Below are 72,089 nucleotides of genomic sequence, written 5' to 3'. Positions count from 1 at the left end.
GATAAAATTTAGCAAAGGTATTTCTGAGCTGCATTTGATAAATTTCCCCAAATATTGTTCTTGCGGTCTGTATATTACGGCTGCGGAGGACAAAAATAACAAATCGGATGAACAATATATATGGGAGCTATAGCTATATCTGAACCGATTTCGATCAAATTTGGCATACTTATTTTCAGACCTAATTTGGTTGTATGTGCAAACTTCCATAATATTCGTGCTGATATTACACGTTTGGTGTAAAAGGCAAATCGGACGAAGATATATATGGGAGCTATATCTAATTTTTACCGATTATCTTCAATTTTAATAGGGTTCGTCCTTGGGCCAAACAAATGTTGTTTGGAAAATTTCATCTCAAACGGATAATAAATGCGACCTGCATTTTGTTCACAAGGACGGCTTTTGAAAAATGAATAGCTGTACTAAAACTAAGTATTAATTTTGATTTTCGATTTCAACAAATTTTTATTTTTCCTGAGAACACTGTGTCGTCAACTTTCACCCCTATCCACAGCTGATGCCATACGACTTGTTTGTAGTCGATTAACCCTAATTTATAGTTTCGTTTCTGTTCACACGATTATAATCGAATGTCGTTGTTGTTATTGGGGTTTCTTCTCGTTCCGTTTCGCGTAATGTTTTATTTTGATTCTGTATTATTTTATTTTGATGTAAACAGGAAATCTAGATATATCATTGAAATCGACTTTTTTATGTTTATGTGTGCGCAAATAATTTAAAATATTCTCTGATTAGTCTTGACGTCCAAATAAAAACGAGAATTTCTTAAGGATTTCTTATTGTGTGACCAATAGCGACAACAATAATTCAATGGTCCGTGTCCACATACGGACAACTGCTGGCTTTCTTTGAAAGAAGTAACAAATTTTAAATTGAATTTTATGCAAATATTCGATTCGGTTCAATGTTCAGAGTATTTGTTAACGACATTGGCGTTATTGTTGTGTTTATTTTATTGTCAACATGCGTGACAATTTACATTCGTGGCTGGTATTGTCAACAAAACGAACATACACAGTTTCATATGGATATGTACATGTATTCGAGCACGTCAAGAACACCCATGCCAACGTACATATCCTTGGCGATGTACGTGCGTGTGTGTGCGAGGGAGAGAGGAGTTTTTTATTTCGTCCTGTTATTGTATCGTGTCTGTCAGGAAATATAATTTACGCATGTGACCCAATGTCCGCAAGTCAATAGAATTCAATGTGTCTGCCTGTTGGCTGGGTTGGGCTGGGCTGGGGGAAGGATAACAAAAGTATTTTGTATTCGAAATTTATATTCATATCGTCGTAAACATGCTAACATTTTGCAAATAAACATGGGTCATAGGTTGCGAATATATTCTGGATAAATACTATTGTTTATGAAATGTAGGAAAAACAAACAAGTAGAGATCGACGACATGCGATACCCTACATTAAAGAGTAAGATGGTTAGCTAATTCAAGGGAAAGTTGGCTTAAAAATTTATGCACCAGCGCCAAAACTTAATGCTTGATATTGTATTTTAAGAGCGAATGTTCGAAAATACTTTCTATGAGGGAACTAAAAAAAAGAATTTCGTACTAACTGATTGGACCACCTAGGGGGCAGAAATGTTTTTGAGGTAGTTAAAATGAACAGCTGAAAATTTCAAAATACTGTACAGAATCGATCTTGCTGAAACTTTGTGTGATTTCGCTTATTAAAATCGAATTAAATGGAGCACAAAAATAATTCATATCTGGAACATGAATTATTATCATGAATAGAATTCTGAAATTTGTAAGGAAGAACTATTTAAAAGGAAGAACTTCGAAGTGATGTTGTGGCAAACTTCACATTTATTCATTTTAGAGAGTATTTGTGGATTCTCCTTTTCAAGATTTTACAGAACACTTTGGTCGCCTTGTAATAATTAACCATATCCATACATCGATACATACGACTATGTCTAGCCACCTTCAGAATAATCTGAAAGACATTTGGTATCATTATTAGTCGATGAGGATACTCAAGGCCTATTAAGCAGTATTTAAGTTGTAAATAAAGTTTCCTAAAGACCTGACGGGTTTTAAAACTTGGCAAACAAATCTGTCCGATTTGATTTAATCTTTCAAATACCAATAATTTTATCAAAATTTGATCAAGTTCACATTATTTTCACAGTTAGTATAAATATTCAGATATACGCAGTTTGAAGAAAATTGCCAACTTGATTCGCATGTTATAAGGATTATTATTATTCGAAATGTTGACATTTGTGTAGAATGTAGCAAAAGGGGTTGTCCGATCTATACTATCTTTATACTTGATCTAGAGTTGGTGGGCATCTAGAGTTTATGGGCAATTTTATTTCATCACGTTTCGTATAGCCCCCACATAACGATACCTCTCAATATTCGGCATTTTGATGATATTAGCAACATTATATACCGGAATTGTTTCGAATTTCGTATTGAAAGATCTTAATGGATACTTCAACCTATGCAGTGCCTCGGCTTCTTATGGCGCCTATAAAAAGGTAACTCCCAATATTCGATTATTTTATGGTATTAGACACATTATAGACCGGGATTGTTTCAAATTTCGCATTTAAATTTCGTAATGCGTACTACGGCCTATGACGAAAAGTTGTGTATGCAGGTCCTCGTCTTCGTATAGCTTCCATATAATGGTTTTAATCCTGTATTTTTCGACGATTTTTTAAAGTTTTCCGAATTCCTTTTAAATGACGCAGGATATTTAAAGTTCGACTTATGTCCTTTTTTTCTTGTTTATTTTCCCACCTTACTGATATAAGTATGGGGTTTTGCAAAGTTCAAACAAAATCGGATGATTTTATCTTTTTCAATGAGGTAACCTATTTCCTTTGAATATTTTAATATTTAAGTGGACCGATATTACCCATCCTCGAAATCGATACTCCACTTCGAGAATTATTATGAGCCAGAAAATCAGATGGACAGACACCGCTAGATACTCCACACTCCACATGTGATGTAACAGATTTCGTCCAAAGAAACCTCGTGTCTAAAATCATCTTTAGCCATATGGCTGAGGATTTAAAAATGTATACATGTTTTCGTCATGAACCGAAGAGAGCACCCAATAACCATAACTCTTTCCCAATGGTCCAAAATTTTCAATATTTATGTTTCTCATTACTTGCGAAATCAGTCAGTGATTCTTATTAAAATTGGTACATCTAAATATTTATTTCAACTAGAAATCTCATGTGAATATGGAATTTATCGAGCCACTCTTTATAGAACCTCCTCCCAGAAAAGGTTACAATTTTTAAAAATAATTTTTAGCATGAAATTTGTATTAAATGTTCGGATTTTTTCCAATAATTGTAAGATGTAGTGGGATACTTTACTCCACTATTTCTAGTACATCACGTTTCTCATATCCCAAATCGATTTGATACGAAGTGGACAATATTGGACAACTCTTTCGAAACCTCGCCGATAGGGGGTCAACTTTTTGAATAATCATAGCGCATATCAACGAACATTGGCAGAGGGTATACTTGTTTTCAATTAATATTATTATCAGCAAATTTATTTTATTTCTGATAATGCAAAATATAGCATGTTTACCAAAAACAGAGTTTTCTGCAACATTTTTTCATTATCAGATATCCTAACAAAAATTATTAGGTAAAGTAATTTATTTTTCTCATTTCGAAATATTGAGTAAATTCGGTTGAGACGTGGGCAAACTAGCGAGCATTTATTAGGAAACCCATTATTTGGTAGTGGAAGTTCTTCGTTATTTGATCCAAGTTTTTGCTGAGTAACGAATCTCATAATTATTTCAGAAATCGGCAATGCCAGGAAAATTTAAAGAAGAAATGATGCTAATGAGCTAGTTAATACATATAAAATATACCTAAGAGCTATTTCAATAAGTTTATAATTTGGATAACCTTTATTACGCTCTCTTCATTATGTCAATATAACGGGGAGAGCTACATTTCATAAAAATGAAAAAAAGTTCCAGCATCATCAATATTCTTTCGAAATTTTTAATATTTTAAATATACTTATCTCCTTGGGCGCTAAATTATAGAAAACAATTGTGGAATTGTCTGTTCTTTGAAGCCTGTATGTAAAATAAGAAGAATTCTGAAATACAATAGGAATAATGAATTTTAATTGGTTACTGATATTCAAAATAACATTTGGGAATTTATTTTTACTTTATGCTGAGGTGATATAAAAAAATATCTCGGTAAACCCATAATTTCATCGTCCTTTTTATGACAGTTGTGTAGGGTACTATTAAAATATTTTATGATATTCGCTCATTCAGTCCTTAGCGAATTATTGAATAGAATGTATTTCCTTATTCTGCGTCAAGCATGGAATTTTCTATTGTGGTCGAAAACAAACATTCCTTCTAACAATTTGTAGAAATATGAAATTTTTGGTGGTTCACACTTGAGTGACCGCCATAACTTGTTCGCAAAAAGAAATCACAATGTGGCAATTGAATGGACGGTCGGCGAAGTGTGGGTAATGGAAACGAATAATGGTTTGATTTTACAATGCAAATAAAATCAATCACATCATTGAAAAGTTTTCTTCGACACACTCACACACACACACACACACACACATGAATCCAAATTTCATCATCACATTTGTTCACTATTCATATGGAAAATAATAGATTCATATATGGAGTGTAAAACATATTCGGGCCAAATAAAGCACTCCGCATGTGGTTAGCATAACTTATACGCTCGCTACTTATTGTTTTTTCTAGCCGGAGGCAAGGACGGTTGGTTCCAAGCATTCTCATCCCAAGTAAACAATATTGGCAAAAATATGGTTCAATTGTTCAAGGCAAATATGAGGGGGATGGGGGTATGGTACGACGAGGGAAAGTAAGAAAAATTGAAACAACAAATCCAACCAAAAATCAAACCAAATCAAATGAAATGAAAGGGTTCATTACATGATTTTGAATTTCTAATAAATGGCTGATGTTTGGATTTGCATAGGCGAGCTGGCGACCCCAAAAAGCCACACAAATACATTTATGAGTAAATATTTGATTGAAATACACACACGAGCACATTTTCATTCTCATTTCATATGAAGACGTCTGTCTGTCAAACAAAAAGTCGCCAAAACTTGTATCGCAACAACATTTGTAAACTCTTTAAATTTTTAATACTTTAATATTTTATGGGCCATTTTTAAATTTATAAAAATCAGACAAAAATTTCCCACCGAGAGAAAAGTTCAGACAAAGTTTGTTGGTTGTTGTTTCAGTTGTTTCTTCTTCTTCTTCCTCATGCTCTCTCTATCTCGTCGGTGGCTTTGTTCGCCTTCTAATTTTAAATGTGTCAATGACTCGCTGGTGGTGTCTGATTAAAGTTTTTTCCCTTAAAAACTTCAAGCCATCTTTAGTGCCAAGTTATAAACAAACAATCCGACATACGGAGATACACAACTATGTGCATCCGCCACACATACCACCAAAGGTGGTGCCCAAATAAAAGTGTGCGTGTGTGAGTGTTTGTGCGAACATGACATTGATAATAGGAATAGCAACGACCTAGGAAGCGGAAGAATTTCTTCTTCTAGTTTTCTAGACTTTTTTCTAGTTTTGTGGCAGAGCTGGAGACAAGACGGAGCTGTTGTTCTACTTCCATTCCATTCACTTTCTATTACTACCGCCGCGGCCAACTTCGTCATAGCCGCTGCCGCTCAGCTCTGCAGCGCTGCTGCTTGTACGCGAGAACTTTCAGTGAAATTATTCAAAAGTTTGCCGACTTTCTTAACAAACACAAAATTTATATGGCTGTTAGAAAAATTAAAAACTTTGTATTCATTTTCTTTGCGAAACTTAATTCTTTTCACTTTTTTTGCTTAATTTTTGTGTTTTTTTGTTTTTTCTTCATCTTCTTTCCTGATACTTGCTTTGTAGTTAGTTGCACATTCCTTTGTGGTCTTGTGTTCTCTTTTCCTAGCTGTTGTTTTGATGCAAATCGGCGTTTGTTTTTGGTTCTATTTGTCGGAGGAAATTTGCCAAAACCATGTCCTAGGATCACATAAACCTTCATAGTTGACATGGCAGAGAAAACGACTACTGTGAATAGAAACCTTTGTGCTATATTGGACTTACCAATACACAACAGGTAATTTGGAGGGATTTTAAGGAAACAAATCGATTTTTGGAATTGGGTAAGAAAAAACAAGTTAAATTTTATGACTAAGCTATTTGTTTTTTTAATATATTTAAGTTGAAGCCAAAGTCAGATTCATCATTGTAAAATAAAAAAATAGGAAAAGATTGAAACCCAAAGGGCTCTGTAAGAGCTATGTAATTATCACATTTTTATACAGGGTGAGATAAAAAATTGCAAGAAAGTCAAACGCCATAATTTTTTTTTTTTAAACTCTATTGAATGAATTCAAAAAATATCGAAAATAACATCAAATTTTAGAATAAGTTTCGATTTGTTCGAATTGGTCACCTTTGGCACCAATTATGACCCTCAAATGGTCAATGAAACCGTCAAAGGCTGTCCGAATGTTGGTCTGTGGTATTTTGGCCAATTCCCGGCGAAGCGCTTGATTGAGGTGATCGACTCTTTAGCATTTTTTAGTGCCAACCTTGCCTTTCAAAATACTCCAGACACAATAGTCCAACGGATTGGTATCCGAAGATTTTGGTGACCATTGTGCCTCATTTTGTAACCATTCTTAGGTGGCGTGTGCTAAGTGTGGTTAAGCTGAGTCCTGTTGGAATGTCCAAGGTCTGCGGATAAATGTTTGCGTACCCAAGTCTTAAATACACCCTCCAGAACATTTTCGCGATAATATTCGACAGTTATTCTGATGCCACGGTCGATTAATACGAGCGGAGAGCAACCATCCGCTGTTATGGCGGCCCACACAATCACCATGGCCGGCGCTTGAGTTCTGGTGGCCTACCGAAAGTGCACATTTTCAGAGGACCTCTTTGTTTACAAACTGCTGGACAACGAATGTTTTCTCGTCGGAGAAAACCAAATTCGGCAGTTCACCACTTTCGGCCAAGCGAAGCAATTTTTAGCTCTTTTGAGTCTATTTGTTTTCTGTTGCGGTGTGAGTTCTTGCACCTGGAGTTTCAATGACTTTACCCCGAGCTAATTTTTCAATATTTGCCGAATGGAACATTGCGATATGTTGAGCTCACGAGCCATTTTTCGGCCACTGCGACGCGGGTTTTGATCAAAAAGCTTGCTTACCTTTCGAACCATTTCTGCCTGATGTTGCTGTTTTCTTCCGTCAACTCTCTTGACGTCGGACTACGCTACCAGTATCACGGTAACGAGCGATGGTACGAGACAAAATATTTATTTACATTTAAATTACAGCCAAATAAAAAGAAATCACATTATCACGCTTGAGTTCCATCAAGTATATCTTATATTCTGGAGACCAAATTTTAACAGCTGTCGGACGAGTGGCTTGGAAATGACAGCAGTCTGAAGTTGCTTTTTCCATCTCACATTGTATGGGAGCTATATCTAAATTTGAAATACTCTTGGAAAATGTCACATCAATCGGATAATAAATGCTACCTGCATTTTGTTCACAAAAATACATCGACAGATGACATATGGACAGACATTCATAAATCGACTCAAAAAGTAATTCTTCGAAGATTCTCAGAAGTAACTATGGATCTACCTCGCATCCTTCTCCATAATAATGAGCAGTTGCAAACAAGTTAAATTAAAATATCGAGGAATTTCTTATTTTCAGCCATTCTTTTCTCCATATCCATATTTTGAATGCTCTTTAAAAATTATGAATATTTCCAAATGATTTTCATTCTATAATTTTCCAATTTAAATCAACATAAATAGCTGTGTGTTTCCCCATGGTCATTGGCCTGCTACGATCTGCTTGATTTCTACCCTTATCCTCACTCCCATTGCAATTTCCATTTTTTTTTTTTGATTCGATTTATTTTGGTTGTATTTATTTCATAAACAACCATTATCATTACACAAATCTATGTAAATTTGAGTTTGTTTTTCGTTCGCATTTTGCCTTTGTTCTGTGACATCAAAAACAAATCACCCCCTGTTGCTTCGCCAAAACACCATCCTTCCTCTATCTTTTCGTCGATTCGTTTTTCCCCGTCAAGGCAACCCTAGAATATTGATGGCTGCTTGTCAACGAAATGATATGCGTCGGATACAATTGTCAAAATGCAAGGCAAAACAACACGAAATGTCAAAACACACTTAAAGGAGGGGGGAAGGAAACCAGAGAAGTCAATGGGGATGGGGATGAGGGAATAAGAAAAATACGGTATTTAAAGTAAATTACACCATTGTGACCACAAGCAGCCCAGCCCGTACCAGTCAGTCGGATAGTCAGTCAGTTGGTCGTCCCATCACACAGATGTAAATTTTCAATTTAAATGCAAATATCAATTTGTCAATTTTATTTTTGTTCTTTTTTTTTTTTTTTTTTTTTCTCTTCAAAGGACTTTCTTTCCAATATTATGCATAAGGTGAGGTTCATTGCTTGGGTCTGTCCATTCCCAGTTTGGCAGTTATGCCATGTGACAGTAGACATGAATGAGTGAAAGAATGACTGAATGAATGGCTAAGATGTTGCCAAGAAATCATATTTTGTTTGGGAAAATCCTTAAGGATATTTTTTTTGTTGTTCGTTGGTTTGATTATGTCCCCGGCTTGGTCTTGTTCCAAATTCGTTCATATTTAATATTTAAAGTGTGCACTTGTTATGGTTTATGACGACATGGCATTCAATTCCCCTGCGACTGGCGGCCAAACAGGAAAGGAGAGTTTAACGAAGGAAAGGCAAATGTTCATTTGTCCTTCATGTTCGCCGTTCGGTGTTACGGTGATTTTGGGTAATTTTTTTCTTTCTCTTAAAGTGTAATGTTTTCCAAGGGATTTTTGTTTTTATTTTTACGACTTTTATGCACTTCTCTTTTTTTTTTTTACTTTTGGTTGCGCGACTGGGCTGGGCTGTAGCTGCTCGCATCGGGCCGTCTTAATTAAGAATTCACATCATTTTTTATTTGGGTTAGCAAATTATGTAAAACATCAGACCGCTAAGAGACTTTTGAATCTCCGGCCACGAAAACGCACCACGTTTTAATGTTTTAATGCAGCAGTGGCAAATATTGTTATTGTTGTTATGTCGTGAAAAAGAAAACAAAAACAAATGAAACCCAACATCAACCTTATAGTTCTCAATGAGCTAATATTACGTTTTTACGATTATTATTTCACGGGAAAAATTGCCATATTTTCAGTGTCTATTTTGTTGGTTGGCTGGGTAATTTAACATTTTTTCTTGCCGCAATAAAGGGTTGCTGGGTTACATGGATTCTAGGACTGTTTTTTAGACATTTCGGCATTTTTTAACACCTTTAATGTTATTGAGCGTTTTTCACGCCCATCATCAAGTGTTGGGTTTGTTATTGTCTTCAAGTCAATCCGCTATTCTTGTTCGGACGTTTTTTATGCAAATTGTCCGTAAGTGGTAAAAAAGGCTTGTGGCATTTTTCGCCCCTTTTTTCTTCCCAAAATTATAATAGACTTTAGAAAGATGCCAGGCTGGTGGTAAATTAACAGAGGGAGTAATAAAAATGCAATTAAACTGCTAGTGCTTCTTCAATTTTATACACTTCATTAGCTAGTAAAAAAAAAAAAAAAAAAAAAAATAATTGGAAAAAAAAGAAACTCTTCTATTTTTTATTGCTTCATCCCGGCCTAGGACTTGTACTAAGGCTTTATGAAGCAATACCATGTTCCTAATATAACAAATATTCTATAAAATGAAGAAATTATTAAAATTCCGAAGTACAAATCAAATTAGACATTTTAATTATTTTTAAAGATCGGACATACATATCTTTCCATTGGTGAGAAATTGAGGAGAAATCGGAAAGAGAACTCGGGAATGGTATTTAATTAGAGTTATGATCATTACTTTCTTGGGCCTGTTGGGGCGAATGTAACGTGATGATTTCATAACATGCATTGGGCACAACATATAACCGAACACATTGCAACAATGGCCATAGCAATATTACAAGAACATGTTTACATAACAGCACCAACCACAATATTTGTAGGGCGCGTAATGAAAAATTTAGTTTGCGGTGGTATGCCGTTTACCGCATAAGACGAATAATTCTCATAGACTTGGTTAGCTTAGCAAGCGTTAGCTGGGAATACTCTTGTCATTTACACTTCTGGGGCTTCTGTTCGCTGTTCCGCAGGAGCTTAGGCTCGCTCTTCCGTGGAGTAGATGATTATAAACCGTAATTAGACTAGTTATTTTGCCCTTGTGAACTACCCGTCGCCGAACCCGAACGAATTCCGATCCTTCTAGAAAGACCGGTTGCCGAACCTACTTTCAACTAGCTACCGAACCCGAACGAGTTCTGATCCATATATAAAGGTCTAGACATCAGCTGCCGAACTTACGTTCATTGAGCTGCCAGAAGCAATCTCAATCTGCCCATGAAGACCTGGGCACCTGCTCCCAAGTATCTCCACAGTGAACTGCTAGTTTTTATACCACAGGTCTCCAATCCACCTCCGAACAACTGCACAATAATGGCAGCCATCGGCAACCGACGACAACAAGTTCCCGTTTACCTTCAAATCATCAACGCCAGCATCACCCGAACGAAACACCGTAATTCCAGATGTTTCTCAGCAATCAACTTTCGACGATCATCCACGAGTGTCCGATCACCTCCGAATCGTTGGCTAATCACACTTCACATCAACCACCCAGTACTCATTGTAAACAACCCGACATCATCGTTCCCGATTGTCCACGAGTTGTCCTCCTACTTGCCTACGAGACGAATGAACGCCGATTTCCCAATCATCAATTAAACAACACTACTTTGAATTCCTAAACACCTCCGAAGTCCATCCGCCTTCCTATATTCAATACTCATCTTATCGCATTTCAAAACAAGTAGATTTTAATTTAGTATTAAAAACCATTAAAACACCTGATTTTTACCCCTAGGAAAGAAAGAAATCAGATCTTCTTACTTCATAATGTTTAGTGGGTCCTTATGGAAACCATGGTACAGTTGAGCTTAACTCGGCCGACGAGACAACCACGTTACATGGAATCAAATATGTTAATGAGATATCTCATATCTTAAATTGGGATATCCGAAATTTTGATGACAAGGAATTTAAAAAAAAGAGTGGGTCAGTATTGTCCGTTTTCCCACCTGAACTCAGGTCTTCGCATAGACGTCTAGTTGCCCAAATCATAAATGACAATTCATTCTTCCAATAGAAAGAGAGGCCAGTGATGAAAGAGGCCAGTTGGTCTTATCATAGAACGCTAGCTGCCGTTGTCATAGGCGATCATTTAATCTTCTAATAAAAGAACCATTGGTCTTCTCAAAAAGACCAACTGAAAACCAGTTGGGCTTCGCAAAGAAGACAAGTTGGTCTTCGTAGTCTCACAAAATACCAGTTCATTCTCTCATAGGAGAATAGTTGATTTTTTCATTGAAGACTAGTTGGTCATCTCAAGGAAGACCAAGGAAGAAGTTGATCTTCTCAGAGAAGAGCAGTTCATCTTCCCATATCGTTTCATCAAAAACCACCTTAAATACCCATAGGAGACCAGCTGGTGGTCTCCTTATTCTTCATAACAGACCACTTGGCCTTTCCATTGGATAGACCATCTTCTGATAGAAAACTAGTTAGACTTCTTAAAGAAGATCAGTTGGTCTTCTCAAAGAAGAAGTCGAGGTCGTTCCACAGAAAACTAAATGGCCATATCATAGAAGAACGGTTCGTCTCCTCAACGAAGATCAGTTGAACTTCTCAAAGAAAATATGTAGGTTTTCTCAAAGATCAGCTAGTGGTGTTCCATTACCAGTTTGTCTTCTCATAGGAGAGCATTTTTTCAAAGAAATCAATTCGACTTCTCAAAGAAGACCAGTTGGCGGCCTTCTCATAGAAGATCTATTAGTATTCTCAACGAAGACCAGTTGGTATTTTGAAAGAAGATCACCTGGTGGTCGCCTCATAAAAGACCAGTTGGTCATGCCATAGAAGGCTAGTTGGACGTCCCAAGTTTAGCGTTTTCAAGAAGCTTACAAACCATTCTGTATAAACCACTTTCAAAATATTGAATAATACTAATAGTCTAACTTTATATATATTTTTTAGCGGTTCAAAGAAGATATATCATATCACATCTTCTTTTTTACCTAACAACACTTCTATTTGTTTTCGGTAACATTTCGTGTAAATAACAAATATTAAAAACAGATTTGTAATGATAAAAATCACACAATGATAATTATGTGCGGGTGTAAAGAATAAAAAAAAACCTACAAAATCCAAAACTCCCAGAAAACAAATGCCATCAACGATATTGTAACTTCTGTCAGTTGCATGTTCAACTTTAAACATCGCGTGTCAATTTCGTTGCTTGGTGGGTCACAGCGGACGGATAAAAGGACATTTCTATGCTGGGAGCCTGTCTAACCAAACAACCAACCAAAGTCCAACAATGACAAGTCAACAAAAATAAAAAAATGGAGAAAAAGCTGACGAAAAAATAACAATTGTTGAAATGTTGATTTTTCTCTGTCTTTTTATTATTGTTGGCTGTCATTTTTTCACTGGTTCCCACATTATAATTGCGCTGTGTAACGGCGTTGTTTCATTTCGTCGTTTTTTTTTCTCTCATTCCTTTCCAAAGTTGTTGACTTTTTTCCGGTGCCCTGATGTCCTTTTCGTGTCGTTCTTAGATTGGACGGCCAACGTTTAATTTCCGCGTGACATTGTTTGATTGTTATTTAATTGAATTTAATTAGCGTTCCCATTTCCAAGTGACTGTCCATCTATGGCCATTGAGGGGCTTTAGCATAATTCTCACGATTATAGATAAGAGTCCATTTCATTTGAGTGTTTCTCGTTTGTTTTTTTTTTTTTTCAAATGGCCTGTTAGATTGTTTTCAAAGCCCTCGATTTCTTGGAATGGTGGAAATGTCTTGTCCACCATACTTAAAACCGTATGTTGGTGTGGGTGTGTATTACGTTTAATATTGTAAAACACTTAACATCAATCTGGATTTAATTTCATTCATACACGCAAAAATCCAATACACAACAACGACAACACTACATGGCAATTGACGCTGATGATAGGTTGTTGTGTCAGACACTCAATTATAGATGGATCTGGTGGTTATATTCCTGTACACATACTTGAATTACACTACTTGTACGGTTGTAGGAAAGGGGACGGGGGTATTATGCCATTGGGGTATATTTACTATTTATAGGTATTTCTAATGCCGCCGATGATTTGCCACAGTTGGTGCGTAATAAAACATTTACTTAACACCGCAATCTAATTCAAGTTTAATAGTCGTGAAGTCTTCAACTCGTCGAACGAGTATCGAAGAATGAAATGCTTTCAATTAAAAATTTATTTAAAGTAAAGGCATATAAACGACTTTAGATTATCAGTGATAAATAGTTGAGACGAAGAAGCAACCCAGGATACATTTTAGTGGCAAAAAAAACTAGTAAAGTAAGGTCAACAGTCGGGCGGGTCGATTTTATGATAACCTACACAACCATGAATTTTTAGTAGAGCTACCCGTTACAAATAAATGTTTATATGGACCTTTTGAATGCGTACTTTAACTTCAGAGCAGTTAAAATATCGGATGTATATCAAATTTCAATCAAATTTGAAGGCGACATTTGTACATCTAGTTCGACCTGATACGATTTCGAGAAGGATTATATTCAACAATGTATATAGATATACGGGAACCGATTTTTACCAAATGTCGTTTATACTTCCACGATTAATTCAGCTGAATGTGCAAACATCCATGTAATTTGGGCTGATGCTCAGTATTTAGTTTACAATAACCGTCAAATCGGATGAAGATATAAATAGCATCCATTTATAACGCTTTAAATAGCGTCAAATCTGAACCGATATGGATGTAATTTGGCAGAGATATTTCTGAACCGTATCTGATATCTAGTACCAAATATCTTTGCTGTGGAGTGCATATTACGAACGTGAGGAACTTAAACACCAAATCGGATGAAATATACAGGGTGCGATAAAAAAAAAACTGCAACAAAGACAAACGCCATAATTTTTATATATTTTTTTATAATTTTATTCAATAAAAGCTAAAAATGTAGGAAATAGCATCAAATTTTGCAATAAGTTTAGATTTGTTCGAATTGGTGGCCTTTCGCAAGAATTATGGCCTTCAAACGGCCAAGGAAATTGTCACACGCTGTCCGAATGTTGTTCTGCGGTATTTTCGCCCATTCCCGACGAAGCGCTTGCTTGAGGTGATCGACACTTTGGTATTTTTTAGTGCCAATCTCGCTTTCCAAAACACTCCAGACACAATAGTGCAACGGATTGGTATCCGGAGATTTTGGTGGCCATTGTGCGCTGGAAATGAAGAGGGGAACCGCATTTTGTAACCATTCTTGGGTGGCGTGTGTTGAGTCCTGTTGTAATGTGCAAGGTCTGTGGCCAAAATGTTTGTGTACCCAAGGTTTTAATACACTCTCTAGAATATTTTCGCTATAATATTCGGCTTTTATTCTGATGCCACGGTCGATTAATACAAGCGGAGAGCCACCATCGGCTGTTATGGCGGCCCACACCGTCACCATGGCCGGCACGTGTGTTCTGGTTGCCACGATCATTTTGTTTGTTTACAAACTGCTGGACAACGAATGTTTTCTCATCGGAGAAAACCAAAATCCACAGTTCACCACTTTCGGCCAAGCGAAGCAACTCTTTAGCTCTTTTGAGCTCATTTTCTTTCTGTTGCAGTGTAAGTTCTTGCACTTTTTTGAATTTAAATGGCTTTATCTCGAGCTCATTTTTCAATATTTGACGAATGGAATATTGCGATATGTTCAGCTCATGAGCCATTTTTCCTCCACTGCGACGCGAGTTTCGATCAAGTCGATTCTTTACTTTTCGAACCATTTCTGCGGATGTTGCTGTTTTCTTCCGTCTACTTCCTTGACGTCGGGCTACACTACCAGTATCACGGTAACGAGCGATGGTACGAGACACAAAACATTTATTCACATTTGAATGCTGGAGTGCTCTAACGACAGCAGTGTGATGTTGGTTGCAGTTTTTTCGTCTCACCCTGTGTATTTGGTATTGAAAATGGGCCATGTATGTCCACGTTTTGGTATAGCCCCAATATAATAGCACCTCCCTATTTTCGGTATTTTGGTGATTGAGGCGACATTTTTCACAGGAAATGTTTCAAACTTGGTATTTGAAGTTCGTAGTGGATACTAGAGCCTATGATAGAAAATTGTCCGCGCAGGTCCACGCCTTCGTATAACTTTTATATAGCTGCACCTCCCGTTATTCGGTATTTTGATGATTTTAAGGACATTATTCATCGGAATTGTTTCTTATTTGGTATTTGAAGCTCGTAATGGATATTACAGCCTAATACAGAAAATTGAAAAAGAACCTCCCGATATCCCGTAATTTGATGAGTTTAGCAACATGTTTTGGTATAGCCTATATAATGTCAAGTTTCCCATTTCAAGTTTCCCATTTCAAGTTTCCCATTTGAATATTGTAATGGATTGCCTATGCAGGTCCACGTCGTCGTATAGGCCCTAATATACCGGCTACATTTGGTATTTTTTTAAGATTTTAATAGAATTTTTAACGGATTTTATTTTTTTTTGCTTTCTGTAAGATATATTGTTCATATAATGTTTTTATCTTTTTACCATTTGTAACGCCACATAAAGAGATATTGTGCGGGCGATCTACATTCGAGACAAACGTTTGAAATAAATGCGATACTCATTTGAGAGTTACCGTGCAACCTATCAGACACATATTTGGTCATGTCGACTGATATATGTACTCTATTGCCATACGACTGAGGTATACACATTTTCAGAAAAATGGAAGTAAGAAATGAAAATTATTGAAATTTGATTTTTTAGTTATCCTAGGAATGAGAAATATGTATACACACCTTTCTCAAAAGTTTTGCTGGGATGCAATCACCTCATGTAGTATTTACGTGTATTTACGCACTATTGCCGATTAGCTGCAAGAAGCAAAGTTAAAACTTTAAACTTCAACGCAATGCAATTAACGCATAGAAATCATTCTAAACCGTGTATTAAACAAACTCAATAACACTGGTGTGTTAAGGACCTATTTGCAATTATGTACTTCCCCAGCTAAACACCTTTCGAACTTGTGGTGTTAATGAGAAATGTTTACAACAAATCAATATCGAATAAGAAAATCTTAATACCATTAAAACTGTAACTGAAAATGCATAGAGGTGGATTTTTGTTTACAGAACATAAACAATTTAGATAACCAGTTGGAGATACTAGCGAAACAACAAAAAACAATAAACATTCTAGTTTTTCTATTTTTTCAGAATTGTGTGGAAATTATGTACTCATTAAATCAATTTTATACGTAGACATTGAAATATGTTTGAGGTTGAAGTTTGATATTTAAAATAAACAGATTTTTTTTAATTATTTATATAGAGAGCAATTGTTACGATTACAAATTTAGAATTTTTATGGTTCAATATTTTAAAAGGAACATTAAAGGAAACAATATTAAAAATGGGCTACCATAATTTCATTTACACTAAATAAATAGTTACACCAACATGAATACAATTCTGTCATTGAATGTTGCATTCCTTTCTGCTTGGTTTTAACTGAGTGTTAATCAACGAGATTTGGCGACACCATAATTACAAAGAATGTCTCTCGTCAAAAACAAACTTAAACATTTGTTAGACAAAAAAAAAAAAAAAAAACAAATAAAAAATGATGTAAGTTCGGCCGGGCCGAACTTTGAATACCCTCCACCATTTGGAATGAATTTAGCAATTCTCAAAAACCAAAAAAAAAAAAATAAAATCCGTTAAAAATTCTGTTAAAATCTTAAAAAAAGCGCATGTAGCTTTTACATTGCGGTCTATACGATGATATGGACCTGCATAGGTTACCTTTGTCATAAGCCATTAAAATAATCAAATGCGAAACTTGAAACAAATCGGTTAATAATGTCGCTAAAATCAACAAAATACCGTATATCGGGAGGTACCGTTATATGGGGACTATACGAAGACGTGGAGCTGCACAGACAATTTTCTGTCTTAGGCTATAGTATCCATTACGAACTTCAAATACCAAATTTGAAACAGTTCCGATAAATATTGTTGCAAAAATCATCAAAATACCGAATATCGGGAGGTACCGTCATATGGGGGCTATACCAAAACGTGGACTTACACGGCCCATTTTCAATACCAAAAATCCTGCATACATAATATACATTTGAGTAAAATTTTATCAATCTACTTCACTTCATTCGGAAGCTAGAGTGATTTCCACATACGGATTGGCGGGCGGACATCGCTAAATCGACATAGAATTTTATGCTGATGAAGAATATATATACTCTGTGGGGTCTAAAATGTATATTTCGAGGTGTTACAAACGAAATGATAAACTTAATATACCCTCCATACTATGGTGAAGGGTATAAAAACAAGTAGCGCATTACTTTTCCAACTCTAAAGAAATCGTGGAGACGAGAAAACGCATACCAGCCGATGTAGAACAAACGAAACATCAGCGAGTGTCAACAGAATATTTAAATACAAAAAACGGGAGAAGTCAACTGCCAGCTAGAAGAGTAGCAATTCACAAACTATGAATCGGCGGCACTGAAACAAAAGCCACCGCAGCAACAGCAGCAACATTGAAGAAAGGAAATGCAAAACCAAACATAATCAACTCATTACAAGAACAGACGGAAATCATATCAGTCCGTCCAGTAGTTTCTTTTTTCGTCTGAACGTCACATCGACAGACTGAGGAGGAGAAAAAAAGAAAGAAAAACAAAAATCAGGAAATCCTTGAATGTGAATTAACTTAGCCACATTTTGTCAGCACTCAAAGTACATCGCGGAATGTTAAGGATAATGCATTCAAATTGTAAATTCAAAACAGCCAGTAAGGATATCTCTGGAGGAATTCGCACCAGATCCTTTTTCTTGGTCGTTCATCTTGTGTAAGTGTCACAGACTCCAGCTGTGATTTCTTCTTTTTTTTCATTCTCACTTGCAATGTCTTCTTATCTCCACTGCTTTATTAAAGTAATGTTATCCTTTGAATACTTACCCTTTGCAGATTTCAAGTCCTTGTTAAAATATTTGCCACAAAATGAGTGGAATAAGAAAAAAAAAAAAACAGAGCACAACAAGATAGAATGCACCACCACCCCTTGCACCTCACCCATGGATGTGGAGACAAACATTACTGGCAACTGGGAACAATGTCATTTAGCATTTGGTAAACGAAGGAATTTCCCAAACTACACCAAGGATTGCACACACACTCACACAGACAGAATGGAGAAATAAATAAGCAAAAAGGATTTTGTTTTTTTGCGGTTGTTGTTGATGGCAGAGATTATGTGCAGCGGTGTGAAAGAAAGGATTTTTGCCCTGTTCTACCATTCTATCTTATTGGCGATGCGTAACAGTCATCCAGCCAGCCAGTGAGCCTGCCAGTCAGACAACCAACTTCCGTAACTCTTCTCACGAAGGCTGAATAGTGTTGTAATAGATGTGTTTTTGTTGCCACTTTGAATGTTGGCTGTGGATTGGAAGGGAGGGAGGGATGTAGGTAATCGTGTGGTATTTGGTAAACGAGCAAATGCTTTTTAGCCAACATGTTTTCAATACCACTCTCTCTCTCTCTCTCTCTCTTTCTCTCCCCCTCTCTCTGCAGTCGTTCAATGGAGCAAAAAGGTTCCATGTGATAAATGAAATTAATTGTTTCAACTGAATTTGAGATTTTCTTGGGATTTCCCAAGGATTATCAATAGCAAAGGTTAATTTTGTTTTTATTTTCAAAAGTAGTTGAAATCGAAATTAAATTTGTTGTAAGTATAAGAGTAAGAATGGTTAAAGGTCTTACGATCAGATATTTGGTTGAAGGGTTAAATCTATTATTTTAAATAAACATAATGTTGTCATTGATCATTGAATAAAATTTGCCATTTATAAAAGGCTGAACAATTAAAAATATGTAGAAAATATATAAAAAAAACATTAAAAACATAAAGAGTGAGCACTCTTTTGAGCTATACAGCGCCAGAGATTACACTCATAAATAAAAATTAATTTTTAAAGATTGAAGAATTGTCTATAAAATTACTTTTTCCTAAATAGAACAATCTTTCCAGCTGGTCTGGAATTTTAGTGGGGTTATTTTCTTATTCTAATTACTTGCAACATTTCGAACAATAACAAGTAATCACTAAAATATGCTGGAAGCCCCTTAAGTTTAAAACTATTTTAGAAGATTTCATTTTTAAAATGATGTTATAGAGGCCTTCACAGATGTTACCCTTAGTTTTTGACCGGGGGCATTTAGCCAATATTTACGCCACTCGTGGTATTTATAGGCACTCAAAAATAATTCACATTTTATAGCTAAATATAATCCAATCGTCATCCAAAATGCTAGACTTCTTCCCTGCCCTTAACTCTCTTCTCATAAAAAATTCCGTGTCGATTGGTTTTAAATTGTGACGTGTAGAGCGACTGTAACATCAGAAAAATTTTAAAATTGATGGGCCATTTGAACCCGTAAATGTGCATCTCCATGACAGTAGGCTATAATTCTGACCCTAACCCTACCCCATGCAAGGATCAGATGATAAATGCGACAAAAAATATGGAACAAAAAATATTCACTTTTTTATTGTCATATTCTACGGGGTTTTTCTTAGATTTTATACTTTCCTGGCAGTCCATTCCGTCCGAATTTATGAGAATTGTGAAAATCAGTCCAGCGTTTTTTGTCTTATATGCATAAAAACTAACGCCAATGTCTTTTACATGTAGATTTGACCTATTTTGCTATACAGGGTGAGATGAAAAAACTGCAATCAATTTCTGACTGCTGTCATTTCTAAGCCACTCGTCAGATAGCTGTTAAAATTATTCCAGTATATATATTTTACAAGCGTACAAAATCAGTTCGGTGAGTATTTTCCAGAAAAATGGAATTCTAGCGTGATAGTGTGATTTTTTTATAAATATTTGGCTGGAAAACCACATGTGGCTATCGTTAGAGCACTCCAGCATTTAAATGTGAAGAAATCTTTTGTGTCTCGTTACCGTGATACCGAAGTCAAGGAAGTGGACGGAAGAAAACAGCAAAATCAGCAGAAATTGCGCGAAAAGTAAAGAAGCGACTTGATCGAAACCCACGTCGCAGTGGTCGAAAAATGACTCGTGAGCTTAACATATCGCAATATTCCATTCGGCAAATATTGAAAAATGAGTTCGGGGTAAAGCCATTGAAATTCCAAAAAGTGCAAGAACTTACACCGCAACAGAAAGAAAATAGACTCAAAAGAGCTAAAGAGTTGCTTCGCTTGGCTGAAAGTGGTGAAATGCCGAATTTGGTTCTCTCCGATGAGAAAACATTCGTTGTGCAGCAGTTTGTAAACAAACAAAATGATCGTGTTTACTTGCCAAAGAGGTCTGCTGAAAATGTGCACCTTCGGTTGGCCACCAGAACTCAAGCCGCCATAACAGCCGATGGTCGCTAATCGCTCGTATTAATGGACCGTGGCATCAAGCTCATATTCTGTAGGGTGTAATAAAGCCTTGGGCACGCAAACATTTTGACCGCAGGCCTTGGACATTCCAACAGGACTCAGCACCATTGCACTCAGCACGCGCCACCCAAAAATGGTTAAAAAATGAGGTTCCTTGCTTTATTTCCAGCGCACAATGGCCACCAAAATCTACGGATACCAATCCATTGGACAATTGTGTCTGGAGTATTTTGGAAAGCAAGGTTGGCACTAAAAAATGCCAGAGTGTCGATCACCTCAAGCAAGCGTTTCGCCGGGAATGGGACAAAATACCACAGAGCAACATTCGGACAACGTGTGACGGCCTTTTGGAGTCCATTATTCGTGCCTAAGGTGACCAAGTCGAACAAATCTAAACTTATTCTAAACTTTAATGCTCTTTCCGACATTTTTTGCTTTCAATCGATAGAATTTAAAAAAAAAATTAAAAAATATATCGTTTTACTTTGTTGCAGTTTTTTTATCTCACCCTGTATAGGGGCTATACGATGTCGTGGGCCTGCGTAAGTAATTTTTTGTCATAGGTTGTAGTACCGATTAACATCCGTTCTATGGAGGCTATACAAAAACGTGGACCGATCGAACCTCACCTGCTTCTTGACGAAATACACATGTGTGGAAAATGTTAACATTATATCACAATTCGTTTAAAAGATATCGTTATTACAATATATAGACAGGAGAGGCACAGACAGGGACATCGATAAATCGACGTAGTATTTTACGCAGAACATATTTTATTGGGACTGAAATGATTATTTCGGTTTTTAAAGGGGTCAGCATTAATGGCTAAAATGTTGGTCACGCACAGATATGCTTTTGAATTGAAAATATCCCATTATCGGTCATTTCTTAAGCCAGCAATTTCATCGGAATTGTTTTCAAATGGTATTTAGAGTTTACTATGGTAAACTACTTCGATTAAAATTGGCTATACATATCTCCTTTTGATATTTGGGATTTATAAGATGTTAGGCCCATTTTTCAAATTGTTTATTTGAAATCAGGTATTAAATTACCGCGACCTCGTCACTAGTAATTATATTTTTAAAATCCTTGTGTTTTTTTCCCATACTTGATTTAAAAATTAACGGTACATGGGAGATTCATCTAAACGCGGACTTTTATTAAAAATTTACAGCTAAGGGTTTTTTTGCACTCACAAATAAAGATGACAAATCGGTTGGAAAATTTAGCTATAATCGTCTAAATACCGAAATCCGGTGATATATAGGCCAAGAAAATACATTACCGTTTCCATATCTGCAAATTATTTATCCCCCAAAAATATCCATGATTAGGAAAAAATTTTATGATCGATCTCATTTGTATTTTTGTCGAAAATTCAATGACGAGATAGTCATGTTGGTCTTTTAATTGTTGTGATTGGATTCTAAAATGCAAAGCAGCAACATTTGCAGAGTCATAGAAATATTGCCAACTTCCTTTATTCCACTTAAAATAATTTTTTTTTCTCTACATCAAGATTTTCAATAATTTAAATTTATATCTCACTTGCGAATAACATTTTAAACAAAAGCCTCATTCATCCAGCGTCGTTTAAAGTCATTGTATTTTGATAGCTTTGGATTGACGGCAAGATGTTCGGGGAAAACACCTAAACAGTTGTTTGTATCGCGGACGTCTTGAGCCGTTTGTTAATGCCAAAATTGTCGTTACTTGCGGTTGTCACGAAAACGGCAGGAGAAAAATGATGGTGACATTTAAGGCGACGACGAGGTGGCGGTGCCGTTGAAGAGGCACGCACTGCTATGGGAAACCGCAACAGCAGCCACATAACCTTCGACCTCACACCCAAAAATCTCCATGGATGATGGCCCTGTACATCACTTCACCCAACGCCCATCCCATCATTGTCAGGTTTATTGAAAATGTGTTGCAGCCTTAAACGACGACGGCATTGTTGAAGATGGAAAAACTTAAGATGCTGCTACTCTGGCGAACATAAATCCTTTCTCCATTTGTTCACACACCCGCACACTCAAACCCTCTCGCGTTTTAACTCTTTCATCCCGAGCCATCAAACATTGAGCCCAGAATCCAGTCAGTCAGCCAGCCAGCAGCAGTCTTTGCAGGAACATTCGTGTTTATGTTCTTCAAATGCTGCTGTTGTTGTTGTTCTCTGTTGATGCTAAAGGATTACTCAATTAATTTAATTATGTGCCGTCAATCATTCCGCAGAATTTTTTTCATCGGTTTTGTTTTACCAGGACCTTGTGGTGGTGGTGCTGCTGCTTCTGATGCTGTTCCAATGACTGATTCATTGCGAAGCTGTGTCTGTAATGGATTTCCATTCATTCATTTGTTCGTCTCTTCCATTTACAGCAAATGTCTCTTTGTCGTAGACATAATTTTTCCTTTTAGCCACGAAGGAGTGCGTAAGAAATGGAGTTGAGTTTCTTAAGCAGTTCTTTATGGCCAGACTACTACTTGGGCTCATTTAAAAATCCCTCTCATTCCTCGCTTCATATTTGATGGCATTTTTAATTTCACCAACTCCATTAGTGGCATTATTTTGGGGAATGTTCAGGCCACACATAGCTGCGTCCTGGGGCGGAAGGGGTTGGCGGCAGCCTCGTTGTAAGTCCATGGCCCGTCGTATGTAAATATATTGTGGTAATTTAAAGAAATCGAAAACTCCGAGTTTTTCATTAAGCGGTGCGTTTATCAAGATTTGTGACTTCCTTTTTTTTTTCTACCCCTTCCTAGACTCGCACACATGTCCGTATTCCTAGATGGATGGATGTGTATGGAATGATGTTACATTGTTAAGACGATGTCCTTGGGATATTGTTTTGCATTTGTATTATTTCTTAAGACAACTTTTCGAGTGCGGTATTTGTGGTTAAGAAAGAACATATGTTTTGTTGCTAAAGAACTGTCTAAAAATATACTCCTTCAACGACAATTCTTCCAGCTTGAGATTGCAGTTGTTGTGTTTTTTAATTATTTTAATTACATGTCTTTGTACGCGTGAATTCCACACGCACACACGCATATTTAAAAATACAATATAAAAAGTATGGAGAGTGCAGAATAAGTATTTACATATACATATTTTAAAAGTAGGAAAAAAATGTTTTGCAATTACTCAATATACCTCGAAAGTAGAAAATTTAAAAATTTATAAAAATAAGAAAGTAATGATGTTAACTAAAAACAAGTTTGTGAGGTCGCAATCGGATTATGTGACTCAAAAAATAGATTATCAGCTCTGCAATCATGGATTTTTAAGCAGAAAAATCCATCCGTGTTATATCATGGCCTGAGAGGGTTGTTACAGTATATTTCTCGACAGACTTTCAGAGTTAATTTAATTTTAAATAGAAACATAAGTTTTAATGCCACCCGGTTTCAGTTGTGGCCCTTTCAGAAAGACCTGGGTTATTAAAGAAGATAACCCATAAGAACCCTTACGGAATTCTCACAAAAAATAATGGCAAAAAACATATGGATCTATAATCTAATGACAATACGTTCCTATAACCCTTCATCAAAATAATTGGTTAAACCATAGCAGAATATTCAAGAATATCTAAAAAATACTTTCAATTTTGGGGACTATCGTCATGTAGAGTGATATTCCTAAATACGAAACAGATTTCAATTTTTCTATTTTTAGCGCCAGAAATGAAATCCTTTAGCCGGATCCTTGAAAATACTTTAAATTAGTCGTTGCCGACAAACTTTTTGAAAGGAGAGTTAATTTTCGGTGGAAATTATCGAAAATTTAGTTAGAAAATCCGATTTAAACCTTTAAGAAGGTTAAGTACCATTAATATCATAAAATACCCAATTCAAAATATATGCTTCATCACAAAAAAAAAAAAAAAAAAAAAAAAAAACAGTTTCGGTTTTTTATGAATCATTCCTTATCCTTTTTTAAATCAGTTTATATCGTGGAATTCAAAGAGTTACAGCTTTTTTCTCTTACAGTTCGATATAGCAGCACTTTTAAAAAACCAAACCTCGATCACCAGTTCAATTTCTCTTGGTTTTTTTTAAAAAAAAAAATAAATAATAATAATAATAATAATAATAATAATAATAATAATAATATAATAATAATAATAATAATAATAATAATATAATAATAATAATAATAATAATAATAATAATAATAATAATAATAATAATAATAATAATAATAATAATAATAATAATAATAATAATAATAATAATAATAATAATAATAATAATAATAATAATAATAATAATAATAATAATAATAATAATAATAATAATAATAATAATAATAATAATAATAATATAATAATAATAATAATAATAATAATAATAATAATAATAATAATAATAATAATAATAATAATAATAATAATAATAATAATAATAATAATAATAATAATAATAATAATAATAATAATAATAATAATAATAATAATAATAATAATAATAATAATAATAATAATAATAATAATAATAATAATAATAATAATAATAATAATAATAATAATAATTAAGTAAATAGGAATATTTAGATTTGTGGAAAGAGGCTTAAGAACAGCGAACGAAAAATATTTTATTATGGTAAAAAATACCTACAATGTACGCAATTTCAACAATTTAGATATATGGTTCTATATGTAAATCTAATCCGATTATCACCAATTTCAATAGAGCTCGTCCTTGGGCCAAACAAATATCGTTTGAAAAATTTTATCTCAATCGGATAATAAATGCATGCATACCTGCATGCATAAATCGACTCAGGAAGTAATTCTATGAATACCTCAGAAGTAACTATGAGTCTATTCTCCCTGTTGCAAACAAATGCATAAAAACATAACACCCTTACCACTATACCCTAATAAAAACAGGGTAAAATTCGCCCGTGCCGAACATTTAATACCCTACGTGAAGTAAAGAAAACCTCTAAAAATCAAAGAATAGGGATTGAATATTATTTTCACTTTGGCTCGTGAAATCGGTTAGTACAAGTCTTGAAAATGCCGTGTCGATGGTACTGGTTTCCTGCTAAGGGGTCGCTATCCATTCCGAATTTCAAATTCCAAATTAAAAAGAGAGAGAAAGATGAAAGAGGTACCAGAGGTAGTGGGCCGATGCATCTAAATGCGAAAACTAATTTTATGTAAGAAAATCAGACACTGACTTCATTTTACATAAAAATTGTATGTATTTATAAATATATATTTTTTTCTATAAAAATGAGGATAAGGAGACTGGTCCCCTTCGAAATAGTTAATTATTGGACATTTTTTGTAAATATTTCATGGGAAAGTACCAATATTGTCTTTTCCCCAACTTGACCTGATATCAATTTTACCTTGTGTCAAGTGTGGACTGTACCGGGTACTCTCCACGGGTTTTAATTTTTGTGTGGGAAGTGCTTGAAATATTAGACCGATTTATTCGAATTTCACACATGCTCAAATATGCAATGTTTGGAAAAAACCGATATTGATATCATGATTACGAGAATTATGGTTTTTTAATTTTTTTTCAATTTGAAGTGAGCTGTTGTCATCCGTTTTTGGACCTGATTTAGGTTTTATACGAATATTACGATGTGCCAAGTTTGCACTAAAACAAAGTTATTGTGCACATCAAATGTTACTGCTGAGTGAATATATAACAACTGTCTGAATTGCCAGCATTGTAAAGCCAGACATAGGTTCTATCAGACACCGTGGTTTTAACTAATATTTTCAAGCTAATTCAAAAGTTCTAATGTTTAATAAAATATTGCCCGGCAAATGTTTTCCTTTAGTCATATATCTGCTGTTTTGGAAAATGTTCACATTAGTGTTATTAAAAGAGTGGGACGTTTCCACAAATATTTTTTTTCTTTTTGTTGTTGTGAATTTTTCAACTTTTCTTTTATCAGTCTGTACGAAACTATTGTCTCGCAATGGCAGTTATTTTGGATCGAAATCAGTCATTACTATAAGATATAGTGACTATATGTTGATAAGATCTCTTTTCATTACCAAATACACCATAGCTTCAAGTTAGTACTGAATTCTAAACGTACAACTTTATATGAACTCAACCAGAAGTTTGCTTCTCCCGGCAAATCTCGACCAAAAATTAAATATATTTTTCTTTGAATTAATATATTCACAGTAATTAAATTTTTGCATAGCAATTCATAGTGATTTCATAAATTTGAAAATCTGAGCCCACACGCAGGATTTTAGTCCTCAGACCTATGATATAATTTAAGTTGGAACATCATGTTAATAAATCGGATACATGAATGTAAAATGTTACAACTTTCCACCGTTGAATACTAAAATTGTGATTTTTAAGATATTCCATTTCTCTGTATATTTCATCCGTTCCTCATAGAATTGCATACATATTGTCGGTGTCATTCTTGTGTTTCATACGCCAATGTTCGGTTTTGAGACATAAAAACTTTTCAAAGTCTGCAACACAATTGCAAAATATTATATATCGAACACATACACTATCCTTGTTGCCGTTTTTGAGATTATAAATCATTTTCTTTAAAAAAATCTGATTTTTCAAACCTATTTTCAAATCTTTGAGGTATTAATTCATGGAAAACCCTAGCAATGCAGTTTCTATACGTAGATATCTTTTGTATGGAACGCATGCATGGCAAACATGTCGTCGACAATGTATCCTTTTGCAATGTTTGAATCCATCCCACATTTCTTGTTATAGCGGAGTAATTAAATTATGGGTCATGTTCCTTGTTGTCCGTTACACCACCAATTTTCAACGTAATTTTGAAACTTTTTTCCAATTTAAGATCATTTTATAAACACAATATCACTTAGGTACCGATCCTTTTTTTAGCGAGTATTTTCTTTGAGACCTACATTACAGATGTCAGTTGTAAAGTACTTATTGATTGATATCGATTTCCAAGAAATAACTGTGAAATGTGTGTAGTTTCGTTTCAAGGGGATTAAAACAATGGATCTCGGAAAGTTTACAAGGAGGCAAGTAAACAATTGTAAATTTTATTTTATATTTACAACAAGTAAATATTATTTGCTCCACAGAGCTTTGGTCCTCGTAATCACCGCGAAAATTAGTCCAAACACCCTTCTTAATATCAGATCCGACGGTGCGTTAAAAATCGTAGTTTCTTTGAATTTCTTTGTCGAATTCGGCCAGCTTTTATCACGGCAAGACGTTGGCGCTGACGATGATGGTTTGTTGTTTTTGAGTTAAGCGTTAAGAAACAAATAGATGATTTGAAATTCACTATTGAAAAGCTAAAGTGTTTAAAAATTCACTTATTTGACTTGTTTTGTGTTTTTTTCTTTTCGTTTCGTTGCCTGAGATTATTATTTAAAACAGTTTCCCAAAAAATCGCCACTACCATGAAGGAATTCACAATTAAACATGCAACGGATTTCGAGGGGCGGTGTGTGTGTGTCATGGCAGGCTAAGGATGTTGGTTGTGAAGAAGGAGGAGTTGTACATCATTAGAGTAGTGTTATACTCTGAAAGGGGAAATCTTTGCCTAGAGCAAATGCTTTTCCCATGGAGTTGCACGTGCTGCAAATGAATTTTCGGAGTGTAGGACAGTCGACAGGGGAATGGATCATGCGCAGAGCACGACTGAGATACAAAGTGTTATATAGCAAATTGAATGCCTGATGGTATGTGTGGGTGCTGAAGCCACTTGCCGCTACAAACTGAATACGCATGGGGCTTTACTCCGAAAATAAAATACCACCCTGCCACCCACCACAACCACCACCACCACCATGAGCAGCAGGACGCTGCCAGTCTCTCTCTGCTGCCAGCGTTTCAGTTCAGATTTTGTCGTCTTTGTGTCTATGGCCAGCACAGAGGACACCGTGTTTCGGCAATGTGTGTGCCTTTAGTTGAACGTTACAAGTTGCCAACGTCAATACCACGTCAAGGAGGCGGACGGAGACGCAAAGGCTAACCGTTAAGGATATTCAGCCCCCAAAAAACACAGACAATTGAATCGAGTGTAGAAGATTGTCATATGTGAGCGCACATTCACGAACAACCATTCATCCACAACCACTGCCAGCGAGTGCTGCTGTCTGCCTGCTGCATTCGACAACAAAGTTCGACAACTTTGGAAAACTCTGCTCGGCCAGTTTGATGCCAGTAAGTTGTGAACTTAGAACAGGTAGAGACACCGCGCGCTTTACAGTTTTCCTCGAAATATAAAAGAAAATAAAACTCACGCACGCACATACAGCCAGACAAAGGCACGGTGCTTTCCCAGCCATTCTAGAACTGAACTGAACTTTGATTACTGGCCAAAACGACCGACAAGCAGCCAGCCAAACAATACATAAAAATAATAAAATCACAAAGAAAACAATTTCAAAACTAAATAAAAAAAGTTCAATTATTGTTTTTGTTGCCACCGATTTTGATGTGAAAATTCAAAACAGCCGAACGCGAGAGCGAAACACACGTCAGTGGTATTGGAAAACTTAGGGCCATCGCCGTGTGTGGATGCAAAAGAAGTTTATTATGTCAGCGAGTGTTGGTCCAATGCAAGGCATTCCAGTTCAGCCCAGCCACGACCAACTTGGCAAACGCATCGTCTAGCAAAACTGACGGAAAGTCGCCAAAAGTTTTGGCCATAAGTGCATTCATTTAACCAAGAAAAAGAAATTAAAGGAAGAGAAAACTTATGCCCATAACAAACAAAACAAAAGAAAAAAGTTCAAAACTCCAATAAAAATTCCCAAAAAAAAACAAAACAAAAAAGTTAACAATATTAAATTGACAACAAAGTGCAGACAAACTACCGAACCAAACAAGTGAGACAAGGTCCGTCAACGTGAATCAAGAATAAGTTTAAGAAAAAAAAGTTTGTGAAAAAAGTGAAAAGTAAAATCAAATCGTGTGAAACTTTTCGTGAAAGGTTGCCATTCAAAACTATGTCGAATATTAAGAATTACAGAAGCTGTTGACTTTTGTGAGAGAAGTTTTCCAACAAATCGTAATAGGTAATTAAAATTAAGTTTGAAATCTTTTATAAATGTTTTGAAGGACTGAAATTAAAGAAAATTCAATGCAACAAGAATTATTTTTCTGAAAAACCAAAAAAAAAAAACATTTTTTGAATTGTTTTCTAACAATTTTATGATTTTTATTTATATGAAGAAATATTTTGAAAATTTTCCTCTAGCCAAATGTCCTGCCAAATATCCTCCTCATTTCTTCAATCCTCTGCTTTCTATTTATTTTGCCATGAATTTTGCTAACCTTTCCTCACACTCCTTGCATTTTAATACAATCTTTAGAAAATTTAGCGAAACAAATATATAGCCCACCAGGAAACCCCCAGGAACAGCACCAACCACCCTTACACACTGCCTTTAAACATGGCTCTACTGAAACGTCCCTTAACCAAGGAAACGGCAACAATTGCCGAAAATAACAACGCCAACAAAGTTGACACAGAATACGAAACAGCTGCTAAACGTAAAAAACGCTCATCACGTGACGATGACACCAACAATAACAACAACAACAGCAGCAAGTTGGACGAACGTTTGGCATTGCCTCAAAAGAAACGTGGCCTTGATACGGGAATGGGAAAATCCACAAATGAGGACCAAGACGATGAAACCTTAATTCGAGAAACCCAGGCTGCATTGAAAAGCCTCTCAGGCAGCTGGCCAGAGGCCGGACGCAATAATCCCTATCGCCTAAACGAGCAGGATGACCAACCACCGGCATTTCAAAATCTCTTTGAGGAAAAGCAAAAGTATGAAGCAAAATCTAACAGCCCTACGCAATCTGAGGATGTAACTTATAACCACTTTGAATTCTCTCGCCTCCACAGACAAAAGGAAAACGACCAGGCACGAGTCAATACCCAAAATCAGGAACAGGATACTACCCCATATGGTTATGATGATCGCAAGAAGAGTGCCTTTTCCCAGGCCTCGGCATTTAAGCCGCCGCAAGATATGAAACGTAACGGTTATCCAAATGTCAATCCATACGCCTCCTCCTATTCGAATGGGGTGGCAGATGTCACATCGTCTTCTTATATGGGTTATCATCATTCGCATAGCACAGCTTCGATTTTATCAAATCGTCCAATGGAACGCATCTCCCCCGTGGAACCGATAAAAGTTGAATCGGAGATGGGACACAAATCCCAAGATGAGGCCACAAAACAATATACGATTTTACAGCCAGCTGGCCTGGGTAGTCGTGCTGCCTCCGTAATGCAGGATATTAGTCGCGATGGTCCGGTCTCTTCGTCCATGATGACGGCTGGCAATGAACCTCACATAACATCCAGTGCCAGTGTGATAAATCAGCCTAGCTATTCGCCGAGCAGCTTAAATCGTGGTAAGTTTTTGAGATACATTGAGAGCTTTTTGTATTTTGATTTTGAATTTTGAGTTTTTAACTTTGATTTTGAGTTTCAATGAATTGGCGTAAACTTGTGCTTGACTTCTTGTTGCATTGAGTTTACCGTGTGATACAGGATACAGGGAGTGGTAATGGTAATGGGGAAATCTAAAATTAAAGTGGAAAAGAAAATGTGAGAGAAGTGGTGAAATGAATTGATGATATTTCAGATGTTTGGATTAGATCATGGATAATAACTTTAGTTTGAAATGTTGAAATTTAGCCCACGGTTCAAGCGAGAAATTTCAAGACAATTTTTCTCTTCCAACAATAATATTTATTTCACGTATTCTTAAATGTGCCCAATTTCTATTCGTCGTCTACTTTTTATAGAGTGATTTTTAGGATTTGGTTCAAAAAACGTCATGGCTTTCATACAAGTCCTTTTTGTATTACTGTTAAGGATATTTGTATTGTAAGAGTAGAGTATAAAGCAACTTTGGTATTAAATAAAAAATGTATATATAAGGAAAACCCTGATTTTAATCCCTGAAAATAGATAAAAAAAAAAACGTTTTCCTTTGATTTTTTAATTGTGAAAAGCCTGCAGAATGACCTTTTTTGAAAATATTTTCGTTGCCTGTTTCCATGTGGCTAACTTGTCTCGACTTAAAAATTGTTTTTCAACTAATTCAATACAATGTTGGATAAACTCTTCTGATAGCTTTGATTTGCCTTACTTTTGATCTTCTGGCTGTCCATTATTGCAGAAGCATTTCATCTAAATCATCACCCAACCTACCTTTAGAATAAAATCGAATGTGACATATGAGAACCCAGCTCAACATTAAACGTGACTGGAAAAAATCATGAAAATTGGATTCTTTGAGGTTTTAGTTTTTGTTATCCATTTAGTTCGGAAACCTGCCTATTCAAAACCCTAAGTCGATTGAAAATTTTTTCCGAGAATATCTTTAGCTCAATTTAAATTTAAAGATTTAATTTCAATTCAGCTAGAAATGAGGTTGGGTTCGACATCGACTATGCCTGTTAAGAGCCTCAATGTAACTTTTAAATGTTGCACTGATCAGAACTTTACAAACTTTATAAAATCTCACCATGAGATATATTGGCACAAAAAATGAATTATTCAATAAATCCCCTTCATATTATATCGGAGGATAAATAAGAAAAAAATATGAAATAAAAAATATGTAATTTTTTGGGTTTTACCTAAGCGAAGATCATATGTTTTTTAGTTTATTCCTCTTTCAAGAAAATCTTAATGATTTGAAAGCCAGATAGACACTATCCCACTCTTAGCACTATACCATGCGTTTCGCCGTTTGTTAAGTTACTTATCTGATCTCTATAAACGTATAATCCTCGCCTTATCAGGGCGAAAGGATTTAAACCTCGGACCTTGGTGTGAAGCCAACTAGAAGTTGCTGTCTTAACGTTCAGAACCATTAACCCGTTTTCCTATAACAGGTGTATGCATTGGAAGCAAAATAGTTGTTGTTGAGAAAAAATCCATAGCTACAAATCAAGATTTGGTGTGAAAAACAAATTGAGCCGAACTTGTGGGTTTCTGATTTTTAATTCCGCATATTTTTAATCACAACAAGTTTGAAATATATACTACTTTCCCAGCCATCATACACACCAATATGCCTGAAGAGCCCCTTAACCAATGGCGAAACGCGACGCATAGTTATGAGTGTGTGATATTGTCTATCTGGTTATCCTTTTCATTCTCAACACGGATACGGAAAAGATTCGAAGATATAATCCTCAGCAAAATTGTAAAATTTCCGAACTGGAAGGTAAATGCAGTTAATGTAGGAAGAAGCCTACCTTTTTTTGAGCATTGAATAGGTTTCTACAGTCGGACTATAGACCGACTTGGAATGACAACAAAATGTTTCACTTCGATTCGTGTACGCATTTATCCAATGATAATTCTTGTAAGGATGCGAATCACAAAAAAAAAAAAAAACATTTATCAAGAGTGTAGGTATTCATAGCGTCGGAAATATACCTCTTTACAGTCTTTACAATCTTCAACTTTTCTCAAAAATATTTTCATTCTTTGAAACAATTCCGCTTTCTTAAGGAACTTATTTGTGAATATCTTAGATTTTTCCAAAATTTCCATTTAATACTTCATGTAGCCATAGATAACCTCTTCTCCCCGAAATGACATATAACCTGTAATTAAGGTAATAAGGCAATAAAGACAGTCGTCGCATTCAATTTATCTCATGGTACGTTGGCAAAACCAAGTCATACCCCAATAGCCTTCCAAAAGGCCACACTCCTACACTCACACACACTCACAAAAGAAAACCTAGACATATATTTATTCAAAAAAGACCAAAAGAAATACTAAATACATTTTCCCCAACCCAACAACCTGCTTACCTTGTTCACGTACACACAGATAAATTTCAACATGACAGATATACAGCCTGCCTCTGAACAAAAGGTTATTGCAAATACCCAAACATATGTTTGTGTGAGTGAGTGAGTGTACATGCGTGTGTTTGGGAAGGCAGTTAAACCTATTTACACACGCATTATAATTATAAGTATTGTTATTATTTGCACATTTTACCAGCACTTAAAACGCGCCAAGACAAGTCGTATGGCATCAAAACTAAATATTAACGACAATCCAAGGGACAACAATAGCAACGTGAACATTGGCATAGGCAGCTAGACATTTAGCTGGTAGAGAGGTCTGATAAAGAAGACATCGAAGTCAAAGCTTTTAATGTTTGCTGCCTTTCATAAAATGTTGAAGCAACGACAGGGCATAGTTTGTAAACATAAAGGAAAAAGGAAGTTCTCAGCAGTCAAGCGTAGCTAAGACGGCTAAAACCATAATGTGGACTGAGTGACTGACTGCAAGTGGCGTGGCTTGACTGGGGAATAGTGAGGTCGTTGTTGTTGTAGTGTTCTAACAAAACATGATTTAGGCAACTTTAATAATAACAATTTTGTCACACTAATTTCCATGCATTACATTCATAACCAGAACACACACGCATACATGCACGTAATAAAAGGAAGAGCGGCAAGGAATTCATATGCCTGCCTTATAATGACTTGGTTGAAATTCTGCCACGAGTAGTTAAGCTCAATCAAAAGGGGGAGCAGGGGAAGAAATTAAGAAAATTCTTTGTTGGCAAAACGAACAACAATAAAAATAATTCTGGTTGTGTAGCTAACACACGTTCCACAAAAACCACTTACGCATATTTATTTTGTCATTATGGCAGCTCTTTTTAGAAGTGAACGCACACACACACACACTCACCTCCACATCCGCCGAACAAAGGATGCAAATGAAGGGTTTGTCATACAGACATATTTATCATAAAGCCTGTCCCATCCATTCCTGGTTTCAAAAATTTCAATGACTTTTTAAATAGTTTTCGACTTCTTTAAAAAATGTCAACTAACAAATAGCAACAAAAACATCTATAGCAACAAATCTAAAATACTAATAATTCATAACAAAAAGTGGCGTTTGTTTGCTGTTGTTGTTGTTGTTGTTACTGCTGCCACTTAACTTTGAGTTAATGTTATATTTAAGGGCTTATTTTGATGGATAAATATGTGGGGGAGACTTTTTGTTAGAGGATAATTAGCTGATGGATTGAATTTAAGGGAAGGGATTGGGATTTGATTTCAAAATGATTGACATTTCATAAAATATTTGTGTTATACATTTTGGAATTTTATGTGTTAAAGGAAGTTTTACAGAAGAAATCTGTTTTGAGTTTCAATAACTGGCAGTATTGATGAGCAAGGTTGCTGATTTAATTCACGATATCGTGATATTATCTGAAATTTTATACGTTCAATATTTTTACTCTGGTGAGACAAAATGGAACTTTGATGTAAATACTGTCTACATCGATTATGTCCTGTCATTCTCATCATTTTTGTAAGTTAGGCCCACAATTTGGAACGAATTTAAAATTTTCAAAAAAAATAAAATCCGTTAAAAATTCTGTTAAAATATAAAAAATACCGAATGTAGCCGTTATATTAGGGTCTGTGCGACGACGTGGACCAGCATAGGCCACTTTTGTCATTCGCCATTACAGTATTCAAATGCGAAACTTGAAAAAATAGGTGAATAATGTGGATAAAATCATCAAACTACCGAATATAAGGAGGAAACATTATGTGGGGGCTATACCAAAACTTGGACCTGCCTAGACAATTTTCTGTCCTAGGCTGCAGCATCCTTTATGAACTTCAAATATCAAATTCGAAAGAAGTCCGGTGAATAATGTCGCTAAAATAATCAAAATACGGAATATCGGGAGGTGCCATTATATGGGGACTTTACGAAGGCGTGGACCTGCATAGACAATTTTATGTCATAGGCAGTAGTATCCTTTGCAGCCGATATCAAATTCGGTGAAAAATGTCGCTTAAATCACCAAAATACCGAACATAGGGAGGTATCATTGTATGGGGACAATACCAAAACATGGGCCTACATGGCCCATTTTCAATACCTGCAGACATAATATGCATTTGAGTAAAATTTTATCAACCTACTTCATTTCGTTCGGAAGCCAGACGGACGGCCATCGCTAAATCGACATAGAATGTTATGCTGATCAAGAATATATATACTTTGTGGGGTCTAAAATGTATATTTCAAGGTGTTACAAATGGAATGACAAACTTAATATACCCTCCATGCTATGGTGGAGGGTATAAAAACACTATCTGTATTTAATGAAGGTTTTATTAAATGTGTCATTTTTTTTTAACTCATCGAAATAATCCCTCAAGATTCTATGCAGCAAATGAATCACTTATCAAAGTAAAAATTGAAAAATTTCTCCTGCGTGGCTTCAATGATATCAGTAAATTATCAATGCTTTAATCGATTTAGCTACACCCATATTTGACCATCAAATCTGGGAGAAAATGTAAAAAATATTCAGATTTTTGACATGACTTCCATAAAAAGCATTCTCCTCATCCTTTGAATATTTTGCAGGGTTAGAGAAAGTTAAAAGGAATTTACACCCCCTGAAAGTTTCCTCTTGCGAATAAAGCTTCACGATTTGGCATAGACCCCAAATATCCCGTCTGATTTTATTTCTTTAGCTCTAATTAGATTTTGTTGTGTTTTAATACGTATGGTTTAATTGGAATTTACAATAATATCCCAGTAAAGGGTACCGAAATATCGATTCGGTCTAACTTTGTTATATAACTACAAAAACTCCTTCTTCCATTGCAAGTAACTCCTTATCCTCACCAACCTCGGGATATATGTTGCTTATTGAAAAATACTTTTACCTTAAGTGTGTTTATTTACGCAAAATTGTTATTGTTGCTGGCAGAGATAATAAGTATTTCCGGCGAATTCTCTCCCCTTAATTTATCTCACACACAGAAAAACCAGCTACTGAACAGGTTAAATGTTGAGCTTAGAAGCAAAGGGTTATTTTTGGTTTTAATTAAATTCAATTTAGAAGATAAGTTTTCCACAAAAAATATTGTACATACACCTCATCTAAAACTGGAGTTCTTAAAAGAGGAATATACATACATGTACATGAGTATGTGTGTGTGTGTGTGTGTAGGTGGATGAGTTTTGAGCTTGAGTGGCAGACAAGAAAATACTTTCTAAAATTGTTCACAAGAACACTTTCGAAAGTATGACAGTGCCTTCGTTGTTTTGCTTTGCTTTTGCTGTTTTTTTGTTTCACTACTCATACATTATTAGAATTTTATAATAAGGATGCGACAGCATTAGACACACGCACAAATACACACATACACTCACGCATCCTGGCAGACAGTTACAAGGATTTTTTGTAAAACTTGTTTAAAAAACGCTAGACAGGTTTTTACGACATTCTGATCGAATAGAAGAGTGAGAGGCCTTGGGTTATGTCAGTGAGTACATATATACGCTTGTATCTACGTGAGTGTGTGTGTGACATGTAAATAATTCAAAAACAGTTTTCCATCAAATTTTAATTAATTATTTAGTAAAAAAGCCGAAATTGTTTGCTGGAGAATTTCACCTCCCACGTCTGGCATGTGCTACTTAAGATAATATCAAGTAATGCTTATGTAATGAGTTTGGATGTATACGTTAAGTTCTGGGGGAAATAGGAAGTGTGAGAGAGGTTACAACATTTTCATTTCGATTTTTCCATTAGGAAATTATCTTTTAATTTCTGAATCTGAAAAAGTTATTCTTAGCTTTTGCTCAATTTTTAGATGGCAATAAATGTCCCACTCCCAATTGTAATGGCCAGGGCCACATAACTGGATTGTATTCCCATCACAGAAGGTACCGATAATCGTGTTATAACTGGAAAAGAGTTATCAAGTGAAGATTTTGGTTAAGAATCGTACAAACTTAAAGTGCATAATTAAATTTTAAAAATTAAAATAATTTGACAGATGAAACTTCTATATTTCTAACACATTTAAAGAACTTATAATTATGTTTTTGGTATATCCATAAAATAAAATTTACACATATATAAAAAATTAACACCAATAATATACTTAAAATTTTCATTAAAAAATTAACACCAAAAAATCATGCAGCTTTCTTGATAACTCTTTTTCCAAATTATCAGAAATTTAAACCAAAAAAAAAAAAACTCACAAAAAATCTCTTTACACCACTTGCAGTATATCAGGTTGCCCCAAACGCGATAAAGTTACGTCAGAATGTAAGTTCAAAAAAAATCTTTAAAAAAAACACCTTCTCTTCTCTCAATCTTCTTGAGATCTCTTCCTCTCAATCTCTGTTCTACTAAACCAAAGCATGTGTGTGTGTCTAACTTCTCAAACTAATCTCTTTCTGTATATTTGTGTGTGTGTGTGTGTGTAATGCATGGCAATCTTCAATCTTGTAGATAGTCCTTCTCTGAAGTAAATCTGTTCAAGTAGAGTTGACATTTGAGGTCGCTTCGTGTTTCTTTCAAATCCGATCTTCCCAAAATTGAATGTGTATCTATACTATCCCCTTCATCTTCTCGTTGTAGTAGTTGCCTTGCGATAAGTGCCAACTGAGTGATTTGACATTCCCTCTTTTTCTCTCTCATTTTCTTCCGCAATATTTAGTATTGGCATTACATGAACAAATTATAAAATGTCCCACTCCAGGCTGCAATGGTCGTGGCCATGTCCAGCCGCATCGCAGTGTCCATCGCAGTCTATCCGGTTGTCCGCAGGCAGCTAAAAGTTTAGCCAAGAAACAATTGAAATTGTTGCTCAATGGTGGGGAAATAAGTGAAACCAAGAGAAATGATTTGAATTTTGATAAAGGTCGGTTGTTATCCTTTTTTTGGAATTGCTCCTTATTTGCCCTCTTCTATCGGCTATCAACGTCAGCTACCAATTGCTGCTCCATGTCATAGTTAAATACATTTTGCAATTTTTTGTTTTTTCTTCTTTTTTCAGATTCCGTGGAAAAAATCTCTTCGAATCAGTATCTGAATAACACAGTCAGTTGTAACGGAAACCTCATTGCTAACAAAAGTCCTTCCCAGGATTCCAACGGCAGCAGCAACAACAACAACCACATTAGTAGCGGCAACAATATGCCCATCATCAAGTCCGAGTTCAGTCCAGTGCCAAATATTAAATCCGAATACAATAAAAGTCCAATGCATTCGTATCTATCGAACGACAACACAAATGCCTCGGGACGTGCAAACTCGAATGGCACAAGTTCCTCGGTGTCAGCTGCCAATGGTGGCAACAGTGGCCAAAGTGGTGCTGGCAACAACGCCACATCCGGAACACTTCAGCAGCAACAACAACAGCAGTCACACAACGACATGAACCGTTTCGTGGGCATGCAGTCGCATGCCATTAGCGATCAGCAAAGTCCTCACAACAGCCAGACAATGCATCAGCAACGGGGTCCATTCATTGAGGGCTCTTCCGGTCTGATGATGTCCGCGGGCAATACAACGGCAAGTGGTGATGGCGTGAGCGAATCCTATCACAATGACCACCATTCACAGCAGGCCAACACACAGCAGCAAGGCGACCCCCAACAACAACAACAGCAGCAGCAACAACAACACCAACAACAACAGTATGAACACATGCGTTACGGCCATCACGTTTCGAATGGCAGCGACAGCCTGAGTAAACCACCGTCGGCCTACGGAGCCAGTGACATGTTGTCCAGCAGTAACAACGGCAACCTTTCGCCCAGTTCCCGTAGCTATGATCCCAATCCTCCAACATCGATATCGTCCAGTGTGTCTTCGTCCTATGTGGATTCTTCAACACCTTCGGGTGGTGTCAGCGGCTTGAGCACAGCCTTTGAGCGTTACGATCCCAACTGTGGTGGCCAACGACCGGCCAATATGTATCCATATCTCCCCCAGTCGGCTGACGACATTCACTCCCAACAACAGAAATATCTGCAAGACCAACAGCTGCTGATGGCCAAGGTGGAACATGATGAGATGACAAACGGTGGCCCCATCTATCCTAGGCCCATGTACCACTACGATCCCAGCATGGGTCCTTTGCCACCTGGATTTTCGGCCATAAATCTGTCCGTGAAAATGGCTGCTGCCCAAGCAGCTGCTGCAGCGGCGGCATATCAAAACCAACAAACCCAACAACAACCGTCGCAAGCATCCGTTCAGCAGTCACAACATCCCCAGCAAAGTCAGCAACAGCAGCAGCAACAACAACAGCAACAGCCGAAGCAAAGCGGTTCGCCATCGCCCTCCGCCGCTCCAGTTGTGGATCTTTCCGGTTCTACATCCGTAACATCGTCCAGTCCTCAGGGTTTCAATTCGCCAGCTTCACACAACCAGTACAGCCAGAGAATCGGTGCAGGAAGTCCCCAGCCAGGTGCCAGTCCGAATGTGGCCAGCCCCCAAGTGCCAAGTCCCCAGGGTCAAACATTGGATCTGACAGTGAGCCGATTGCCGCACAGCATCATCACCAGTCCCCAGTACGGAGCCCATCCTGATGGTGTAGTGGTAGGTGCCCATCCGCAAGGATTTGGTCCCGGATTGCCGACATCGGCAGCAAATGGTACGCCTCGATCTCCTCACATGGAACCTGTTGATTTTAGTGGTCCTACTCGTCCTTTAGGCTTTGGTCTCGTTGGTCATATTGGTGGTCCCCGGCCCTATAGTCGTGAATCAACCCCGGACAGTGGTGGCTCCCATTACATTGACAGTTATCGGGATCCCAGTGGTAAGTACAAAGAAGGCTGTGGAGACAATTGGCAAGGATATGTTTGTAATGTGTGTTCCCTATGTTTTCGTGCTGTCTTTTGTGTGACTTTTGCTTGCAGGTTACTCTCCCCATCCCGGCTATGGTATGGTTGTCCAGTCCGATTATCCCCCAGCCGGCTATCATGGTTATGGAGCAGCCGCCGCATATCAGTGTAGCAATCCTTATGCCACTGCTGTTGGTCCGGGCGGATATCCGACCCCAGTATCGGGTGGCTATTCGACAAGTCCAGCATCCTGTTACTCCATGCCACCGCCTCAGCACATACCACAGCATGACAAGTCGAAGGATAGGTTAGTTGAATGGCAAGTTTCCAACCAATATTTAATACAAAAACTATAACTTAGTTAAATTGTGTGTGAGTGTGTGTGTGTAAGGATTCCTGCTTGTCCTTAATTTTGTTTTATGGTCAGAGCGAAGGCAAAAATTCATTATTATGATAATGAACGATGATGATGACTATGTGTGTGTATGTGTTTTGTTATTTACAATGTAACACTTGGTTACATTGGCCATTGTCCTTTTCGCCTGGGTTGATTATCCTTGGCACATTGTCGTTGAGATTTTAATATTTATTAAGATGTGTGGCTACAGTCCGTAACAGGACGGTCATAAAATTTACAATCCTTTGAGAATAAAGGTTAATCTACCAACTAACACAACGAGAGAGGAAGAGAGAGTCACCACAGACATGCACACCCATACAACGAAAGTGCAAACTAAAAATCTAATTTCTATGTTAAAATGAAAGCAATCCTCCACCTTTTCCCAATTAACTTCTGCTTTATTGCCTTGAAAAACTGTTCTTTGGAAATTTCCAATTTAAGGAGATTTTCGATTGTTTTCAAATTCATTCAGCCATGAAACAATGACCATTCTTTTGTTTGGCCGATAACTCATCCACTTGGCTAGATAAACTTTCCAACGATTTCATAACAAAACTATTTTTACAATTTTAAATTCCTTTTCAATTGCCAATTGATTGAAGGGATTAGGGAATAAGTTTTTCCAAAGAATTCCATTTCGTTAGCAAATGCCAAGGCATCCTCGTGCCGCTCAGCAACGTGAGAGATAAGAGATTAATGTAAATCTTTCTTTAAAACAGTTTGACTGGCTGTCCACGAACGGATCGCAATCATCTCCAACCCCATTCACAAGAACTGAAATGTCCAACACCCGGCTGTGATGGCTCTGGCCATGTTACTGGTAATTATTCTTCGCATCGCAGTCTGTCGGGCTGTCCCAGAGCCAATAAGCCAAAGAGTAAACCACGCGATGGCCAAGACTCGGAACCGTTGAGGTAAGTTATGGGAAGAGTGCATTTAAAGTGAAACAGTGAATTGAATGAAGATATATTTTCTTAGGTGTCCCATCCCTGGCTGTGATGGTTCTGGCCACTCTACTGGCAAATTTCTATCCCACAGAAGGTGAGTCATACAGCAGCAGAGTGATGTTAAGGATGATTTAAAATATGTGTGTGTCTGTTTGTATTTTTTCGCAGTGCATCTGGTTGTCCTATTGCTAATCGTAACAAAATGCGTGTCCTTGAAGCTGGCGGCACTGTGGAACAACACAAGGCCGCTGTGGCTGCCGCAACTGCCATGAAGTTTGATGGTACGTATGCCACTACTTTATCCGAAGATCTAGAATCCAAGGCCTACTTTCGCTCTTTTTCACCATCAGGATGTGGATCAGCTTCGCAAGCCATAAAAAAGCCCAAATTCGATGAGGTTACCATGGTCTATCCCAAAGGCTATACAGGTAAATATCGCTAATGCTATTCTCGTATGTAGTGTTGTAGTATTAGTAAAGTAAATGGCAGCACGATGTAGCATCCAAATGAGTTAAGAGTCCAAGGAAATGTCACAAAATTCTAATTCTAAAGATGCTGTTAAATATCCTGCCTTTAATGTTTTAATATTAGAAGGGTGGTTCCCTGTCTTATACTGAAACGTCTATGAATTAGGCATGCTATCCGAATCACAATCTTTGTTTATTGTGAGTCTAAAAGCAAGTGAACTATTGGATAGTTATTTGAAAGGAATACTTCCGAATGGCAGTTTCAACAGTTTTTCATGGACCTCACTTCATTGGACGCTTCTAATGCCTTGCCTTGTAATATCGTAAATATTTTCGTTTAAGTTGTGTGCGTGTGCTAACAATTTTTTATTCTCAAAAAAAAACACGTCTTTGTTTCTGGTAACATCACACCACCGCCATCTAGTTTCACTAACACTTACCTCCTTTTGTTCTTGATTTTTATGTTGGTCGTTATATGAAATTAAAGAAAAAAATATATATTTCTTTGTTCATCCCTCCCCTCTACCCTACTTTTATTCGTTCGTTTTTTGATGATGATTTTTTTGTTTTTTATTTTAGATTATGCGACTTTTTGTATCGGTGCGGAATATCTTCTCTAAACAGACAAAATACATGTAAATAACTAAACCACAATTATAAGAAAAAAAAACTATCCGAACTCCAAAACAGACAGACAAAAATAAGACCCAATCATATCATAAGTACAGCCCAAATTGAAATCAAGTCAAGTGCCTAAGGGTTGACGAAGTGAACGAAGAGGTAAGCAAATTGAGTAGAGTAATCTCGCCCTTTATATTTCGCCATCAATCACACCAACACGCCCCCAATCAATGACAATGAAAATTGTTTAGCACACGCTCACCTTTTGCTCCCGCAGCAGGTTGTACAAATGTGTCATGTGTCGTTTTGCTTTCTCTTCCCTCTTTCGATGCTATAGGTATGGACATGATGATGAATGCAGTGGGTGGTGGTTCATCCGTTTCGGTGTCTGCCGCAGCCGCGGCGGCAGCAGCTGCTGTCTCAGCATCCGCTTCAGCCTCCTCATCCTCGTCAAACATTCCGCTGGGCAATGGCAACAGCTCGTCCAGCATCTCGAGCAGTGTGGCGGCCGGCATGCTGCCCGACAGCCTGTCACAGTCGGTCAGTGCCGCCGCATCCTCGTCGTCCGCATCGTCCTCCGCCACAGCAGGTATACATTCCAATACAACTGGTAATGAAACAAATGAGGATCTTAATACTTTAGAGGCTGAAATCACAGAACTGCAGCGTGAAAACGCCCGTGTCGAGTCTCAGATGATGCGTCTCAAGTCGGACATCAATGCCATGGAGTCACAATTGAACACCAGCGATAGGGTACGTAGGCTCAGGTTCGTTGAGGCAACATAAGTATTTCCTAGTTTAATTCCGTTTTCGGCTTCATATTTTCTTGATCTCTTTTGGCCATGTTTTTCTTTTCTTTCGTATTTTTGTTTTGCCTGTTTGTCGTGGCGTTAGTTAAGCCAATTAAAATATTCTCCTTTGTTTTTTGGTTCCTGTTTCTTTCGATTCTGTTTGTCATTCTGGTTTCTTGCACTTTCTTCAGTCATTGTTACTTCCGGCTTTTTTCTTTGTAGTTGTTTGCAGCAGCGTTAGAAAGTATTCGTGTGAGTTTGCGAATGGCTGTTTGTCTAAACTTTCTTTTAAATTAGTTTTCAAGGACGTCTCAAAAGTCTTGATTTCGTTTCTGGTGAATCCAAACTTTTGCATGGACCCCCTCTCGCCCTGGTGCGGTGCTGTTGGGGAAAAGTTGGAGTTTTTCTAACAATAAAACAAAGTTTGTTTAAACGCGCCGCCGTAACTTTTTTCTGTGCCAAACTCGCTAAACTCAAAAACCCAAACATAAAGTTCTAATTTTTGCCAAATCCCCCCCTTCGTTATGTTCGCCTTGGCGGTTGAGACGCTGTTGTTATTTAAATTATTACTAACTTGACTTTGTGGGTTTTTGTGGCACGGGTGACGACGACGAATAAAAAAAACGTGCTAGTCCAACAGCACCCCAACAAAAGTTTATCAATTAATAATAATTTTTTTTTATTTCAAGAAAAAGTTTTTTTTCGGTTGTCTGAGGAAGTTAGTCTGCCATGTGGGTATTTATTCATTTGAACGCTGGTGGGGATCTAAAAATACGACAATTAGTTTCTAAACTAAAAACATAATTGCTTAAATGAAAAACAATGGGAATTGATTTTTTCCAATAAAAATATCCTCCAGCATTTATAAATGTGTATTCAACCCATGTGTGGTCGGGTCTTTTGCCATAGCCCCCACCCAGGCGACAATGGTATATTTCAAAATGGCGTTTTACACCTCATGCTCTCAATATCATTGAAATGAGGTCTACCAATGAAATTTCTTTGTTAATGCAATTCTCCTATGCAGCTGTGGCTTTCCAGTCGACAGCAACAAAAACAACGACGACAACTAACTGACAAACAAGCCAACAACCCCTAAAAGTTCTGGTAATCCCTAAAGGTAACGAATACACATCAAAATGTCCATGCGCGCAAAGATGCAATGGAAATTTGGAGTTTCTCCAGCCCCATTCCCATCCCCCATTCTCGTAACATCAACACAGCGCCACTACTCCACCTCCTAACGAAGGAAAGAAAGAAAGAAACAACCAGCCACCAATACCACACCTTTCTCCAACACTCACACATAGCGGGAGAAAAACACACACACACACTCGCAACACAAACAACAAATAGAAATTGTTGTCTCCCCAACCCCAACCCATAGTTGGTCGGGCTTGCCCATCACTTGAGACTGTTTTATCATCATCATCATCAACGGCAACAGCGTTTAACCTTTGGCCTCCCAAGAGGGCAGGCTCACATAAATGTTCGCAACTTGCTCTCACTGTCAATGTATGCGTGAATGCTCTGTGTGTATTTGTAGCAGGAGGCTCCTAGCCAACAACTCGACAATATACCAATGAAAAACGTTATGTGTTTCATCGGGTGAGCAACATCCCTCTAGAATATGGGGGAAAACCCCACCAACTCAAGGGAAATGAAATTCAGAGCGTGTGTGTGTGCTATTTTCTACATGTGTATGTGTGCGTATATGAAATAAGCGAAGAGAAAAAAACTATTGCCCCAATGTATTTTTTCCTTTCGCTTGTTACAACAAACAAACAATGGAAAAGGGCGTCACAATTTGCTGCCTTTTATGTGTTGTGTTTATCTTTTTTCATATTCTTCGTTACATAAACCCCCCCGTTAGCAACCAACCCAAAAATACATATGTGTATGTAGAGTTTTTTTTTTCTTTTTTATGCTGCAATATATGTATGTGTGTGTAGAAGAGAATATTGTCTTGTCTGCTGTTTATTGGTAACAATAAGTGAATGTGTTTTTTTGCTATATACATACACGTAGTATATACATATGTTATATATTTTTTATATACTTCTTATTTTGTTTGTATATATAAATCAAGCCCACCAACACATACTAGCATCATCATCATGTGTGTGTGTGTGAATTTGTTCCTTATTTTATTTTCCTGTTTTATGTTCTCTGTCGCCATTTTCGAAACCAATAAAATTGAATTAATTTTAATTCGATTGGTTGGTGGCTGAAGTATTATGACAAAAATATCTATTTCATTGTTAATACTTGTTTTTATTGCTATGAAAAATTCATGAGTAGATATCTTATTTTTAAAGAATATTATGTATGACAGCATTAAAAATGTTTACTTTTACACTATGGGAAAGAAGATTTAGATCGACATATTGTTGTAAATCAAACTCCATACTCTTAGCGTTTTGAAGTAAACATTTCCAAAAAACGTCGAATTATGAAAATATGGAATACTCTCTCTTTCGTATCAAGAAACTAGGTACATCAAATTATCGGGTTTTCCGTTAATGTTATGATATACATTTTCCAGCTTATTGTGGGAATAGATGAAATGTTATATGTTATGTGAAATTTTTTTAGAATATTTCCTCATTTTTCACTTTTTACCTAAAAAGAAATTTTGTGTAACTTTCATGCAGCAAATCGAAAAAGGCTCAGGAAAATTAAAAAAAATATATAGAAAATGTTTTCCACTTCTTGGTAACATTAATGCAATCATTTTCTTGATTTTTAATTGAAATTTGATGAACAATAAAATTGTCTTTGACGTCATGCGTGAAATGTTACATTTAATCCTGGCGTTTTGCTAAGATTCAGACTTTTGATGTCGTCTGGGGCCCATAGTAGAATTTTTGAAAAATAATTCAAATGACTTTTATGATTCCGCTTAGGGGATTTTTAACTATATCTTGAAAATATCCCAAGAAGACTTCTTTGTTGACTCGGGTGGGGGATATGATTTTCGACAACAATAATACTCGTATTGTTATCGGTCCAGAGAGTATGTACCTAAACTGTTAGGTATATTAATCCGAAAACTTCAAAAATCTAGAAGGGGGAGGGGGGCGTTGTTTTCTTCTCGATGTGAAATTCAAATGCGGAGATACACGTGTAAATATTTATATTTCTACTTCTACTTTCACAATCTGCTGGATTGCCTCAATAGATTTGAATATTTTTCGACAAATTTATTTTGTATTAGTCTGATATGGATTGCGCTCTGTAAAATCGGGACGTCGGACTTTTCGTATTTTTTTTTAAATAAGTGCCAAAGCAATAATTTCGAGAGAATCAACATTTTTAAAAACTCCCGGCTGAAACCCTCAAAAAATAGAATTTCTAACGCTAGAAATGATTTCATTTGCAAAGTTATTTTCAGCTGCCTTTGGATTTGTAGCTGATGAATGACCAAATATGTAGAAAAGTAGTAGGTTCGGGCCGATCTTTGAATACCTTCCTCGATTTATACTCAATCTGGTAGTTTTCAAAAAATAAAATTTCTGTTAAAAAATTAAAAAAAAAAACGGAATATAGCCGTTATATAGGTGTCTATACAAAGACGTGGACCTGCATGTAACTTTTGCCTTAAGCCATTACAATTATCAAAAAAAAACTTGAAAATCTGGTAAATATGCTAAAATCATTAAAATACTGAATATAAGAAGGTACCGTTATATCGGGGCTATACGAAGACCTGGACCTGCATAGACAATTTTCTGTCATAGGCTATTAGGAACTTGAAATACGAAACTTCAAACAATTTCGGTGAATATTGTACCTAAGATCATCAAAATACCGAATTATGGAGGTAATGATATATGCGACTTATACGAAGACCTGGACCTACATAGACAATTTTCTGACATAGACTGTTGTTCCAATTTCGAACTCTAAATACGAAATTTGAAACAACTCCGGTGAATAATATCCCTAAAATCATCAAAATACCGAATATTGGGAGGTACCGTTACATGGAGACTATACGATGCCCTGGACCTAAAATGCATTTCTCTTTCAGGGAGTAAAGTGCTTAGAAAGAGCTTTTAGTATGGATTTGTAGACAATTCCATTGCAAAATAGGGGGGCAAAGTACTCAGAAGGAGCTCCTTTTGTGGATTTTCCGACAATTTTATTGACAAATTTGGCTACAATCATCAATATACCGAATATCGGGGGTACCGTTATATGCGGGCTATACGATATCGTGGACCGATATAGCCTATCTTTGAACTTGATCTGCCTGCAGACAAAAGAAAGATCTGTGTAAAGTTTTAGCTTTCTATCTTTATACGTTCGAACTGTCGGACAGGGCAAAATCGTCTATGTTATGTCTAAAATTATTATTTCGATGAGTTATAAACGGAATGACAAACTTAATCTTCCATATCCTCCATACTATGTATGGTGAAGGGTATAAAAATAGGCCATAATTTTTTATTTTCTTTTATTTGAAATCCCATTTTCCTTCATTAACGTTCTCACATTTAAATGTATGCACTACATTTTTTTCTAGTTCAATATAACTAACATGAAGCAAATATAAACGTTATTTAAATCAGCATGCCACTTATTTAAATTAATAGCAGAAATAATTTAAGTTTTACACACTACTCAGTTCAAGATATTTATTTTTATTCTTCTCTTTAAGCAATCATTTTCCATACTCGCATCTCCCATTTACTAATAAAAATATTTTTCTTCGCTTATTTCATTTCAGGAGACTTCTCCGCTGAGTGCTCATCAACAGCGTTCTCTCGCTTCGGTGACTAGCACTGCTGGAGGAACAGCAGCTCTTGCTGCAGTCTCCTCCAGCCGCACGACCAGTTCCCTCGCGGACTCCACCAATGGCGGCAGCAACGCTAACGGCCACACCAACAGCCTCACGAACTCCTTCGCCGGTATCAACAGTCACCTAGGAGCAGGTGGCGGAGGAGGAGTAGGAAATGGAAGCGCCACCTCATCCGGCCTAGATGCAGGAGGAAATGCTAGTTCCTCCTCCATTAATGACGGCTATGGTTCAACAACGTCTGGCCCTTCATCGTCTTCCTCTTCCTCCAACATTAACAATTACTACGAAAGTTTACGCAACAATGTAATCACCCTATTAGAACATGTACGAATACCACCAGCTGGTCATGGCACCGGAGCAGCGACTGGCAGTCCATTGGCAGCCACCTCAAGTGTGTCCGGTGTTTCCAATCAACATTCAGCCTATGCAACTCATCCCACATTAATACCACCAGGTCCCTTGCCCAGTGCATCCATATCGGCCAGTAGTGCTGTATCAATGTACGGCAGTACCATGCATCCGCTGACAAGCTCACATCCCGGCGGTATGCATCCGCCACCACCACCACCCCCTCCTCCGACACACGCCTCAGCCGCTCATCATCCCTATACCGTACATCATCCTGCCGGTTATCCTCATCCAGAACCATTCGATTCATACATCTCCAAGTTACAATCGCTGTGCGTGCCACCCGATGTCTATGCTTTGCCCGAAGATACCGGCAGACCAGTATACGATTCTGTCAAGTCCAGTCTGCATCAGGACTATACAGTTATGCCCACACCCATCTAAATACAGGCAGAGGTCAGGAGCGAGTCCAGTTTTCTGCATTTTTGTAAATAACTCAAAAAATTAGAAGTTAAGCCACCAAATACCAAATTCTACAATATGTTATGGTTCCATGTATAGATCAAATCCAATGTGCAATGTTTCTTAAGGATATCTATGCTGTACACCCATCGCACAGATATCCAATTGTAAATATCCCCCATTTCAAAAAATTAGCAAATATATAGTAAAAATAGTAATGGAAAGAAAAAAAGAAAAAACTTTTAAAGTGTTTAGATATAATGTTGTCAAATAGTATTTCAAGGTCGAGGCATTTTTTGTAAATTAATTTTAGTTCTAGTTTATTTTCAAAATATAACTAAGGTATTATGCAAAGTATTCGAATAGAAAACACTTGTGATGATTAGTATTCGTTAGTTATGTGAGATGAAAGGAGGAGAATTCATAATAGGCTAGATATCCTACATGTATTCTCGTACTTGAAGCTATACCAAGTATTTTAAATCAAAATTATGGAAAACAATTTATAAAAGTAATGTTTGTTTATTATGTTTTTCTTTCTTTTTGTAAATTTAAATCTGCAATAATTTTAAGAGCAACCCCCACATACAGATAAGTGCAATAATATTCGTAATAATTAATTATTCCTTTATATCAACTATAAATATATTTTATTAGCTCCTTAATAATGAATGTACATAATAATAACTATAGATATATTAAGACTACAATAAACAATTACTTACATACATGCCTACTGAAATATGCAAAATAATATAACTAATGTAAGTATCAGAGTCCTCTATGTGGACTCTAAAAAAAGTATTAATAAAAACCAACAAATAAGAAACATTATTTGAAATAAATTAAATGTTATGTATGATTGAAGGAAAAAAAAAACGAAAATTAAGAATAAAAATATTAGTAAATAAATATTACAAAAAAAGAAACATAAAATTTTTATTAATATACAGAAAACCGTGCTACAATTTCACAGATTTTTGGTGGGGGGAAAACAAAGCTATGATGGATCAAGATCGTCCTATCCCATAAAGTATACATATTCATGTTCAGCTAAGTCGATTTAGTAATGATGAGATGATATGTACCGGTCCACGTATTGGTATAGCCGATATATATCGGTACCTCCCGATATTCAGTATTTTCGCCACATTTTTTCATGGATTTGTGTAAAAATTGGTATTTGTAGGTCATAATGGTTTCTAGCTCCAATAGTGGAACATTGTATGTACAGGTCTACGTTTTCGTATAGCCCCCATTTAACCCTAAATTCCGAAATTCGGTCTCTTGATGATTTTTGCCACATTTTTCGACGGATTTGTCTAAAAAATGATTTTTGTAGTTCATAATTGGTTCTCTCTCCGGTTGAAGAACATTGAATATCTAGATTCATGTTTTCCAATATCACACATATAAAAGTACCCACCGATTTTCGGTATGTTGATAATATTAGTCAACCACGATTTTTTAACCACGATTTTTTTTTAAACTTGGCATTTAAAGCTAGAAATAGAAGACAATCCATGTAGCATAATATTGTTTATATACATAGGTTCTCGTTTTGGTATGGCCCCTATAAAACTTCCTCACTCGCTCTATGCGTAGTTTAACTGTATTATTCAAAGGGTCTTATTGGTATTTGTAGTTTAAAGTAGATCACGTTTGACTTCAGATACTTTACTCAATGATGGAGGGTATTAAATGGCTCGGCTCGGCTCGGCTCGGCCCGGCCAATCTTAATGTTTTTTACTTGTTTTTATCGAAAATGTAAAGGCAATTCTACCAAGCTGTCTTTTTCGTCCTTTTCCCCAAAATAAGTAAAAACACTCTTTTACTGGATCGTACCAAACCAAATTTATTATGCAAAGTGGTTTGTCATAACATCCCACTATAGGTCGCAGAACACATCAAAAATCTAAATTATAACTAAACACTATGAATTCATAAAACATAAGCACATTTTAGGGTTATGCATGAAAGTACCAGAAAACTTACTTAAATGCAGAAAGTGGCAAAAAGTTGTATATTCTACAAAAAAAAAAAAAAAAACGGCCAAAATCCTTGATAACTTAAAAGGGTACTGGTGCCCAATTGAAGGTCTATGAATAGGTAAAGTCTTTCGTACATTAGTTGGCTTTTAATTAAGAAATTCTGACGTCTTACCGTGTTTTCTTGGTCAGACAAATTATTTAAATACACCAATTTTAGCGCTGGTTTTTGTCAGACCATATCAGGAGTGATTCGTGTAATAGGTAACTTGCTTCGTCGTCATATTTACTAGGGTTTTGAATATGGGTCCTGTGATAGGAAAATTCTATATTCCAATAATGGGGCATTCAATGGAAAATTCAAAAATTGCGTCCAATCATGGTATAAAAAAAAAAGAAAAAAAAGCTAAGTTCGACCGGGCCAAACTTTTAATACCCTCCACCATTTCGTCGAAACTAAAAAAAACTTTAAAAAAATTTTGTTGGAAAATGCGGTTTAAGTGAAAACCGTTATATGGCGGCTACACGAAGATGAGGCCCTACATACGCAATTTCCTGTATATGCTGTAGTACCCATTACGAAATTTAAATACGAAATTTGAAACAATTCCGAAACAACAGACAGACGGATAGACTTAGAATTTTACGCTCAAGAAGAATACATATACTTTATTGGCCCCGACATAAGTATTTTCAGGAGATACAAATGGAATGACAAAGGCAATGGTATTGTGGAGGTTATAAAATATACTCTCCTCCAGTATGGCGGAGGTATAAAAACCTACTCTACAGTTGTGGCCTTGTAGACCAGACACTCTAGATCAGTGCCCTCTTAGACCAGCTACTTTACAACATCTGATGCCATGTATTCTACAACAGTGTTCTATGATGTTCGCTGAGCTCGAGACCAGCTACTCTGAATCAAAATAAAAATGCAGGCTTCCAATCTTGGGTCATTTAATAGAAAATTTCTTGCGCCCTATCTTGGATCTTGAAAAAGAAAAAATTCGAGCTCCCAATTGCGTACTTTAAAATGCACAAATTCTAGCATCAAAGCCTGGGTGTTTTAACAGAAAAGATTTCGTGATGTATATCTACAATTTCTTGCGCCCAAACGTGCCCAACTATAAATCCCAAGAGCAAACTTGCCTTATGTTGGGTCAAATTGCCAAGGCCAACCTGTCAAATTCTCCGCCCATTTCAAATTGGTAAATCCTATGACTAATCTTTTCGAATATTTGCCCCCCTCTTCTGATATTTTAAATGTAAACCCTGGCGTCTTTTACACTGGCTGTTGGAGAGGAAAATTATTAATAGAATTGCAGCAAATTCGGAAAAAGTTTGATTCCTACTAAAATAGTGTTTTATTAGAGAATTACCAAATATTTTTTTTTGAAAAGCATGCATTTCTGACTTTCTGGTAGGTTCAGAATTTATATGTATTTTGAGATTTATGCTAAAATTTAATAACAAATAATTTTGTATAATATTTTGTTCTCTTACGATCCTGTATAAAGAATTTTTATTATTTTTTAAGGACCAAAAAACACCTTTAATGACTCTCTTGAGGGTTAATTTTCCGACCAAAATAATCCTCGTATTGTCATCAGTAATATTGCCGATGACACGGAGTACCTAAAATGCAATGATTCCAAGGAATCACAATCCGAGAATATCACAAAATGTGGAAGAGAGAGGAACTTCCAAAAAAGAAAAAAAAAATACGCATATCTCCTATTTTAGCTCTATAGGCCTATTCTATAACTTTTTTCGACCAAAATAATCCACGTATTGTAATCAATAATATTGCCTATGACCTAAAATGCAAGGAACCTCAATCCGAGAATATCAAAAAATGTGGAAAAAACCAATACGCGTATTTCCTATTTTAACACTGTAGGCCCATTCTGTAACTTTTACCGATTGAAAAGCTGTTAAGATGTCTTTTTTTATTGTATCAAAAAACAATACAAACAAAATATTTTTTTTAATAAACAATGTGTTATGTTTTTAAAAGGATAAGGAATAATTATCAAAAAAGTTTAATTTTTGGAATTTTCTGGATTGGATAATACAATCAGTTCCGATCAATATTCAGTTTGTTTATATTCAGATCTCTTCTGTCTTGGCGCAAAAACTGTACCTTTATTAAAGATTGGACAACATTTTGTAAAATAGGTAAATATTTTGAACTTTTCGTACATGTGTAGTAAGGATCTTCAACATCACATCCATATTTTAATCCTTCACACCAACAGTGTGAATCTTCAAAGATTAGAATGTGCCTTTCGAAATGTTCGCGTAATCCGACAGTCGAAATCGCCTACTTATAGCAACTCGAGACTAAACAAGTAAGTAAAAGTACCTAAATTCCACAGGGCCGAACTTTTAATACCCTCCGCCATTTTGAAGGATCTTGAAAAATTTCCAAAAAATTCTGTCGAAAAAGGAAATCCGTGATATAGGGGAAACCCGTGATATAGGGGTTTTACGACAATGTGCGCCTGCATACGAAATTTTTTGTTAAGGCTGTAGTACCCATTACGAGCTTCAGCTCCGAAATTAGAAACAATTCTGGAAAATTATCATTCAGGGCGTGAAGTACTCAGAAGGAACTTCTAATGTGGATTTTCAGACAAGTCCATTGAAAAAAGTGGGGCTAAAATCACCAAAATCCCGAATATTTGGACTTCGGATTATATGGGGTCTATACGATATAGTCTTCAAACTTGATTTTTGTACATCTTTGCCTATTTTTGGTTGTTTACTGGGTCTAAGGACCTTAGACATAGTCGGATTTATTACTTGGTAGGATGAAAGTAAAATCTTAATTTTATAGAAATGTTTGCTTACTGGTATTGCAGGGAGGTATGTAGTTATTATTATTTTCGACCTACTGATAATGCTGAAAGTAACGTGTTGCACTGGTTATTGGCACTCTTCCCAAAATACCTGTATCATGCGAACATTTTTTTTCTTACCCTAAGCTACAATTAATAATTATTAAAAGGTTTTTTTCAACAGTAATCGTATTTAACTGCTCTGGAAACTATCCCCGTATTTTTAGTTTAACCTACGAAAAGCGCTCGTTATTAGCAGATTTAGATGACAATTATTAAATGTCATGGTAATATGATCAAAGCTCTCGTTGCCCATTGGTTGGTGTTCTACTGTTATTAGTTTTGGACACTATGTGAAAAGCATTTGCAAAATTTCATCGTACTTTACTTGATTTATAGCGGCTTCATTAAACATTCCAAACATTTTGGTAATGCCAGTGAAGTACTTAATGCTTTGTGTGGCCATTAAGCAGACCCACAGCATTGTACAGATACCCATTCTCGCATTCTCTGATACATTGTGCCCTGAAAGATAATTGCTTAGAAATAAAAATGCGGGCAGTAAATACGGACCACCACGAATGAAGCCACTATTTCAAATGGTCATAGTTGGTATTTGTTCCCACTTAATAACTGGCAACATTTCAAAACTGAATGGAAACCCCAACTAAACCAACCGTCCGTCTATTTTTTTTTTCTAAACTTTCAATAAAACCGTAGACTTTCCTCATATGGATGGATGGATGGTCGGATGGATGTATGATGGGGAGCGTGATGGGGTTACCATATCAACAGTGGCCTGCCAGTCCGTCATAGTGGATGTTTGGATTCTCAGGATAAAGTAGCTGACCAAAGGGTCAGTTATAAATCTGTCTGTTTTTGGCCTCCGGCCGAAGTTAGTGTTTGTGTTGTTGCCACAAATATTTGTATAGTTACCTTTAATGTGGTGGGACATTTTCGGCCAGTACACATACACACACACTCCCAGCCTGCATTCAAATATGGACCAAACAATTCCTGAAACACAAACTAAAATGTTGAAAATGTTATTGAAATTTCTAAAATTGTTGTACATTAAGGGACACAAACAAACAAACAAACAATCAAGCCGACATTGATTTGAATTATTTTTCAAAAAATTAGAAGGGAAAATGGATTCAGCAGCTTCTTTGCCATGCAAAAACAGGTTGTGATGAAATGACGATGAAATGGGTGTCTAATGAAAAGTGTCTTCCCACCCCCCGGTGGTTGTGGGCCGCCGAAATGAATCATGGGCCCTTTGCTATTTCACACATACGACGAAGTAACAAAGATTTATAGTCGACAAGATGTGTTATGCAAAACAAACCCCAACCCCCGCCCAATTTGCGACCGAGTCCCTTTTGCATCCCTTGAAGAACATGAAAGCAACATTTTTGAACAACCTTTACATTTGTCTTTTGTTAATTACGTCCATTCTGCACGAGGTTGTCCTTTTTCGAATTTTTGGTATTTTGATTGATTCCACGAAAAACTGGGGGAAAGTGTTCGTTTTTCTACATTTTGATATAAAGGAGGTTGTTAACTTCAGAAAATGCGGGAATTTTCAAGTATTTTGCTAAGCGATTTTTTTAAATAAATGCAATAATTCCAGGAATTAAATAAAATTAAAAAATTTTAGAATGTCCACTAATTAAAACAAAGATTTTTAAGGTTTTCTTGTCAAATAATCGGGCCTATGTTCCCGATAAACCAGGCTCTGAAAATTATTATCTGTCGTGGCAAACTGAAACGTGTGGGAACTTATTCAAAATTTGTTTGATTGATTAAATCGGTACATTTTTAAGGTAAGCAGGTATTATTTGGTTTTCCGAAAGGTTTATAATTTAGGGCAATAACCTCTGCCTGATATTTGTGGGACAGACACCACCTCTCATTCGGTGAAAAGCTTATGTAGTAAACATTGGGCTTTCATTACTTTCTTTCTCAATTGATCTCCAGTTGTATACTTTTCAAATTCATCAATACATATTCGAAGGATATTGAACATATTGGATTAACCGAAAAATCTACTTTTATTTATTTACTTCGTTCGTAGTGATTTTCTTACAAGCACAAAACTGTGTTCGAAAAATTCTTTTTCTGAAGATTCTAAATGTGCTATTTTTTTCTCTTCTGAAAACCCTTATTTCCTAACTCTTCAACACCTATATTAAAGATAAAGTACAGGGTGAGATGAAACAAGTAAAAAAACATTAAGTTCAGCCGGGCCAAACTTTTAATACCCTCCACCTTAGGGTAAAAGAAACATTAGAAGAAATGTGGCAAAAACCATTAAAATGCCGAATATCGGGAGGTACCGTTATATGGGGGATACACTAAAACGTGGACCTATAATTACAATGTTTCGCCACACGAACTAGGACCCATCATGACCAACAAATACCAATTTTCAGACAAATCCGTGAAAAAATGTTGCAAAAATCATCAAATTACCGAATATCGGGAGGTACCGTTATATGAGGACTATACCAAATCATGGACCTATACATGCAATGTTTCGCCACCGGAGCTGGAAACCATTATGACCCACAAATAACATTTTTTAGACAAATCCGTGAAAAAATGTGGCAAAAAAACTAAAATACCGAATATCGGGAGGTACCTTTATATGGGGGCTATACCACAACGTGGACCTATACATGCAATGTTTTGCCACACGCTCAGGGACCCGTTATGACCTACAAATACCAATTTCCAAACAAATCCGTGAAAAAATGTGGCATAAATCATCAAAATACCGAATATCGGGAGGTACCGTTATATGGGGACTATACCAGAACGTGGTCCGATATATCTCATTTTCAATACCAATCATCCTAGACACAATGCAAATAGCTCTGCTAAATTTTGGCGCTCTGCGTCAAATAATGTAGGCTGTATCGTGATTTCAACAGACAGACAGACAGACGGACATCGTTAAATCGACTTAGAATTTTATGCTGATTATGAATATATATACTTTATGGGGTCTAAGACGAATATTTCAGGATGTTTCAAACGGAATGACAAAGTTAATATACCCTCCTTTTCAAGGTAGAGGGTATAAAAACGGTAACCAACTTCAAACTTCTGTCATTTCTAAGCCACTGGTCCGACAGCTGTTAAAATTATTCCAGTGACAGCTCATTACATTGTTTACAAGCGTACAAAAGCATTGAGAATTTTCTAGAAAAAAGTTATTCGTGATGGAATTCGCGCATGATAGTGTGATTTCTTCATATTTGCCTAGAAAACCACAAGTGGCTATCGTTAGAGCACTCTAGCATTTAAATGTGAATAAATCTTTTTGGTCTCATAGAATCGCTCGTTACCGTGATACTGGTAGCGTAGCCCGACGTCAAGAAAGTGGTCGGAAGAAAACAGTAACATCACCAGAAATGGTTCGAAAAGTAAAGAAGCGAATTGTGGCCAAAAAATGGCTCGTGAGCTGAACATATCGCAATAATCCATTCGTCAAATTTTGTCATTGCAAAATGGTCACGCTTAATCCCTTTATTGTTGTTTTTAAAAAAACATCGTTTGTTTATGAGTGGAGAACGGTGGTAGTGGTAAGGCAGGAAAGAGCCACCAATCCTCGGTTCCCTTGTTTTTTGTCTGGGATATTCTCCCTAGAAGTTATTTGAAAAATTGAATTCCGAGAAGTGTAAGAACTTACACAGCCACAGAAAGAAATTAGACTCAAAAGAGCTAAAGAGCGAAGCAAGGCTGAAACCCGTGAACTGCCGAATTTGGTTTTCTCCGATGAGAAAAAATTCTTTATCCAGCAGTTTGTAAACAAACAAAATGATCGTGTTTACTTGCCAAAGAGGTCAGCTGAAAATGTGCACCTTCGGTTGGCTACCAGAACTTAAGCGCCGGCCATGTTGGTGGTGTGGGCCGCCATAACAGCCGATGGTCGCTCTCCGCTCGAATTAATCGATCGTGGCATCAGAATAAATGCTGAATATTATCGGGAAAATATTCTGGAGGGTGCATTTTGATGCGTTGGGCACGCAAACATTTTGGCCGCAGACCTTGGACATTGCAGCAGGACTCAGCACCATCGCACTGAGCACGTGCCACCCAAGAATGGTTACAAAATGAGGTTCCTCCCTTCATTTCCAGCGCACAATGGCTACCAAAATCGCCGTATACCAATCCGTTGGACTATTGTGTCTGGAGTATTTTGGAAAGTAAGGTTGGCACTAAAAAATACCAAAGTGTCGATCACCTCAAGGAAGCGCTTCGCCGGGAATGGGCCAAAATATCGCAGAGCAACATTCAGGCTGCGTGTGACGGTTTCATTGGCCGTTTGAAAGCCATAATTCGTGCCAAAGGTGACCAATTCGAACAAATTTAAACTTATTCAAGCATTTGATGTTTTTGCTTGCATTCAATAACATTTAAAAAAGGAAAAATTATAGCGTTTTACTTTGTTGCAGTTTTTTTATCTCACCCAGTATATCTGGCTTTTAGACTTTGCTATGTTTGCCGGCTATCAAAAGTTGACTTTCCGGTGTAAAAATGTTTTTTCTATAATACCAAACATGTTTTTCCAAAAAAAAACCCTAAAAAGAAAATTTTCCTCTATAGATTGTTTTATTTAAGCTTGTGGACGTATTTCATTGGGGGCTTATTAGGAAGCATCTTTTCTGATATGAAAATAAAAAAAATTAAATATTCTAACTCCATGTTATTGAATTATTTACATTTTTAAGATGCAGCAGAAAAGGGAAAAACATTCCCAGCGACCAAATTAATAAATTAATTACAAAATGTAAATTTTGAATAATTACTGCGTTGCCACTGACATAATTTATGGAAAACCGTACAGCACCGGCTCCAAGGGACAGATGATCCTTTGTCTGAACCAAGGAATTGGTAAAAAAACACATACACATGGACACACTTGGAATGTCAAAGGGTTTGCCAACGTAACGCTTCACAGTTAAAAGATGAAAAATGTAATTACATATGAGCTCATAAATTAACCGACGTCACTTGGCATAGAGAAAAAACGGAAACACACACACACACACGAATAAGACACAACAAAAATAAACCTTCTTGTGTTGGGCTCAGAAAAAAAAAAACAAAGAGAGCAACAGTGACAGGCAAGTAACCGGAACTTTTCCCTTTTTCCTCTTTGGAATGTACAAAATTGGCTTCATACATGATTTAAACGCTAAACATCTCATCCAGTTAAGTAAAATAATCCGGCGCGTTAAGAGAAGGATGCCAAATGTTAAAGCGACATCACTCGAAAGCCATTTCCATCTTGAAGAAGAATTATGTTCCATTTATCGAATTTAATAAGCTAATTGTGCTGGCAATTCCTTGGAGTATTCCGTGCCTTTGTTCTCCTCTGAGAAATGCCACTCATTAATGTTGCTCATTAGCAGCCACACACGAGTCGAAGGAAGCAGTGTCAACTGGCAAATGATTTGCCATTATTCACCAATAAAACTCATCACATACACATTGTGTTGTCCAACAGCAAATCATGTGCAGAATGGCATGTATGTCAATCTATAGAATGAGTTCATGTACGCCAAATCCACAGTGACTACAATGAAAATAAATTTTTTTCCACAAAGTGGAAATAAATGAGAGTGGAAATAACACGAGCTTTTATAAAAGTAAGTAATCAAACAATGCACACATAAATAAAGAGGGGCTATTATGAAAATATCGGCTGTTAGTTTCTCTTTTTGGGAGACTTTTAATTGTATAGAACTTGTGGTAAAAATCCGTCCCCAATCGCGTACTCAAATCGATTTGAGTTAAAAAATTGGTTTACCATAAAAAGTGAATTGGTGAAACCATCTTCCACCTTTTTATACTTTTGGAAGTTACAAACGAAATGACATAGTTACCTTCCATAGAATGGTGGAGGGTATACAAAAATTCCACAACATTTTACAAAAAAAATTCATATTTTTATTAGCATCTTTTTATGCGACTTTTATTATTTCTACAAAAAAGAACATTTTGATTGGTGACAATTGCCAAAATCCCTCCAGTCGTTCTTGAGTTATAAGCGGTCTAACTAACATCCCCATCTTTGATATATGAGATTGTATATACTTTGCTATATATGCGATATCTTGGATATCAGCATCAATGTAGCGGTTATGTGTTCGTGATTTTTTATACCCTACACCACAAGGTGGTCAGGGTATTATGTCTTTGTGCATTTGTTTGTAACAGGCAAAAGGAAATGAGATAGACACATAGTTCCTTTTTATGATCTACATAGAATCACTTTCTGAGTTGATTTATGCATGTCAGTCCGTCTGTCTGTCCGTCCGTCCGTCTGTCCATGTATTCTTGTGAACAAAATGCAGGTCGCATTTATTATCCGATTGAGATGAAATTTTGCAAACAACATTTGTTTGGCCCAAGGACGAACCCTATTGAAATTGGAGATAATCGGTAAAAATTTAGATATAGCTCCCATATATATCTTCGTCCGATTTGCCTTTTATTGTGCACCAAACGTGTAATATCAGCCCGAATAGTATGGAATTTTGCACATACCACATTAGGCCTGAAAATAATCAGACCAAATTTGATCTAAAGTGGTTCAGATATAGCTATAGCTCCCATATATATTGTGCACCCGATTTGTTATTTTTGTCCTCCGCAGCCGTAATATGCACTCTGTAACAACAATATTTGGGGAAATATAGCAAATACAGCTCAGAAATACCTTTTCTTAAATTTTATCGAGATCGGTTCAGATTTGGATATAGCTCCCATATATAACTTCGTCCGATTTACCCTTGATTGTGCACCAAACGTCTAATATTTGTCCAAATGGGATGGAATTTGACACTTACGTACGAATTGAGTCTAGAAGCTTGTATGCCAAATTTGGTGAAGATCGGTTCAGATATAGCTATAACTCCCATATATATTGTTTATCCGATTTGTTATATTTGTTACCCACAACCGTAATATGCACTCCGTAACATCGATATTCGAATTTAAAAGATACAAATGCTTCGGCATATTTAGTCCTTTGAATTTTAAATTATAACTATAATCATAGCGTGTATGATTGAATTTTACCATAAAAACGTTTAATTATTAAGTGGAGCTCAACTAAATTAGCAAAGTGGTGTAGGGTATCATAAAATCGGCCCGCCCGACTTTAGGACTTTCTTTACTGGTTTTACCCTCCACCTTGAATCTATTAACTTTGTCATTCCATTTGTAACATCGCTAAAAATTCGTCTTAGATCCCATAAAGTTTATATATTCATCAGCATAAAATTCTAAGTCGATTTAACGATGTCCGCCTGTCTATCTGTCCTCCTATATGCCTGTTGAAATCACAATACAGCCCACATTATTTGATGTAGAGCGTCAAAATTTAGCAGAACAATTTGTATTGTGTTTAGGATGGTTGTTATTGCAAATGAGATGTATCGGTCCACGTTTGGTATAGCCCCCATATTACGGTACCTCCAGATATTCGGTATTTTGATAATTATTACCACATTTTTTCACATAATGGATGCTAGCTCCGGCGCCGAAAAATTTGTATGTATAAGTCCACGTTTTTGTATAGCCCATATAACTGCACCTCACGATATTCGGTATTTTGATGAGTTTTGCCACATTTTCCCACAAATTTTACTAGAAATTGTGTAGTTGTGGGTCATAATGGGTTCTAGCTCGTATGGCGAAACATTGAAAGTAAAGGTCCACTTTTTGGTATAGCCCCCATATAACGATACCTGCCGATATTCGATATTTTGATAAAAAGAAATTCTTATTAATAGTTCACAGTGGGTTTTAGCCTGGTATCAGAGCATTGAATGTTTAGTTCCGCGTTTTTCTTTAGCTCACATATAACGACCCCCACCGATATTCGGTATTTGGATAATCCTAGTCCTCTTTACCCAAGAAAATGTTACATATTTGGTATTTTAGAAGATTTGATAGATGACAATCCTGAAGTACTACATTTTCTATAGAGGCTGCCGTTTTGTATTGCCCCATATAACGGCCGTACTCACTTTATGGTTTTTTAATAAGCTTAACTACATTATCCACACGATCTAAGTGGTATATGAAGTTTATAGTGAAACACACTTGAATGCAGATACTATTATATGAAAACGATTCACTTACCTTAAGGTGGGGATATTAAAAGTTCGTCCCGGCCGAACTTATTGTTTTGTTAATTGCTAATTCTTCTATAATTAAAGGTATTCGCGATTTTATTGACTCTAGCCTCATGCAAAATTCCAAGTTGATTGGTCTATAATGTGATATGCAGATCAACTGCAAATCTAGTTTTTTTTTTCTGTTTTGCTCCATTTCAACACCTAAATATTTTGCAATCATCTACAAAAACACTCGACTTCTATTCTGACCTTAACCCCACCTCCATGCAAAAGTTCGTGAGGATAATTGCGATCAGTAGCGTGGTTACAACTTAACATATACAGAAGGACTGACTCACATACATACATACATAGCTAGATCGATTCAGCTCGGCGAGATAGGATGATCCATATACAGTTTTCTATGTCTTGGGCCAATTTTTAGAGGTGTTACATAATTGTTGTCCAATCAAACTTGTAATACCTCCAAACCTAGTTTAAAATAAGCAAAGGTGTAAAGTGCAGACATTTCGACTTCATGCTAATAATTAGAATTAGAAAACTATGAATGCTGTAAGTCCATTCCTTCTTAGTAAAATTTGTGCTATTTATGAAATAAAATCCTGCAGAGGTAATACACAGATTAAACACTGTAGATATCAGAAAAAAAGACATGAAAATACAATAACCTCTAATAGCTCGGGATAGTGTGGAAAGCAAACACAAAATTTTCCCCTTTTCCTCTATCTCACTGCCCTCACAATGTATAAAAACCAAGCAAAAGAGCAGCGATGTTCTAATTGTGCATTTCCCGTTTGTTGACCAATTTGCTCGCACGCACACACACACCCGTACACATAATCCTGTCCATGAATGAACCCTAATCATTGCTTAAGCATATGGGGGCATATTCTTCCTCATATACACACCCTTAAACAACTTCGAAGGACATCAGCAGCATTGAAAGACATCATTTGTAATTTGTTTGTGGGCATTCGACAGGAGATATGTGACCTCCTATTGATAACTTTCAAGGAACCCAACAATGGACAAGTGTATGGTCCGTGTGTGTGTGTGTTCGGTGTGCATGTGACAGCAGGTCCCATGTGGTTGGTTTTTCTTTGCTGCCATTTTTCGATTTCCATTTATCTATCTACTCAATCTATGAGATTGACGATTTTCCATGTTGGATAAGCTTCTCCTACTCGCTCTGCCCGGTGCTCTGCATTTGGTCTCACTTAACTTTTCATTTAATTTCGTTTATTCATTCAAATGACCACAAAATGACATTTGCCTCTTGGGTTGAAATGAGAATAGCCGACAAAGAGAAAAAAACGGATGCACACACACACACACGCACACCACATGTCACAGTGAGCTGTGTTGTCCCACATAATCTTATGATAGATGTTTTTCTTCCAAATTTTTGATATGTCCACTGGTGGGTTGGAGTTTTGCAAATTGATTATTTGTGTGTTCGGAGAATGGACGATGATGAAGGGTTGACTTGTACCGCATATGCATATAAATAGATGATGGTGTCGTGACCGCTATCGAAAGGTTTGTTTTTTTTCGCAAACTTCTTATGACAGATGTGCTCCAAATACTAATGGTACGTGAATGGTCGTCTAACCCATATTTATTTTGTTAGGTAATAATTATTTTGAAATAAAATTAATATTTGAGCATTGACAGCATGTCTTTTGGGTATTGGTTCTAGAAGCGTTTTATAGAAAAATTCGTATGATAAATAACACAAAGATTTGCGAGAGACTTACGATTGAAAACAATACGTATTTCAGAGTTTGAACCGTAATTTCCCTTACATGTAAATACAACTATTGCATTTATTCACCGGAAGTTCACATTTTGTTTTATAGGAGAATAAAACGATAAAACTCGTTGTTCTGAAATTATGTGGTGAGACATTATTGAACAGACTCTGACTTTAAAAATAATATCCTTCTAAGTCTAAGTTCTCTTTTTTCAACATTGATTTACAAGGGCATTGATTTACTGAAGTATCTTGAGGCATCCTGAAAATCTTTAAAAATACTGAACAGGTCCAATATTAAGTTTAAATACAGGTTTGTAGGTCTAACAACAAATAATATGGAAGTTTTAATTCCAGATGCTGGACATGTAATGACGATATTTTGGGAGGAGAACGAAATGTTTTGGTAAAGCGAATTTTTAACTAATAACAACTCAAAGTGCCAAGCTAATGTCAATTCAGTTCTTATTTGGTACTAGCAGCTATGAAATTATTTTTGGGAAAACAGGATTACTTCCTTACACGAAAAGGAGGCTACATAAAATCGTGGACCTATATTGGGAATGATAAGAAAGAAACATATGAACGCAAAATGTCTACAACATTCAAAATACCGAGAATCATGGGGTACCGCAACATGGAGACTAACCTAAATGTGGACTAAAGCAAGAAATTCTATTTATTCTAGAAAATACAATTTGTTTCAAATACAATCATGTATTTTTTATTGTTATACCCTATAACACTGTGTTTTGGGGGTATTGTAAGTTTGATTGGGCCAAAAATTATGTAACACCTCGAAATATTGGTTTCCCACATAGGAAATTATATATGGATCTTCCTATCTCGCCGAGCTGAGTCGATCTTTTGTCCATGTTAATTTGTAATCACTCTGCAGGTCGCAATTATGGCCCGATCTTCACGAAATTTAGAATGGACGTGTGGCTAGAGCCAGAATAGAACCCTATTTCTTTTGGAGATGATCGCATATTATTTTGAAATGGTCCAAAAACTGAAAAATTTCCTGATTTTGCAGTTGCTCTACAGGACGCAATTTTATTATTTGTGTTAAATAAAAGTCAAATTTTCCATTAAACCGCGAATATTTTTAATCCCGGCGAAATTACGAATAGACGAACAGGTCAATTCTGACCGTTAGGTGGATGCCGATAGTAAATATATCGAAATATACACTCCGCGACACATGAATAGGACACCAATGTAATTCATATTAAATTACAAGTTATAAACATATATAGCGAAAAAAATTTAAAATGTTTGCATTTTTTCAACCACAGGTAGTTCTTAACGAGAAAAATATTTTTCGATGTGATATGGATAATGGTTGTTTAAAATAATGCCAATGAATGTAAAACTACTGCAAATTTGGCTTTATAATTGCGTCAGTAGAATAGGACACCCTTTAATAATGAGTAGGTCCTCCTTTGTTAAGAACTACTTCGTACATTCTGTCTGGAATGGAATCGTACAACGATTTATTGTAATCGAGGGAAATTGTGGACCAGGCCTCTTTTATTGCATAGATAAGGTCATCTCTGTTGTTGTACTACTTACCAGAAGCATAAACTTTTCTAACTAGCCAGCCCCACACATTTTCAATTACATTAAGGTCTGGGGAGTAAGGTGGCCAGTTAAGAAGCTTGACATTTTGGCTTCGAATCCAAGACTTTACGACTCCAGCTGTATGAATCGGTGCATTGTCGTGCTGGAATATCCATTCTAGGTCTCCAAAAAAATTTTTGAATTGAGGAAATGCTTCCTGAAGAACATTTTTGTAGCAATTTGCATTCATTGGTTAGGAATTGGAAATCGATAGTGCCATAGTATGATATGGCCCCCCATACCATTACACCGCCCACTCTGCTATGCAAGCGATCCAAATAATGATTTTCTTTTCGAATATCGTGGAAATAATAATTAAAACCATCTGGCCCCTCGAAATTAAATTTTTTTTTCATCAGAGAAGACGACACGGTGCCAATTTGTTTTACCCGTCCAATGCGAACGACAAAATTCGAGGCGTGCCTTTTTACGCGTGTCGTTAAGCGGTGGTTTCTTCTTAAGTTTTAATCTCTTTAAGTGGTCAGCTTTAGAAATAACACGCTGAACAGTTCTTACGCTCGCTACTACACCTGTTTTAGCTAACATTTGTGCTGCGGAGTCGTGAGAGTTTGAAGCTTTCCTAAGTATAGCACGTTTATCTGCTGCTGAAAGTACACTTTTTGTTCGACCTTTCATATTTTTTCCGTAACTTGATTCATTTTTTAAAAAATTGGATACTACATTCCGGCTTCTGTCAATTTTTTTGCGATTTGATTAATAGATAAATCAGATTCTTTGTAAATTTTAATTTTAAGTTTTTCTTCAACAGCCAATGATTTTCCTCGTCCCATTTTTCACGAATTGTAATTTAAATTACTTTAATTACGGTGAAAATTAAAATTATTGACCTTCACATTTTAACTTGTACGAAAAAACTGGAATTTAAAGCAGTGTCTTATTCAAGTGTCGCGAAAAAATACTGTACTTTTACCACAGTACCAAAACAAAATAGAAAAAATCTCATAACGGTACATTTTCTGCACATTAAATTACACTCAAATAATGAGCGATAATCAATAAGAAAAAACAATAACAAATAACATACAATTGTACCTTTCTTTTGTAAAAACCAGCAGTCTCTTAAATAATATTTGCGTTGTCCTATTCATGTGTCGGGGAGTGTATACAATGTGTATATACAAAGAAGAGGGATGTTAACTAGAATGTTTGCATCTCAAGAATGGCTGGAACGATTTTGGCAATTTTGTCAAATCAGAATGCCCTCTTGACATAAACGTATAAAAACTTAAAAAAATCGCATTAAATGATAACAATAATGATATTAATATAGATTTTGTAAATTTTGTGAAATTTCTTTTTTATTTCTTCATATTTTTTATCGCATGCAATTTTTTTTCAATTTGACTTATACTATTGAATAATACATTTTGTAATATTTTTTCAGCTTACAATACAGGTTAGGGATATTATATACAGATCGCCATTATCGTCCGATCGTCACGACATTTTTATACCGATTTCGTCGACGGATATAGCTAAATATCGTAGACAAGCAAATCATATAGATGAGTCTAAATTTGATGATACATAGGGGCCTTTTCCATTTAGAGATGATCGCAAAATATTTAGGGGTTCAAATGAACGAATAACAGAAAAAATTTCCTGATCACACAATTGAAACAATCGACACGGAATTTTGTATGAGAAGAGAGTTGAGGACAGGGAAGAAGTCCAGCATTTTAGATGACCATTGGATTATATTTAGCTGTAAAATGAACAGCACGACGGAGTGCGCAAATATTGGGCAAATGTCCCTGTTCAAAAAGCTAAGGGTAATATGTGGGCAGTACTCTATGAGATAATTTCAAAATCAAACTCTTCCAAAATAGATTTGAACGTAAGGGGGCTTCTAACATATTGTAGTGTTGTAGGGTATCACATAGTCGGCCCCGCACGACTATAGCCTTTGCTTACTTGTTTTTTATTTTTATGATTTTAAGGTAATCACTAAAGCGGATAAAAACTTTATGAAAACTCCGATTAATATTTTATATCAATTCAAAAATAGTATATTTTAAATGTGGGTCAACGAGCAGGATATAGCTTGATAAATATAAAATATTCTAAAATAAATTTCGTCGAAAGACATATGGGGTCAGAAACCTCTGTAGCCGTCAGACCATAATTAAAACATCCGCTTTATTAAAACATATTTTTTAGTTAACATATTTTAATCCACTATTATTTGTTAAATATTTGTTGATTTTTAGAACTTTCGATTTTATAACTAAACACAATTTTCTTCGAGCTTGAGACACTGATATTTTCTTAATATTATTTTTCTAAATTTTAAATCCGTAATTAATAAACGATGTTGCTTGTAAAATGTAAATGACCAGACCGACCCACAATGTAGCCTACAAATAAATGCTTATTCAATAGAGAATAACTTTAGAATATTTACAGCCAACCCACAGAAAGATGACGATGACAACTAAAGCAATTAGTGCGACTAGTTCTCATGTAGACAAATAAACGAACCCCACAACGTTCCAGCTTCAACACTAGCTTTAATACACAAGATATATTCCTTGGGAGGCTGGCAAGAAATAACAATTACCACATCATGATGACACTCCCAGCACCACTAGCGACACTTACAAGAAAACTAGTGGCTGACCAGAGAGCAAGTTCATCGGGGAGCCTACTCGCATTTCAATGGGTTACAAAGTGTTCGTCCCCTTGTAACAGCATCGTCCTCTGGCTGGGAAACACCAATTATTTATGGATAATCTAACCAGCAATGGGACGTTAATTACTTTCGGTTGTCATTTGCACCAACAGTCATTTGCTTGTACTCTGGTCAGGCCGTCAACCATGACTGGGAATTCCATTCCTCGGTGTCGATATGACGCAGTAGGTTTGGTAAAAGTGATTATTTTTTTTTTGCACAATGTTTTGACGTAAAATTGTAATTAATTATTCGGTGTTCTTATTCTCATATTGCAGATGTCATGCATCTGACGTTGTGTTGAGTTGAGGGAGCTGCAACACTTAATTTTTAATAAAATACAAAATGAACTCTTTACAAGGATTTAATGAACTATTAACAAGCATATTTAGTAAATAATAGTTGGTGCTAAAATAATGCGTTTCATATTTGCAACGTGTTTTATTGAATTTTAATTGTTTGCATCATTAGTAAAATATGATTTTTAGTCTCAATATGGAAAAACAAGGATTTTAATAAGACTGCATATTAAAAAGACAACCTTTAAATCAGGAGGACCTGGAAATAGGCACTCGAACATTCACAGATGAATCCCTCAAGAGAGACAATAAATTAGAAGTTAATAATAAATAAAACTCAATGTCGTTTAACATTTCCGAAAATATAGGGTCAGTCAGATATTTAAGGTATCACGGAAGGCCTGAGGGCGAAAGTTCAATAAGAATTTGAAAGATTAACTCTCAAACAACAAAGCACTGATACTAACCAGGCAATATGTCTACATTAAGTTGACTCTACATACTGGTTAAAATAGACAGTACAGGGTGACATAAAAAACTGCAACAAAGTCAAACGCCATAATTTTAACAATTTTTTTTTTTTAATTTTATTGAATGAAAGCAAAAAATGTCGGAAATATCATCAAATTTTAGAATAAGTTTAGATTTGTTCATATTGATCACCTTTGGTTGCGGTGTAAATTCTCGTACTTTTTGGAATTTCAATGGCTTTACCTTGAGCTCATTTTTCAATATTTGCCGAATGGAATATTGCGATATGTTCAACCCACGAGTCATTTTTCGGCCACGCGGGTTTCGACGAACCATTTCTGCTGATGTTTGCAATGAGATACGTGTATCAGTTTGAAAGCTTACATAGTAAAGAAAAATTAAATGGAGAAAGTTCCCCTATCCCCCATCTCTTCAACTTTTTGGAAATTTTCGGATTTGCTTTCATAGATTTCGGTCATTTTTAGTATGTGATATCTGATGATCAATATTGAGATTATTTTTGCCGGAAATTTGAACCTTATTGAAATCTTAGCAAGTCAAGTCAATATTCAGCAAAATGATCTATATCTATAAAAGAGGAAAATGTTTGTATGTTTGTTTGCTTGTAATTTATGGAATCGAAAACCGCTGAAAAGATTTTCTTGAAAATTTCCATATATACTGCAACATCGCCTGAAAGTAACATAGGCTATATACATTTTTGAATTTCCACTTGGAACTGGAGATATAGCATCAGAATCGGAGGTACCTCCCAAAAATTTAGATTTTATATGCACATATCTATTGATTGGTTGAAGATACAGTCTCCAAATTTGGAATACGTAACGGAATTTGGAGCAAAAATAAGTTTGCCAAATTATATTGTAATCGGTTCAGATTTGGATATAGCTCCCATATATATTTTCGACCGATTTCGTTCATTGATGCCTCAAACACAATATGAATGTTCGATTCCAATGAAATTTAGAATGTGTGACGGAATTTAATCCGAAAATAAATTTGTCAAATTATATTGAAATCGGTTCAGATTTGGATATAGCTCCCATATATATTTTCGGCCTATTTCAAGCATTTGATGCACCAAACACGCTACGTATCCCCAATTTCAATGAAATTTGAAACGTGTGATAGATTTTATCTAAAAATTGATTTCCCAAATTATACTGAAATCGGTTCAGATTTGGATATAGCTCCCATATATATTTTCGACCGATTTCATGTATTTGATGCACCAAACACGCTATGTATCTCTAATTTCAATGAAATTTGGAATGTGTAGCGGAAATTAAAACAAATATACATTTGTCAAATTATATTAAAATCGGTTCAGATTTGGATATAGCTCTCCTATATATTTTCGACCGATTTCATGTATTTTATGCACCATACACGATATGTATATTCGATTCCAAAGAAATTTGGAATATGTAACGGTATTTTGATTAGAAAATAAATTAGTCAAATTATATTAAAATCGGTTCAGATTTGGATATAGCTCCCATATATATTTTCCGTCGATTTCACATATTTGATGCACAAAACACGATACGTATTTTCGATTCCAATGAAACTCGGCATGAGTGGCTAAATTTGGTACAAAAATAAATTTGACAAATTATATTCAAATACGCTCAGATTTGGATATAGCTCCCATATATATTTTCGGCCGATTTCACATATTTGATGCACCCAAAGCGAGAGAGACAAAATCTTGCACCAGAAAAAATTGCCAAATTATATTGAAATCAGTTGAGGTTTGGATATAGATAACATATATATTTCGGCCGATTTCATATATGTTATGTACCAAACATGATATATATGACCGATACCAATAAAATTCAGAATGTGTGGCGGAATTTGGTTGCAATAATAAATGTGACAAATTAATTGGAAATTAGTTAAGATTTGGATATAGCTCCCATATATATATATATATATTATCGGCCGATTTCACATATCTGACGCACAATGTCAGATATGTCATGTTACTGCTTTTCTAATGGTTTTGGTTATTTACGCATTAAAGTAGTGCAATATATTTTTTTTTATTTTTAAATTTTTTTTTTAACCATCATATATTCGTAAATAACATTTTGAATGCATATAAAATCAAAAGGTGTAGCGAAGCGCACCGGGTTCAGCTAGTTTCTCATAAAATTCTACTATAGGTATGGTATCATGGTATAATAAAAAGGTAAGGTAAAGCTATTTAACTACTTTTAAAATTTTGGAAAAATAACAACATTTTGACCGGAAGCGGGCATAGTTTCAGAGCTGTATTCCTGTAGTTTTTAGGAATCAGAATGCATTAAAAATTTAAATTTTAAATGAGAGCCTGGAATTCATAAATATTAAAAACATATTTTGTGGTTCAAGCTGTTCTTTGAAGCAGTTTTTGCTGAATTCTCCTACTAAACATAATTTAAAAAGCATGACAACAACAAGACAACAAGTAAAAAACGCTGTAAGTTCGACCGGGCTGAACTTTGAATACCCTCCACCATTTGGAACGCATTTGGCAATTTTCAATAAAATAAAATCCCATACAAATTCTGTTAAAATCTTAAAATTTCGAATGTAGCCGTCATATTAGGGTCTAAACGACGAAGTGGACCTGCATAGGCAACTTTTGTCATAAGCCATTATGCGAAACTTGAAAAAAATCTGTGAATAATGTAGCTAAAATCATCAAAATCCCGAATATCGGTAGGTACCGTTATATTGGGGCTATACGAAGACCTGCACCGATAATTTTCTGTAATATGCAGTAGTATTCATTACGAACTTCAAATAACAAATTTGAAACAATGTCGCTGAAATCAACAAAGTACCAAATATCGCGAGGTACCGTTATATGGGGGCTATACGAAGACTTGGACCTGCTCACACAATTCTCTGTCTTAGGCTGTAATATCCATTTCGAACTTCAAATATTAAATTTGAAACAATTGCAGTGAATAATGTCGCCAAAATCATCAAAATACTGAATATCGGGGCCCCCACATAACGGTACATATGGGGGCTATACCAAAACGT

At 36.0% G+C, this 72,089-nt stretch overlaps 1 protein-coding gene across 9 annotated transcripts; it reads left to right on the top strand.

Annotated features, from left to right (window-relative positions):
- The first annotated feature begins 28,621 nt into the window (after positions 1-28,621).
- LOC101901331 (methylcytosine dioxygenase TET) lies at positions 28,622-50,054 on the top strand. 9 transcript variants are annotated; one of them, XM_059121639.1, is made up of 11 exons: positions 28,627-29,739; positions 30,037-30,503; positions 30,582-31,099; positions 38,570-40,339; positions 40,440-40,671; positions 41,484-41,678; positions 41,743-41,805; positions 41,880-41,992; positions 42,062-42,139; positions 43,137-43,552; positions 48,323-50,054. In XM_059121639.1, the coding sequence occupies exons 2-11, from the start codon at positions 30,118-30,120 to the stop codon at positions 49,184-49,186; spliced, it is 4,635 nt and encodes a 1,544-aa protein (XP_058977622.1). In that variant the 5' UTR covers positions 28,627-29,739; positions 30,037-30,117; the 3' UTR covers positions 49,187-50,054. The 9 variants fall into 9 exon arrangements, with proteins under 9 accessions (XP_058977621.1, XP_058977615.1, XP_058977613.1 ...); XM_059121632.1 differs by having other exon boundaries at positions 28,626-29,739; positions 30,037-31,099; positions 40,440-40,683; ... (1 more) ...; positions 43,137-43,388; positions 43,443-43,552; XM_059121636.1 differs by having other exon boundaries at positions 40,440-40,683; positions 41,880-42,139.
- The last annotated feature ends 22,035 nt before the right edge of the window (positions 50,055-72,089 follow it).

The sequence above is a fragment of the Musca domestica genome, unplaced genomic scaffold, assembly GCF_030504385.1.
Source record: "Musca domestica strain aabys unplaced genomic scaffold, Musca_domestica.polishedcontigs.V.1.1 2, whole genome shotgun sequence".
Lineage (NCBI taxonomy): Eukaryota > Metazoa > Arthropoda > Insecta > Diptera > Muscidae > Musca > Musca domestica.
This window is presented reverse-complemented; position numbering and strand designations above follow the sequence as displayed.

Coding starts and splice junctions, on each gene's coding strand:
- LOC101901331 (XM_059121630.1), top strand. CDS start 30,118: ATGGCTCTACTGAAACGTCCCTTAACCAAGGAAACGGCAACAATTGCC. Junction 40,340..40,439: donor CAGTTATCGGGATCCCAGTG/GTAAGTACAAAG, acceptor TTTTGCTTGCAG/GTTACTCTCCCCATCCCGGC. Junction 41,806..41,879: donor AAATTTCTATCCCACAGAAG/GTGAGTCATACA, acceptor ATTTTTTCGCAG/TGCATCTGGTTGTCCTATTG.